At 47.3% G+C, this 70,744-nt stretch overlaps 3 protein-coding genes across 8 annotated transcripts in view; 1 reads left to right on the top strand and 2 right to left on the bottom strand.

Moving 5' to 3' along the window:
• Positions 1 to 18,515: 18,515 nt before the first annotated feature.
• LOC138736391 (5-aminolevulinate synthase, erythroid-specific, mitochondrial-like) lies at positions 18,516 to 55,197 on the bottom strand. Of its 4 annotated transcripts, XM_069885859.1 has the most exons (13): positions 54,940 to 55,187; positions 52,648 to 53,588; positions 49,319 to 49,492; positions 46,036 to 46,218; positions 44,489 to 44,617; positions 40,023 to 40,245; positions 39,395 to 39,579; positions 38,346 to 38,525; positions 36,845 to 37,009; positions 35,946 to 36,214; positions 31,255 to 31,417; positions 30,560 to 30,697; positions 18,775 to 19,164 (listed from the first exon to the last, which is right to left on the bottom strand). In XM_069885859.1, exons 3-13 carry the CDS (start codon positions 49,485 to 49,487, stop codon positions 18,995 to 18,997), a joined length of 1,974 nt encoding a protein of 657 aa, XP_069741960.1. In that variant the 5' UTR covers positions 49,488 to 49,492; positions 52,648 to 53,588; positions 54,940 to 55,187; the 3' UTR covers positions 18,775 to 18,994. The 4 variants fall into 4 exon arrangements, with proteins under 4 accessions (XP_069741962.1, XP_069741960.1, XP_069741959.1 ...); XM_069885858.1 differs by lacking the exon at positions 52,648 to 53,588 and having other exon boundaries at positions 18,776 to 19,164; positions 54,940 to 55,184; XM_069885860.1 differs by lacking the exons at positions 18,775 to 19,164; positions 52,648 to 53,588 and having other exon boundaries at positions 22,245 to 30,697; positions 54,940 to 55,106.
• Positions 55,198 to 56,574: 1,377 nt separating this feature from the next.
• LOC138736393 (tubulin alpha chain-like) lies at positions 56,575 to 62,049 on the bottom strand. 2 transcript variants are annotated; one of them, XM_069885864.1, is made up of 5 exons: positions 61,955 to 62,049; positions 61,021 to 61,243; positions 60,404 to 60,552; positions 58,657 to 59,337; positions 56,575 to 56,952 (listed from the first exon to the last, which is right to left on the bottom strand). In XM_069885864.1, exons 1-5 carry the CDS (start codon positions 61,955 to 61,957, stop codon positions 56,659 to 56,661), a joined length of 1,350 nt encoding a protein of 449 aa, XP_069741965.1. In that variant the 5' UTR covers positions 61,958 to 62,049; the 3' UTR covers positions 56,575 to 56,658. The 2 variants fall into 2 exon arrangements, with proteins under 2 accessions (XP_069741965.1, XP_069741963.1); XM_069885862.1 differs by lacking the exon at positions 61,955 to 62,049 and adding an exon at positions 61,473 to 61,703.
• A 5,590-nt stretch (positions 62,050 to 67,639) lies between these two features.
• The window catches only part of LOC138736390 (uncharacterized), a 12,994-nt gene continuing 9,889 nt past the window's right edge, over positions 67,640 to 70,744 (top strand). Inside the window, exon 1 of one of the 2 annotated variants that reach the window (XR_011340253.1) lies at positions 67,640 to 68,662. Coding sequence is in view for 1 of the 2 variants with exons in the window: in XM_069885856.1 (XP_069741957.1) it covers positions 68,887 to 69,820 (934 nt within the window). In the remaining variant the exon portion in view is untranslated. The other variant, XM_069885856.1, reaches the window with a different exon arrangement.

The raw sequence follows: 70,744 nt of genomic DNA, 5'->3' as shown, positions 1-70,744 counted from the left end.
CTGGCCACCGTGACAGAGGTGCACCAAAGAAAAGGTACAAGGACTGCCTAAAGAAATCTCTTGGTGCCTGCCACATTGACCACCGCCAGTGGGCTGATATTGCCTCAAACCGTGCATCTTGGCGCCTCACTGTTTGGCGGGCAGCAACCTCCTTTGAAGAAGACCGCAGAGCCCACCTCACTGACAAAAGGCAAAGGAGGAAAAACCCAACACCCAACCCCAACCAACCAATTTTCGCCTGCAACCGTGTCTGCCTGTCCCGCATCGGACTTGTCAGCCACAAACAAGCCTGCAGCTGACGTGGACATTTACCCCCTCCATAAATCTTCGTCCGCGAATCCAAGCCAAAGAAAAAAAGAGTTGAAAGAGACTAAACAAAACAGAACTAAACAAAAGTATTATGAACTGGGTGAAAGAGTTCATAAAGTGCTTTTATGCTGATTTAAGTGAAGATATTATCAAACGTCATAAGGAGCTAAAAATATTTTGTGGCAGAAAGGGTACAAGTTTCCTTTCCATTACCCTGTGGTGTTGAAAGTCTTTTATGGGAGTTTTCAGCCTCAATTTTTTGATAATGATCATGTGGCTCTTGTTTTTGCTAATTCTTTACCAGTTAATAAGCAGGGTCATGGTGACGCCTGGAGGAGGGAGTGAGAAAAGAGAGATGGAGACATGACAACAGATTGATATTAATGATGATGAGCATGTTCACCATGCATTAGAGGCAGCTTATCATACTTGATGTAATTGTATCTTTTGATTACTGATTGTTCTGTTCAGGCTTAGCTGCCAACTCTTCTGAAGTCATAAGCCACTTGTGGCGTTGGTCACTCCCGTGTAATTGAAGGGAGGTACCACACTTATATTGTTGTAGTTTTTCTTTTTCGTTGTGTTTTATTTTGGGGGTTTTTATTATTCATTTTTCAGGAGTTTCTTCATTTTAATTTTGAGCTGTGATGGGTGCCACTCCAGAGGAGATTCAGGGCTTCTGGCTAATTTGAATTTTGCGACTTTTTAGGTTAATGGGCTTAATAACCTGATCAAAAGAAAACAGGTGTTAAGCCTATATTAAGAAGATGAAGATTAATATTTGCATTTGACTGAGAAGGAGCACCAGAAGTTGAAGAGAGACTGGGTTGGGCATGTATTAACATTGTCTTTTAATTCTAAGGCAAGAGGTGTTGCTATTTTAATACACAAGAAGTTATTTTTGATGTATACAAATCTCAATTTAAAAAATTCGAAATTCATCATTAATTTACTGTGGTTTATGTTATATCCGAGTTTTTCCTAACTGAATTAATCGTTCTAGATACTTGTTCAGTCTTCACCTGCCAGGCTAAAACCTTATGAACTCATTTGCCCAACTCAAAGTAGCATTGTTTCGATCCTTGAATCATTTTTTTTGTAGTTATAAGTTTGCGTAATATTATAATGTACCTTCAATTTAGAAAATTATACATTATCCTCTGTTGAATTTTTTGAAAATTTCTTCTCTAATATTGCAATTTCTTTTTCTAAATTCTGACTTTCTACCATGTATTGTTTCTTCACTTTTGCTGTATTATCTGACCTGTCAAATATGCCTTTAAAGCATCCCATAAAGGGAAATTACTCTGAACTGAACCTTCATTCATTTCTAAAAAAAAACCAATTTGATCTCTAACAAATTTAATAAATTCAGGCTTCTTTAACAGCATTTCATTAAATCTCCAACGGTAGGTAATTTCTGCCACCTCAGCTCCACTACATGAAATTAACAATAGTGAATTATCAGACAAAATCCTGCTTTTATATTCAGCATGACTAATTCTACCTTGCAAATGTGCCAATACCAAAAAGAGGTCGATTCTTGAGAACGAATCATGATGGGCAACATAAAATGAAAATTCTTTTCCAGTTGGATTCATCCACCTCCATATTTCCACAAAACTTAGGTCTCCCATCAACTCAGATATTCTTTTAGCCATTTTAGTTTTCTTCACATTGTTTGGAGATTTATCCAACAATGGATCCAAGCAACAATTACATTGTATTCAGTTTTTACATCAGCAGGTCGAGTGTTAGTGGTAAATTGTAAGATTTTTTGAGGCTTGGACATTGATGAATGTTTATGCACCTAATGTGAATGATGAGGTATTCATGACGGACGCTTTTTTGAATTTGAATCGGCATATGATAATATCCTGGTGGGGGTGATTTCAAATGTTGTTTGGACCCCTTATTGGATAAATCTCCAAAGACGTTGGGTAAAACAAAAATGGCTAAGCAGTTGTCAATGGTAATGAAAGAGCTGAATTTGGTACAGATATGGAGGAACTTAAACCCAACATAGAGAGACTTCTTTTTATTCGGCCAGACATGAATCTTATTCTAGAGTCGACCTATCAGCACAATTACAAAGTAGATTTATTCAGGCGGAATATAAAAGCAGGATATTGTCTGATCATTCTTTGCTATCACTTTCTTGTACAGGTTCTGATAAGAGTCAAAACAATATATCATTGGAGATTTAACACAGCATTGCTGAAATGACCTGAATTTATCGACTATATACGGGATCATATAAAAACTTTTTTGCAAATAATGGAAGGGTCAGTGCAGTGTAAGTTCATGTTATGGGATGCTTTAAAAGTGTATTTGAAGGGCCAGATCATTAGTTATTCAGCTAAAGTTAAGAAACAATATTTGGAAGAGAGTCAAGATTTGGAGAAGAAAATTTATAAATTGGAAAAGGAAGTACAAAGGGATATAATGGAAGATTTAAAAAGCCTCAGTTAACTAAGTAAAAGTTAAGATATAATACTTTACAAACTGTTACAACAATCTAAACCACGTTATTATGAGTCTTGCATGCCAATTGAAAATGAAACAGACTTCAAGGACTATTAATGCTGTTAGAAAAGATAGTCTTATCTTTTCTTAAACCTCGAGATTAATGATGTAGCATTTTATAAAGATTTATATACTTCTGAGGTTGAACAAAATAATGACCAGATTGATGCATTTGTTGTATAATTTAGATATGCCGTCGTTGGAAGATAAAGAAATTAAGGAGTTAGATATCCCATTTAATGAGATGGAATTTAAGAGGCATTGCAATCTATGCCTAGGGGGAAATCCCCAGGTGAGGATAGCATTACCTCTGAATTTTATAAAGATTTCTTTGACCTATTATTCCCTGTACTAATGGAAGTTGTGAAGCAGGCAACCAAAATTGGTTCTTCTCCGGATTCTTTTTCTAAGGCACTGATTACTGTAATTCCAAAAAAAGATAGAGATCCTTTTGAGTGAAGCAAGACTTCAATCACAGGAGTGACCTATTGCATCCAGTGCGCCCTTTGTGGCCTTCTCCATCAGAGAAACTGGGCGCAGTCTGGGAGATCCCTTTGCTGAGCAGCTTCACTCTGTCTGCATCACTGACAGGGATGTCCCAGTGGACAACCATTTCAAATTCTGTGTTCTCCTCCCATACTTGCATGTCTGATCATGCCTTGAGGAACAACACTTAATTTTCCATCTGAAAATTCTCCAACTGCATGGTATTAACATCGACTTTGGTTTCTGCTAACCTCCATTCTCCCTCCTGTCCCTTTCTCCTTCTCTCCACCCCCTTCCCTCTCCATTCACAGAACCATCCCTCCTCCCCGGTTGCTGCTGTGCCCTTCCTCCCCCATCCACCCATTACCTCCTGCCTTTGGGTCTGTGCTCCTCTCCCACCCCCTACTTGAGCCCTCCATTGATGAAGGGCTCAAGCCTGAAACGTTGGTTAAGTCTCTATCTTTGCTATGTAAAGGTGATATAATGGAGGTCCTGCAAAATCATGAGAGGCAGAGATAAGGTGGACAACCAGCACCTTTTTCCAGGGGTCAAAATTAGCATATACCAGGTTCAAGGTGAGGGGAGGAAAATTTAGGGGAAGGTATTTTATTACATAGAGAGTGGTGGGTGATCTCACGGAGGTTTTTGGGGAGAACTCAGTAACCAGGGGCCCAAGGTGGAGTGATTTAGCAGGAACCTAAGGGGTGACTTTTTTCCCTACACAGGGTGATGGCTATGTGGAACGGATGCCAGAGGATGGGATCGAGGCAGGGTCTGTTGCAACGTTTGGACGGATCTACAGATTGGACAGGTTTAGAGGGACGTAGACAGGTGGGACAAGAGTGGGTGGGACATTTGCATAGATCTACAGATAGGACAGGTTTGGAGTGAAGTGCACAGGTGGGACCAGTGTGGGTGGGTACATATTTGGTCAAGGAGACAAGTCTGGACAAAGGAATGGTTTACTTCCACAACCACCCCCTCCTCCCACCTCTCGCCTGTTGCACCTGTCCCAGTGCAGGATGGATTGGGGATGCGGGTCTTTGAAGGTGTAATGGAGGATTTAGACCAGCTGATGCAAGAAGGGATGCAGTTGCATCAGAAGACATAATCTCAATTCCACTATGAGGCCCAGGATGCAGTTGAAAAGGAAGACATTATCTAAATTTACACTATGGGGCCCAGGGATGCATATGAATCAGTAGACATTATCCAGCTTCCATCATGAGGCCAAGAGATGCAGTTGTCTTTTGTTGGTCGCAGACTGTCAGGAGACCTTGAAGATAATTAAATCATTTGTTCAAAGAGATAAGATCTGAAGTAAACAACTTTTGGGTAATAGTTTGAGACTCTCCAAGAGGTGGCAACATCTCTCAGCAAGAAGAACTTAAAGATTCCAAACCGACGTCCCGGTCTGGGGAGGTGGAGAAGCTGCTACCGGCGCCCAGACAACCTACTACAAGTGTGCAGTCATCGCCTCGCTTTGACAGTTAGGACCAGTCCAGGCATTGATAAGTATAATTGGGAAGGGCTTGCATGTTTTAGTGTGAATTCAGCTTTAGATTTAGTAATAAAGACTTGTATAAACTGAACTGCTTTCGGTGTGTGTCTATTTTCTTTCGGTAGCTTGAACACTGTGACCAATCTAAAACGAACAAAGTGAGAGGTACAAGTTTACCCAAGACAATTGGCGCTGCGAGCAGGGTTGGTCTCAAGATGTTTTGTCGAAAGAAGGAGGTGAGCCCTGAGCAGTTCTTGATTCCGGAATGGACTTCCAAAGACGATGGGTTTGGCATGTTGGCCAATACCCTGTCTTTGTTGGGACCACCCCTCAGTTGGGATGAGAAGTTAGATCCATCAAGTGCGCCTCTGGGAGAGCGGGTTGCCACTCTCCTTCGAGAAAGTAAATTTCCTGTTAAAAAGGGGATGCTGACGGACGGTTTTTGGCTGCTGGCCACAGCCTCATGCCACTCTGTTCAGCCTGAAGCAGAATCAGTTCAGCGAGAAGTAGAATCTCAGTGTAAGAGAGAGCAAATAGAGAAGGAGGTAGAAGCCCTGCGACAACGCTGTTCCATGATGAGTGAGATTGTTTGCTCCAGTCAGGACCAACCCAAAGAATGGGAGGATAAGCATGTCCAAACGATCTGCTGTAATATTAAACTCCGGCAGCAGCTCTGTGCAGATAAAGAAAGGCATGGAGTAGAACCCGATCCACATCGTATTCATGCCATAATAAGGAATGGTGATGATCCTGATTTAATTGATGAATAGGACAGGAATATCTGAAAAGATGACCATGGTAATAATGCAGATACTCCTCAGTATGTGCCTAACATACTGCCCTCTCCACCTGCTGTTCACGCCAGCCCCATAAGGCAGCAGACTTCCCAAACAGATGAAAGGGGGGATGACGTAAGGGAAGAGATTGAAGGGATTGATACCCTGATCTCCCAAGAGGACCCAGGGGAAAATACCCGAACACCTGCTTATGCTCAATGGCCCACCCCCTCTACGGGAAGGCCTAGGCCTCGTCCCATCCATTGAGTAAAGGACCCTGTGGGCCAAAGTGGGAGCAGAGGTCAAGAGCAGTCAATGATACGTGACTTCTCTGTAAAAGAGCTGGCTGCCATTGGAGATCGATATAGGCAAAAGGCAGGAGAAACTCTGGCAGCCTGGCTCCTGCATGTCTGGGAACAAGGAGGGGGTAATGTACATTTAACCCCTGAGGGATTGTTGGGATTAGGAACATTGACTACTGATATCCGGGTCACTGCTGAGCTGCGGGGTAGAGGAAGAGAGGTGGATTACTTACTTGCCACTCTAGGGGATGCCCTGCTACGAGTATACCCATCACCAGTAGATTGGGATTTACATTTGCAGAACAATTGGGGCACCCCAGAGGAGGGTATAGCAGTAATTCGTCAACAGGCCCTGTCCTCTGCCTTGTAGGCAGGGTGTTTGAGGCTGTGTGGACATGGGGGCGAGCCCTCATGAAGAGATATTCACAGCCGAAATGCATACCAGGTTGATTCGTTCTGCCCAACCCACTGTACGGGGACTGGTTCTGTCCGTAACTAGTCCGCTAATTGGACACCCTGTGTCTGAGGCGGTGCATGCCTTATCTGGGCTTAGAGAATTAGAGTTGGGAAGTAAAATCCACTCATGTTCAACCCAGGTTAAATAAGACAAGCAGGATGAAAAGAGAGGGGCCTGCTGGTAATAACGGACCGACAAGAAAGGACCTTTTTCTAACCTTGTTAAAGTTAGGCGTACCTAAAAGTGATATTGATGGGAAACCTACTACAGTCCTTTACGCCTTTTATAAGAGGAAGGCAGAGGAACATCTTCCCCAGCTGTTGAGTCCTCCTGGCCCAGCTGTGCCTTCTGCTCCCACTGCTGCTCCCACTGAGCCAGCTTCTCTTGCTCCAGTTATCCATGATGAGATACAACAAATGGTTAAAAAAGCTCATGGATAATAGTAGCATGTGGGCCTGGAAGCCCCCGAACCCCATGAGGGTGTGGGCAGGGCCCTCGTGTCTACTCCATTGAGATAAGGCGGATACACGGGGACCCACGGCCCTACATACTGTTAACAGTCCATTGGGGTGGGGGTAATGACCGCCAATATGTGGCCTTGATCGATACTGGTGCGCAGCAGTCGGTGATTCCGGGTAACCCTGATCTCTGGACTGGACCAACATTTCGAATAGAGGGGATGGGAGGAGCGATCACCCTGGCGAAGGAAATAAAAGTCCGCACCACAGTGGGTGATGGCCCTTCCCCTATATGGTTACATGCCCTGATGGCTGCTACTGACGAGTGTATCCTGGGTATTAATATGTTGGCCAGTACGGCCCTTAATACTAGCCAAGGGGGATTTGCATTTGGAATTTGGGCTATTACTAAAAGATTAGTGGTGGGTCGGGCTAAGTGGGATCCTGTGATGGTGCCTTCCCCCCCCCCCCCAAAACCAGTGTGCATTCTACAGTATCGCCTCCCTGGGGGCAGGAAGAGATTACTGCCACCATCGATGCTCTGCAAGAAGGGGTAGTGAAGCCTGCAACGTCGCCCTTTAATAGCCCTGTTTGGCCAGTCCAGAAGCCAGATGGCTCCTGGAGAATGCCAGTTGAATATCGGTTTTTGAACAAACATGCCCCACCACTTGCTTCGGCAGTTCCGGACATTGTTACCCTTATTGAAAACATTGCTACAGGGAACTCAGGAACATGGTATGCTGTCATTGATCTCGCTAACGCCTTCTTCAGTATTCTTATAGACAAGGTCTCACTGGATCAGTTCGCCTTTACCTGGAAGGGGTGCCAGTATACTTTCACCCACCTCCGTCAGGGCTATGTACACTCTCCCACTATTTGCCACAGCCTAATTGCCCGTGATTTGGAGACGGTGACAGTATCGCCTTCCCTCTCAATTCACCATTATATTGATGATGTGATGATCCAAGGGGCCACGGAAGAGATGGTACAGGAAGGTATGGAGAGTGTCCAAGATACCCTGATGCAAAGAGGGTGGGCCATTAACCCCGCCAAGGTACAGGGCCCGTCCCAGACAGTTATCTTCCTTGGAATTCAGTGGCATGCTGGAGAACAGGTGGTTCCCGATAAAGATCGCAATAAGATCGCAGTCTTGGCCACTCCTACTAACAAACAAGAGACCCAGCATTTCCTGGGGTTATTGGGATACTGGCGACACCATATTCCACACTTGGCATTGTTTTTACGTCCTCTATATAAGGTTACCCGAAAGAAAACAGACTTTCTATGGGGTGACGATCAGGAAAGGGCATTCCAGTCCGCCAAGCAGGCTATTCACCCACCTCCCTCAGGGCTATGTACACTCTCCCACTATTTGCCACAGCCTAATTGCCCGTGATTTGGAGACGGTGACAGTATCGCCTTCCCTCTCAATTCCCTGCCCATTGCTCCCCGCATCCCAGATACCCCCTATGAGCTAGAGGTCTCCGTTACTGATGATGTGGCATCCTGGAGCCTCTGGCAGAAACAAGAGGGCCGCCGAGTCCCACTGGGATTCTGGTCACGTACCATGCCTGAGGCTTTCTGCTTTTGAACAACAGTTACTAGCCTGTTACTGGGCCCTGCTGGAAACTGAAAGAATGACAGGCGATGCAGATGTTCAATTGCGACCCGCACTTCCAATAATGAACTGGGTCCTGGCTAATGATGCTAATCTAAAGATCGGGCGGGCTCAGCAGTCTTCTATTGTTAAATGGAAATGGTATATTCAGAGTCATGCAACCAGAGGGCCTGAAGGGGTGGGCTGAATACACGAACAGGTAGCTGATCTTCCATCTCGTCATGAGGACATTGAACCCACCTTGCCCCCTCCCTTACCCCCTTCACCAGTTCAGTGGGGTAAACCATATGATTCGCTCACTTCAGCAGAACAAGAGGATGCCTGGTTTACTGATGGTAGCAGCCGGTGGGTGCAAGGAAAGCAGAAGTGGAAGGCGGCGGCTTACCATCCCAGGTCAGGAACTCACTTATTGGAGGAGGGGGGATGGTGGGCCAGTCAGTATGCTGAGTTGAAGGCAGTCACTTTACCACTAGACCCTGACACCCTCTTCGCTTGTTTACTGTTTCCTGGGCTGTGGCTAATGGACTTGTGGTATGGATGTCTGATTGGCAAAAGAACGACTGGCTGATACATGACCGCCCAGAATGGGGCAAACAGCTGTGGCAGCTGTTGTGGGATGCTTCCCATCATCGTGAGATAACCATATATCATGGCGATGCCCATATCAATGCGACGACAAACATGGCACAACATAGTGCAGCAGCAGATCAGCTTGCCACTATCAGCCACGCCAATACTGTCCCCCTGGCTCGATGGGCACACGAACAGAGTGGCCATTTGGGGGAGAAGGGATCAGCTATGTGGGCCCGTACACATGCCTTACCCGTCCATCAGCACGATGTCCACATGGTCGTGCGTACATGCCCAGCATGCCAGCTTGTGAAGTCCCGCACCGTTCCTCCTGGTCCGCATTGCCAAATAAGACGGGGAGCTCGCTCAGCTGCGGTCTAGCAAATTGATTACATAGGCCCTATGCCAGACTGTATGGGTAAATGTTATGTCCTAGTAATGGTTGACACCTTTTCGGGCCTGGTTTTTGCTTTTCCCACCAAGACGGCTGACCAAGCTAGCACTATCCAAAGGACTAAACCATTTAATTTCTCGTTATGATGTACCAGAAGAAATTCAGTCTGATAATGGCTCACACTTCTCCAGGAAGGCAATCTGTGATTGGGCAACTGACAACAGTATCTTATGGCTCCACCATATTCCTTATTACCCACAGGCTGCCGGGTTAGTTGAACGAATGAATGGCTTACTGAAGGAACAAATTCATTTGTTAACACCACTGGGGACCCTGAAGTGGTGGTGCCATGTGCTGCAATAGGCAGTCGACAATTTCAATCATCGCCCTTTGAAGGGAGGTACACCTTTCCACCGACTTCTTCACGTTTCTGAACTACAGCCTATTCCAGAGGAAAAACAATCATTGCCCCCCATTTCCGAGCCAGAGAATGCCGGACAAAAGGTATGGGTGGCACCAACAGGTAGTGGCCCTCCTGTAAAAGGGGAAATAGTGACACCTGCCCAGGGTAACACTCGGTAGGTAGCTATTGATTTAGTTTGTTTAAATACTGAATGCTTACGGCATCGTGAGTGACATACGTCAGGCTTCTTTGTTCCAGATCCTCTGTCTTGTGCTCCTACTGATCTGGCTTAACAGCTGCTTTGGTGCCAGCAATTGGATTTGTAATGTCGAGGACGTTCCAAGGGAGTTGCCCATGGGGGACACGACCCGGTGCATTACACCAATGAGGTCCTCGGTCACTCGCCTCAAGTGCAGCTTATATAAATATATTATTGCCGGTCACGGTTCCTTTATTCTGTTTGTGGATAGTCCAACTGAAGGAGTCGATCCCTACTTCTGTGATGGTCATTTTTGTACCCGCTTTTTGTCTTGTAATAACTCTGCACCGCCAGTCGCTAAGTGGTGGGAGGATTCCGGTTCTGTGGAGGGTTTCTTCAGATTTGTCCGACAATTCCTTTCTCCATGCGTACGCTCACCGATTGAATATATCTGATTGTTGGATTTGTACCATAGGCCCTTTGCATACTGGTACAGGCATTCCCATGATCCCCATTCCTTTCACCCGAAAGGAGGTTGCTGACTGGAAATATTTTGATCCCTCCAAAGGCAGGGTTCACATTGATGTTAAGAAGCCTGCGCCTGAGGAGGCCCGGTTCTTTAGTCTTAGTGAAATTTTGGGTATTTTTCAAGGATAGCATATTTCTACCGCACCTTATAATATCACACCCCCCTATTTTATAGTTTCTCAACATGCGAAGGGCTTTATCTACTTTTGTAAGTTCCCCGATAAGCCTGCTGATGCATTGGGACACAGTGACTGTCTGGCATATTCCCCTTTTATTTCCAAGCACCCTATGAACGGGACCTATTGGGTTTGTGTGTCTCGTGCCTTTGCATGGTTACCCCTTACCTGGGGTGGTTGCTGCTATTTGGCATACACCGTCCCCTACCTGCATCATATTTCCCATTTACAGGATCATCCCTCGCTTATGCGTATGTCCCCTGTCCTTAGGCATAGACGTGCCCTCTCAGGTACCGAGATTTTCTTTGACGCCTTGATCCCAGCTTATGGCGTTATTCGTATTTCCCAAGAGGTTCACAAATTGTATGATCTGATGAGTTCTATTGCCAATGAGACATCCTTTGCCCTTTCGTCCGTCAGTCAGGGCCTTAATGACCTTAATCACGAGCTCTCTGCTGTCAGGACAGTGGCTTTACAGAATCGTATGGCCCTGGATTTTCTTTTAGCAAAACAGGGTGGCAGGTGTGCTGTTGTCAGTTCTGAATGTTGTTCATATTGTGAGAGATGAGTAAAGCTGATATAAAAATATGAAGATGAGGAAACTAGTATAGATATATGTGTAATGAATAAAGCCAGTATGAATAGGATAAGAATAGATATTAGAATGTAGGAAGTAAAGTTAGTCTGAATAAGATAAGGGTCTTCTAGCCTTTTAGACAGAATCAGCAAGTTCATCAGTATGAATAAGATAAGGATAGATAATAGCCCTAGACAGAATTAGCAAGTTATGCATATGAAGAGGTTGTAGCCCTGAGAGTTGGGAAGGTGTGAATTAGAACAAAGGCAGGTTTGTGAATAAGGACAATAAGGATAATGACATGATGGGACACCGACAGGATACCCCCTGGTCCTCCAAGTTTACAGAAACAGCAGGTAGGCAGGTAGGATTGCCTAATGCCAAACTCATCCAGGAGGCAGAAGAATGTAAGGGGGAGGGTATTCCTATACTGAAATCAACTGTATAAGAGTTGGGTGAGCCTCAGTGTATGTGTGTATTACCAGGGTAAGGGGAAGCACCCAACTTTGCATTGTTGTATAATAAATGATCTTTGTTCTCAATTTTTGTCTCGAGCAATTTCTGTGAAGGTATTTCTGTTTCTCACAATATGTACCCGATGTATCCACTAATGTATCTGATATTGTTCAACATGTTTCAAAATCTGTTTGCGTCTGGGTATTGTGGCTCACAATGATAGTTTGAGCCTTGGTTGGAATCCTTTTTCATGGTTAACTGGTACATTTGGGGGATTGGGCCACGCTATTCTCCGTTGGTTGCTTGCATTATTGCTTATTTTTGTGCTTATTATAGTTTTAGTTACTTTTTTCGCTCCTTCTGTACTCAAATGCTTGTAAGGTCTCGTAAGTGACAGGCTGCGACCAAGGGGTGGAATGTAATGGAGGATTTAGACCAGCTGATGCAAGAAGGGATGCAGTTGCATCAGAAGACATAATCTCAATTCCACTATGAGGCCCAGGATCCGGTTGAATAGGAAGACATTATCTAAATTTACACTATGGGGCCCAGGGATGCATATGAATCAGTAGACATTATCTAACTTCTCACCATGAGGCCAAGAGATGCAGTTGTCTTTTGTTGGTCGCAGACTGTCAGGAGACCTTGAAGATAATTAAATCATTTGTTCAAAGAGATAAGATCTGAAGTAAACAACTTTTGGGTAATATAAGCCATGGACCCACTGCTGAAGTTTGAGACTCTCCAAGAGGTGGCAACATCTCTCAGCAAGAAGAACTTAAAGATTCCAAACCGACGACCCGGTCTGGGGAGGTGGAGAAGCTGCTACCAGCGCCCAGACAACCTACTACAAGTGTGCAGTCGAGAGGAGTCACGTGATGGAGTAGTGGCCGGTCAGGGAATTCCAGCCCTCTCCCGAAAAGTTTAAAAAAAGACACACAAAACACAAAGGTACAAGATTAAAATTTAGAACAAAGTAAAAATAAAGGTGAGAAGAAAATGGCAGCGAAGAGAGAAAAGTCGAAAACAACGGGAAGAAAAGAGGAAGAAAGAATGTCGGAAGAAGAAGGTGAAGGCCTTACCTGTCCAAAGAGGCCCGCTGTGGAGAGAGAAGCCCGCTCCCTCAGGTCAGTGGAAGTCCTGGGCTCGGGACTACAAAAATGGCTCACAGAGCCGAGTAAAAGTGCGCAACCGCGCATGCGCGAGGAGTCGCGCATGCGCGATGTGCATGAAAAAAACACACTGACGGGAGGGGGGAACAGCTGCGGAGTCGATCTCCACAGCTGAGAGAGACACCTGCAACACAGTAGCAGGTGCAGAACACAGAAAATAACGACAACAAGAAAGAAGAGGGTAAAAAGAAAACAAGGAAACCACAGATGGTCAACCCAGAGGAAGAAGAAGAAGAACAGAAAGAAATGGAAGAAGAAGAGAAAGGCAAGACAATGGATATATCTTTTTTTAAAGAATATATGGAATCAGTGAAAGAATGGCAATTACAAGAATTTAATGAGATAAAAAGAAGAATTAAGAATGCAGAAGAAAAAATGAATAAAATACAAATGGTCATGTCAGAGATAGGAAAAAGAGTGGATAATGTGGAAAAACGAGAAATGATCGTAGAAATGGAAGTAGAGGACTTAAAAGAGAAATTAGAAGAATCTAATAAAAAAGTTAAAGAGGCACATGAGCTGTTAGCTCAGAAGATAGATATAATAGAAAACTATAATAGAAGAAATAATATAAAGATAGTGGGCCTTAAGGAAGATGAAGAAGGCAAGAATATGAGAGAATTTATAAAAGATTGGATCCCCAGGGTCCTAGGAAGACCAGAATTACAGGAAGAAATGGAAATAGGAGGGCACATAGAACTTTAGCCCCGAAACCACAACCGCAGCAAAAACCAAGATCCATTTTAGTAAAATTCTTAAGATATACAACAAGAGAAAATATATTGGAGAAAGCAATGAAGAAAGTAAGAGAAGACAAAAAACCACTGGAATATAAAGGTCAAAATTTTTTTTCTATCCAGACATAAGTTTTGAACTCCTGAAGTAGAGGAAGGAGTTCAATACAGCAAAAACGATCTTATGGAAAAAAGGATATAAATTTATGTTAAAGTACCCAGCAGTACTTAAAATAGTTATTCCAGGGCAACAAAACAGACTATTCTCGGATCCAGAGGAAGCAAGAAAATTTGAAGAACAACTACAAAACAAGCAGAGGGATGAAGACATGTAATAAGAGTAAAAATGACCACGAACTATATGTATGTGTGTATAGGGGTATATGTGTGTATATATATATATATATATATATATATTATATATATATATATATATATACTGAATATACATGAATGCATCCGTATTTAGAGGAAAATATATAGAGTATAGATAAGATTTAATAAGGGAGGGAAAGGGAATAGAGGGAATAAGGAGGGAATTTAAAGAGTGACCTTTGTTACATATGAAAATTGAAATCTTTTCCGGGGGGGGGCTGGGTGGGGAGGAGTTACGGTCACTGCAAAATCAGTTGACGTTTGCGAGTGAATTCGCAAATCCAAATGGAGAGGGGAGATGTGGTTGCCCGACAAGGGATAAAGGGCAACTCAGGAAGGGGAGGGGAGAATGGGGTTAAAGAAGTTTTAAATAGGAGAATAAGGAAAATGTTTGATGTTTTAGAAATGTTGTCTTATAAAGTATTCAAAACAAGAAAGCAGAAATGGATAAGAAGGAAAGGTGATGATGGAGAAACGGAAAGGGAAGATAAACAAAGTATGAAATGGCTACGCTGAACTATATGACTTTAAATATTAATGGAATACATAACCAAATCAAAAGGAAGAAACTGCTAAATTTACTGAAAAAAGAAAAAATTGATATTGCATTTTTGCAAGAAACACATTTAACTGAATTGGAGCACAAGAAATTAAAGAGAGATTGGGTAGGACATGTAACAGCAGCGTCATATAATTCAAAAGCTAGAGGAGTAGCTATATTAATCAGTAAAAATGTGCCAATTAAAATAGAAGAGGAAATAATAGATCCAGCAGGGAGATATGTAATGATAAAATGTCAGATATATTCGGAGTTTTGGAATCTACTCAATGTATATTCACCTAACGAAGAAGATCAAAAGTTTATGCAAGATATTATTTTGAAGATAGCAAACACTCAAGGGAACATATTAATAGGAGGGGATTTCAACCTGAATTTGGATTCAAATATGGACAAAACTTGGGAAAAAAATTAACAGAAAGAACAAAGTAACCAAATTTATAATTAAATCGATGCAAGAAATGCAACTTTTGGATATATGGAGGAAACAACACCCAAAGGAAAAGGAATATTCATATTATTCGGGTAGACATAAAACATACTCAAGAATAGACCTATTTTTGTTATCAGCTCGTATGCAAGATAGAGTAAGAAAAACAGAATATAAAGCTAGAATATTATCGGACCATTCACCCTTGATATTGACAATAGAGTTAGAGGACATCCTTCCAAGAATGTATAGATGGAGATTAAACTCCATGCTACTTAAAAGGCAGGATTTTAGAGAATTCATTGAAAGACAAATTAAAATGTATTTTGAAATAAATACGGAATCAGTGAAAGATAAGTTTATACTATGGGATGCAATGAAAGCGTACATTAGAGGGCAAATAATAAGTTATGTAACCAAGATGAAGAAGGACTATAATCAGGAAACAGAGCAGTTGGAAAGTGAAATAGTAAATATAGAAAAAGAATTAACAATGAAGGAAGATACAACTAAAAGAGAATTGGCAGATAAAAAAATAAAATATGAAACACTACAAACATATAAGGTGGAGAAGAACATAATGAAGTATTATGAACTAGGGGAAAAAACGCACAAAATTCTAGCATGGCAGCTTAAGACAGAACAAGCTAAGAAAATGGTATTGGCATCAAGGAAAAAAGACAAACAAATCACATATAATCCAACGGAGATCAAGGAAAACTTTAGATAATTCTATGAACAATTATACCAAACTGAAAACGAAGCGAAAGAAGGCAAAATAGATGAATTTTTAACTAAAATTGAATTACCCAAATTACAAATAGAAGAACAAAATAAATTAATAGAACCATTTGAAATAGTAGAAATACAAGAGATAATAAAAAAATTACCAAATAATAAAACACCAGGAGAGGATGGATTCCCAATAGAATTCTATAAAACATTTAAAGATTTATTAATTCCTCCCCTCCTGGAAGTAATCAACCAGATTGATAAAACACAAAGCTTACCAGATTAAGGTAAAACAGCAATAATTACAGTAATACTAAAGCAAGGGAAAGATCCACTCGCACCAGCGTCATATAGACCAATATCATTACTTAACACAGATTTTAAGATAATAGCTAAACTATTAGCAAACAGATTAGCAGAATATGTACCTAAAATGGTAAATCTAGACCAAACTGGATTTATTAAAAAGAGACGCACAACAGACAATATTTGTAAATTTATTAACTTAATTCATGCAGTAGAAGGGAGTAAAGCACCAACAGTAGCAGTTGCTTTAGACGCAGAGAAGGCCTTTGACAGAGTAGAATGGAATTATTTATTCAAAGTATTGCAAAAATTCAGTTTACCAGAGAAGTATATTAATTGGATTAAAGCATTATATAAGAGCCCATTGGCGAAAGTGAAAGTAATTGGATATATATCAAAGCAATTTAATTTAAGCAGGTCAACCCGGCAGGGATGCCCACTATCACCCTTATTGTTCGCGTTAGCTATAGAACCACTAGCAGAATTGATAAGAACAGAAAATAATAAAAAAAGGGATAAAAATAAAAGACAAGGAATATAAAATCAGTTTATTTGCGGATGATGCTATAGTATACTTAACAGAACCAGAACTATCAATAAAAGAATTATATAAGAAATTGAAGGAATATGGAGAAGTGTCGGGTTACAAGATTAACGTAAATAAAAGTGAAGCAATGCCAATGAATAATGCGGATTTCTCAAAATTTAAGAAGGAATCACCATTCAGATGGCAAATGCAAGCAATAAGATACATAGGTATACAAATAAATAAAAATCTCGGCCATCTATATAAACTCAATTATTATCCACTAATGAAAAAATTACAGGATGATTTAGAGCATTGGAAAGATTTACCATTAACACTAATAGGAAGGATAAACTGTATTAAAATGAACATTTTCCCAAGGATATTATACCTATTTCAGGCATTGCCAATAGACTTGACAGAGAAATTCTTCAAGGAGTTAAAGAAAATAATAAGGAAATTTTTACGGAAAGGGGGGAAACCGAGGATAGCACTAGATAAATTAACAGAATGATATAAACAAGGAGGCTTACAACTGCCAAACTTTAAAAATTATTATAGAGCCGCACAATTAAGATACCTATCAGATTTTTACCAAACAAGGGAAAAGCCAGATTGGACTAGATTTGAACTAGATAAAATAGGGGAAAAGATACCTGAACACATATTATACAAATGGGATGAAAAATTGGTACAACGTAGGAGTTCTCCAGTATTACATCATCTACTTAATATTTGGAAAAAGATTCATGTAGAAAGGAATAAAACAAATTACCAATTACCAAAACTAATATTGACGCAAAATCAGTTACTCCCTTTTACAATAGATAACCTTTCCTTTAGAGAATGGGAGAAAAAAGGGATCAAAAGAATAGAAAATTGTTTTTCAGGAAATAGATTATTATCCTTTGAACAAATGAAAGATAAATACAATATAACTCAAGATACAGTGCTGGCATATTACCAATTGAGATCCTACTTGAAGGACAAATTAGGAAGCAGTCTGAGGTTACCAGAGGGAAGTAACTTTGAGTATGTGATTGCAGATACAATGATAATCAAAAGATTTATAACAAATATGTATATTAAACTGCAAGAAAAGGAGAATGAGGAAACAAATGGTAAAACTATACAAAAATGGGAACAAGATTTAAATATAAAGATAAAAAAGGAAACATGGGAGAAGTTATGTTCTGGAACGATGAGAAATACAATAAATACGAGGTTACGTATGATACAATATAACTGGATACACAGGCTATACATTACACCTCAAAAGTTAAATAAATGGGACCCAACAGTATCTGATAAATGTTTTCGATGTAAAAAAGAAATGGGAACAACAATTCATGCAATCTGGACATGTGAGAAAGTAGAAAAATTTTGGGAAGATCTAAACCAGATATTAAATAAAATTACAGAAAACAATATACCAAAAAATCCAGAGATCTTCCTCCAAAGTAACATAAAAAACAAAGAATTTGGAATTAATTTGGATGGTGCACAAAAAAGATTTGTTAAGATAGCTCTAGCCGTAGCAAAAAAATGTATTATGTCAACCTGGAAATTGGAAGATAATTTGAAAATACAACAATGGTATATAGAAATGAATAAATGTATTCAATTAGAAAAAATAACATATAGTTTAAGAAATAATATTGAAATATTTGAACAAACATGGGAGCCTTACATGAAACACAAGAGAGAAAACCTACCGGGGACATTCACTACCTAAATTAACGAAAGGAGAAGGAAATGAAAAGAATTGACTCAGTGGAATTTCTTGTTTATTTTTATTGAATGACAACATTGTTTGACTGGTTTAATGTATCTTAGATTTTGTACTTTAAATGGATGGGGGGGAGGTAGGGAGGGTGGGATGGGAGGAGGGAGTGGGGGGAGAAAATGACACTGTATATATTTGAAAAGGAAAATGTATGTATCATGGTCAATGTGGTTTATGGTGTGAAAAATAAAAAAATGTTTTAAAAAAAGTGTTCAGTCATCGCTTCGCTTTGGCAGTTGGGACCAGTCCAAGCATTGATAAGTATAATTGGGAAGGGCTTGCATGTTGTAGTGTGAATTCAGCTTTAGATTTAGTAATAAAGACTTGTAAAAACTGAACTGCTCTCGGTGTGTGTCTATTTTCTTTCGGTAGCTTGAACACTGTGACCAATCTAAAACGAACAAAGTGAGAGGTACAAGTTTACTTTGAAGATAATTAAATTATTTATTTGTTCAAAGAGATAAGATCTGAAGTAAACAACTTTTGGGTATGGTCCCACTGCTGAAGTTTGAGACTCTCCAAGAGGTGGCAACATCTCTCAGCAAGAAGAACTTCAAGATTCCAAACCAACGTCCTGGTCTGGGGAAGTGGAGAAGCTGCTACCGGAGTCCAGACAACCTACTACAAGTGTGCAGTCATCACCTCGCTTTGGCAGTTGGGACCAGTCCCGGCATTGATAAGTATAATTGGGAAGGGCTTGCATGTTGTAGAGTGAATTCAGCTTTAGATTTAGTAATAAAGACGTATAAACTGAACTGCTCTCGGTGTGTGTCTATTTTCTTTCGGTAGCTTGAACACTGTGACCAATCTAAAATGAACAAAGTGAGAGGTACAAGTTTACCCAAGACAGAAGGTGAAGAGGGAACGAGGTGACCATTGATGTCTTGTTCTGTGCAGTGAAGCATCGGTAGAGTGGGATTAAGGTCAAGGGAAGAAGGCACGGGGGAAGTGGATGAGGAGTGGGATGTAGTTAGAAGGAGCTGGCTAGGGGAAGTGGTTGGAAAGGGTGGGGGATGGGGGGAGGGTGCTGAGGGAGGAAGTGATGAGAGGGGTGAGTAAGAATCAGGAGGTCGAAGTGGGGGAGGGGATGGAGACAGGGGTGGGCACATCCCCCTTCTCTCCCCTATCTATCTCTCCCCATTCTTTTCCCCTCTCCCCATCTTTCCCCTTTTCTCCACCCCTCCTCCCTTCCCTTTACACCCCCTCCACACCTTCTCTCCTCACTCCCATCCTATCCACTTTTCTCCCCTTCCCCTGTCGTCCCCTCTACTCTCCCTCCCTCTCTACCCTTCTCCCTCTCTTCCACTCTCCTATACTTTCCCTCCTTCCTATCCCTTCTTCCTTCCTTCCTCTCTTCCCTCCCACCCCTCCTTGCCACCCTCTCCCCGAACTCTCCTGCTCTTCTCCTGTTCCCCCTCCACTCACCCTGCGCACACCTCCTCCTCTTTCCCCTCCTATCCCATTCCTCTCCCCTCACTCTTTCTTCTTTCCCCTCCACTCCTCCCATTCACTTCTCCCACACACTCCTTCCCCACCCACCTCCCCCCCTCTCACATCTCCCCTTCCCTCATTCAATCCCTCTCACACCTCTCCTCCTCTCCCCTTTTCTCAGCCCTCTCTCCCCATCCACTCCTCCCTTTTATTTAAGATATTTGTATTGCTAAGTCAAAAAACAAAATGTGATATGACTCAGAACTTCTTTCAGGTACCATAAGGCACACTGAGATTTGCTATCCTGTAAAATTAGCCCTTCGTCCCTTGGAAGCCCTACGTTCCCCCTCCCACATTCTCTCTCCTCTCCCCCTCTCTCCTCCTCCTTCTCGCCAGGATGGGGTGGGGGAATGGATTTAAAACAACGCTTATTCCCTCCCCACCCTCATCCTGCCCGGTCCAATTCAGCCACCACCAACTGCCACACATGTTCAACACTGTGTAGGGAGGGGAGGCTTACCTACCATGAACCTTCATGTGCCACCATTACACTTCCCCATCATCACGTATGTGTCAACTGCCACTTCCAGCATCGCCGTCACATTTCCCCCTTATCGCGCATTCATCAGCCGGCCGCACATGTCTTGCAGTCTCCAGGATGCTGCATTTAGCAGTTTAAGTAGCATTTCTGCCCCTTAATTTGTCCTCCATTTGGGTTATGGGGCCTATATCCACAAATGGAGGACCAATCAATGTCTGGCTCAAGGTGATGCCTGATGGAGGACAGAGGACTCAAAGGCCAGGACAATCTGGTGTAAAACTGGACATATCCTACCATCCCCCCCCAATCCAGTGCCCTCCTTCCCAGTCCAGTGCCCCCCATTCGTCCAATCCAGCACCCCCCTCCAATACCTCCCTCCCGTGGTCTTGCACCCAACACCTCCCTAGTTCAGCTCCTCCCTCCACCATCCACCCCCCCTCCAATCCACTGCCCCCTCCCCTGTGCCCCCTCCTTCATCCAGCACCCCCGTGCAGTGCTCCCCCATCCAATGGCCCCATCCAGCACCCCCAAACATTATCCCTGTCCATCCCACCCCGTCCAGTTCCCAGATCCCTGTCCGGCACCGGGATCCATGCCTGTGGGGAGGGCGGGGGGAATCAATGAGGGACCATGTAGTCCATGAAGAGGGTCGAAAGTCTTAAAATGTTTGGGGAACCCTGTCCTAGACTCTCCCACCATGGGAAACAACCTTTCTACATCTATTCTGTTCATGCCTTTCAATACTGGATATGTTTCAATGAGATCCCGCCTATTCTCCTAAATTCCAATGAGCACAGGCCAAGAGTTGTCAAATACTATGCATATAATAACCCTTTAATTCCCAGAATCATCCTGGTGAACCTCCTCTGAACCCCTCTCCAAATTCAGCATATCTTTTCTCAAATGATTCTCCACTTCACTTTCCTGCCCATGTCCACACCTAGCCTCTGGCCTATTGGTTTGTGCTCCTCCCCTCCTCCTTTCTTCCTCCCCCCCCACCCCCTGTCTTTTATTCAGGCTCCTGCTTGCTTCTTGCTCATACCTTGATGAAGGGCTCAGACCTGAAACACTGGTTATGTATCTTTGCCTCCGATGGGTGTTGTGGAACCTATGGAGTTTCTCCAGCATTTTTTTGCATTCAACTATAATCACAACGTCTTCAGACATTTTTGTTTCACTCACTTTCCCTGTCACTCAGTTCCTCAAGACCTGGCAAATCTTCTCTGTGCTCAGGGAGATGACCTTTTTGTGTCACTCTGAGGTATGTACACCAACCACTCATCCACAGAACCATAGAACATCACAACATGGAAAAAAAGGCCCTTCTGGTCTGTGTCAAACTATTATTGTTAGTCCACTAACCTACACCCAGCCCATAGCCCTCCATACCTCTCCCATCCATGTACCTGTCCAAATTTTTCGTACATTTTAAAATGGAGCCCGCATTCAGCTGGCAGCTCGTTCTACCCTCCCACCATCTCTGTGTGAAGAAGTTCCCCTTAAACCTTTTCCCTTTCTCCCTTATCCCATATCCTGCGGTTTGTATCCTCGGTGAAAAAAAAGCCTACCTGCATTTACTCTATCTATGCCCTTCATAATACCTTTAGCAAATCTCCTCTCTCCACTCCAGGGAATAAAGTCCTAACCTGTTTAACCTTTCACAGTAATTTGGTTTCTGAAGTTCAGCAACATTGTAATAAATCTTCTCTGCACTCTATCAATCTTACTGATACCTTTCCTCTAGTTAGGTGACAAAAACGGCACACAATACTCTAATTTGGCCTCACTACACAACCTCACCATAACATCCCAACTCCTAAATTCAATAATTTGATTTATGATGGCCAATAGGCCAAAAGGTCTCTTTACAACCCTATCTACCTGTGACACCACTTTCAGGCAACTATCTACAGTAGTGTGTTCTAAAGGTTTATTTTATTGTCATGTAATAATACATTAAAATGTAATATAAAGATATATTTCAGCCTTTGTCTGCCTAAGGGATTGCCCAGCACCCCTAAAAATAAGAAAAAGCGAAGCAAAAGAGGGTTCCTTCAGAGTTGCCGAGTGTCATCCAGTGGTCCCACAGCCTTGCAGACACCAATTCACCTGTTCGATCCATCAGCAATCCAAGCTCAAGATCCAAACCTCCAACATGATCAGCAACCCTTCAGAGCCCAAGGCTCTTCTTGTCCTCAGCACCTTCTCAAATCCCGGCTCCGATACCTGGTTTCTCATGAGAAACCAGCCTGTGTGGATCCAGCAGTCTGTGTGGATCCACCCAATGCCTCACTCATGGCTTATGTGGGTTGCTCAGCTTCTCAATGGCCCACTGCCTTGATCGCCATCCTGTGGTGTAATTTCTGCTTCTCCTCAAAGGGGTCAGAGGGTTGTTCTCCCCATTTCTGGTGTCCTGTGCCGGTCCACTGCTCTTGTGGAGTCTGCAATTCCTTATGGTCTGCAGCCCAACAAAGGCACGATCCATCTTGGGCATAGACTTCCACAGATGCAGGATTTTAAATTAAAACACTGTCAGCTCCTGTAACAGGCCATTTAAAGACTGGAACCGCTGGCAATAATGGCTGGGCAGTGCTTCCGCTATATACCCTCCCGGCAGCGAAAAAGTCTCGATGGAGGGAGTCTCTCTCCCCCTTGACATCAGGGGTCCAGGTGTGGAGAGTGCTGTGTAAAGATGCACCGTTTAACCAGTTTTTGAGTCGATCTGCGGACTCTGTTGCTCAAATTGGACTATGTCACATCTATACGTGGGGTGCTGCAAGGTGGCAGTCCCTGCTCTGGAAGGGAGTCGCTCCTCAGGTTTGGTTGTGTTTCAGCCCGTGTCCCTGATCCTCAGAGCACCAAGTGGATGTGGACAGAAGGGAGGGAAGGATCAAGGGATAATCTCGTCAGTCTGGTTCTGGGCCTGGCCAAGACTATCACCATGAGATCTGAGCAGTGGGCTAATCAAATGTTCAGTTCAGAGCTATTTCACCTGTCCCTCTTCTGAGGAGACTCACAAACTTGTATATGGGTATAGGATCAAGACCAGACTAATGATTTTGAGTCTTTGCAAGGGACTGGTGAGACCTCACTTAGAGTTCAGGGTACAGTTTTGGGTTCTTATCGAAAAAAGAATGGGCTGGCATTGGAGAGTGTTTGGAGAAGATTCACAGAAATGATTCCTGGATTAGCACATGAGTAACATTTGGCAGCTCTTGGACTGTACTTAGAATTCAAAAGAATGAATGGGGACATCATAGAGGCATTTCAAATGTTGAAAGGCCTGGACTCAGTAGATGTGGCAAAGTTTTTTCCAACAGTAGTGCAGAGAAGGAAAGAGGACACTACTTCAGGACTGAAGGGTGCCCATTTAAAACAGAGATGTGGAGGAATTTCTTCAGCAAGAGAGTGGAGAACCTTTGGAATTTGCTGCCCCAGGTGGCTGTGGAGGCCAAGTCATTGGGTATATTGAACACGGAGATTGATAGGCATCTGAACAGTCAGGATATCAAATGTTATAGGGAAAGGGCAGGGGAGTGGGGCTGAGTGGGAGAATGGAGTGGTCAACATCAGAGAGGGCTGAGGCTTTGGCTCAACAGGCTTCGGCAAGAATAGGCATGAGGCACGGGATAGTAAGAGTTGAAAGAAGAAAAACCACCCTAATCAAAGAACAGAATGGATTCAATAGGTAGGCACAGGTAAGGGCTGGTCTTGTGCATCTAGATATCTTGTGCATCTAGATATTTTGTACATCTAGATATAAACAGTGGGAATGAGGCCAAGGCAGGGGAATGTTCTTGTAAAATGTGGGTCATCAGGGAAGCCAGCAGTACCCCTGACGACTTCCAATGCAAAAGGTGTATTCAGCTGCAGCTTCTGACAAAGCTGAGTTAAGGAATTGGAGCTGGAGTTGGATGAACTCTGGATCACTTGGAGCTGATAGACAGAAGTTACAGGGACACTATCATACCTAGGAGGTATGAGGAGGGTAGATGTGTGATAGTCAGAGAAGGAAAGGGAACAGGTAGGGATGCAGGACACCCCTGTGGCTGTTTCCCTCAATTACACTATACCATTTTGGATACTGTGGGGAGGGGGGGGGGGAAGAATGACACACCAGGAGCGAGCCTGGTCCTGTTACTAAGAAGGGAAGGGAGGAGAAGAGGCGAGCTACAGTGATTAGGGATTCCTTAGTTAGTTTTCCACAGAGGTTACTAAGAAGGGAAGGGAGGAGAAGAGGCGAGCTACAGTGATTAGGGATTCCATAGTTAGTTTTCCACAGAGGTTCCATGGAAATGATCACATATCCTGGATGGTATGTTGCCTCCCTGGTGCCAGGGTCCAAGATCGAGTTCATGGTGTTCTCAAGAAGGAGGGTGAGCAGCTAGATGATGTGGGTAGGAAGGGTGATAAGGTCTTGAAAGGAGAGTTCAGGGAGTTAGACACTAGGTTGGGCAGGACTCCAGGGCTGTGATCTCATGATTGCCACCCAATGCCATGTGCTGGTGAGATGCAAAATAGGATAATGCAGCTTAACTCATGGTGCAGGAGGGAGGTCTTCAGGTTTCTCGATTATTGTGTTCTCTTCCAGGAAAGGTGAGACCTATTCCAACAGGACGGATTGCATCTGAACTGGAAGGGGACTAATATCCTTGTGGGAAGGTTTACTAGTTCAGCTCTAGAGGGTTTAAATTAGATTTGGAGGAGGAGGGGAACCAGAGTGCCAGAGCAGATAGAGGAGTAGGGGGAACAGATGATGTGAAAATTGCATGCACCATTGGAAGTCAACAGGTTGTACATGGTGAAAATGTTCTAAGGTGCATTTAAGGTGCAAGGAGTGTTGAAGGAAAGGCAGATGAGCTTAGAGAATCAAATGGACTTATGACATTGTGGCCATTAGTTAAACTTGGTTGCAGGAGGGGCAGGACTGACAGCTTAATGTTCCAGGTTTCCATTGCTTTAAACTAATGATTTTCAATCTTTTTCTTTCCACTCATATATCACCTTAAGTAATCCCTATACTCTGTGATTAGTAAGGGATTACTTAATATGGTATTTGAGTGGAAATAAAATCTTTGAAAAATGCTGTTTTAATCCTACCTAATTGACTTGTTATGTGCACAGTTTCATAACTCCAAAGGAAGTGGTCCAATTACAATTTTTCTCAAGCAAATTATTTCAGTGGCAATGGGGTCTAGAGCTGCGGTCCTCAATCTTCCCTTCCCTTCCCATACCACTTTAGGTTATCCCTTATTAATGACAGAGCACAGGGGTTACATAAGGTGGTATGGGAATGGAAAGATAAAGTTTGAAAATCACTGCTTTAGATGCAATAGAACAGAGGGGATGAAAGGGAGAGGAGTGGTATTGCTTGTCAGGGACCGATTGGAGGGGTCATCTAGGGATGCTCTATGGGTGGTCCAGAGGAATGGGGTTGTATTATAGACCATCCAATAGTCAACAAGAATTGGAGGAGCAAATATAAATATATATTTATATAAATATGTATATGTAAATAGCAGATAGCTGCAGGATACATAAAGTTGTGATAGGAGATTTTAACATTCCAACTATTGATTGGGACTCCCATAGAACTATCGAAAACTACAGCACAGAAAAAAAAGGCCATTTGGTCCTTCTAGTCAGTGTCAAAACATCCTTTCTCCAGTTCTACTCCATTCCATAACCCTCCAGATCTCTCCCATTCATGTATCTTTTCAATTTATTCTTAAAACTTGAGAATGCGCCCACATTTACCACGTCAGATGGCAGCTCATTCCAAAATCCCACTGTGGAGGAAAATCTGAACACAAAAGATTAAGGGTTCACCCATAAGTTGCTTCAAGAACATAGAAGAGTCAGTTGCACATTGCATAAGTGGAGGCAGGGAACCTCAAGGTTGTGATTTATCTGCAGACACGCTTATCTGCAGACATGATAAGCTTCGGAATTCTGTGAAACAATGATTAAATTATTGCCAAATGTTGACAATGATAAACTATTGTCAGGTTGTCTGGAACAGGAACGCACTACCATTTATTGTATATAAACTCTGTTAAAACTGGCTGTGAGCAAAGCAAGCTCAGGCCAGGTGCTGGGCATGCTCTCCAAGATATCTTGCTAATAAAACTCTTCTGAAGCGTTACCCTGGTGTCGGTAGTTGATTCTTTCTCCGCAACTCTCAGAGTGAAGAACTTTCCCCAAATGTTCCCCCTAAACCTTTCCCCTTTCACCCTAAAGCCATGTCCTTTTGCATTTATTTCTCCCAATCTAAGTGAAAAGAGCCTACGTTCATTTACTCCACCTCATAATTTTGTATCTCCCCTCATTCTTCTACACTCTAAGGAATAAGGTCCCATTCTGTAAATAAGTGTTCAGAGTGTTTTCTAAATCAATATATAGAGGTATCAACTGGAGAGAATGCAATACTGGATATCCTTTTAGGGAATGAGAGAAGACAGGTGACAGAAGTATGTGATGGGGAACATTTTGGGTCCAGAGATCATAAAGCCATTAGTTTTGTTACTTATGGAGGAGGATAGGTCTGGGCCTAGAAGAGTTGAGGTTCAAAATTGGAGAAAGGCTAATTTTGAGGAAATGAGAAAGGATCCAGAATGCGTGTTTTGGGAGAGGTTGTTTTCAGACAAGGATGTGCAAGGTAAGTGGAGGACCGTCAAAAGTGAAATTTTAAGAGTTCAGAGTTTGTATGTTCCTCTCAGGGTTAAAAGCTATAGGGACTCTTGATTTTCGAGGGATATTGGGGACCTGGTCTGGAAGAATAGAGAGGTGTGTAGCAGGTATAGGCAACATGGATGGAGCAAATGAGGTTCTTGAGGAATATAAAAAAGTGCAAGAAAAACCTCAAGAATGAAATCAAGAAGCCTAAAGGTTGCTTTGGCAGAAAATTTGTCCCCTTGAAGATTAGAGTGGTCAACTTTGTATGGAGCCAAAAGAGATGGGGAGATCTTAATTTTTTTTAACCAATATTCACTCAGGAAACTGGTACAGAGTTGTGTGAAGTAAGGAAAACAAGCAATGAGGTCATGGAACCTATACTGATTAAAGAGGAGGAGGTGTTTGCGGTCTTAAAGCAAATAAGGGTGCATAAATCCTCAGGACCTGATAAGATATTCCCTTGGACCTTGAGGGAGGCTACTGTAGAAATTGCAGAGTTTCTGGCAGAAATATTTAAATGTCCTTAGCCACGGGTGTGGTGCCAGAAGATTGGAGGGTAGCTCACATTTAAAACAGGCTCCAAAGTAACCCTGGAAATTATAAGGCCAGTGAGTCTGACGTCAGTAGTAGGTAAATTATTGGAAGGTGTTCTAAGAAATCAGATATACAATTATTTGGATATCCAGAAACTGATTAGGGATAGTCAACATATGAGTGGTAGGTTTTGTTTAACCAATATTTTTCATGGAGGTTACCAGGAAAGTTGATGAAGGAAAGTTTGTGGATGTTGTCCACAAGGAATTTAGTAAGACCTTTGACAAGATCCCACATGGGAGGCCAGTGAGGAGAGTTCAAATTCATGGTGAAGATTTGACATTGGGAGAAGCCAGAGAGTAGTGGTGGATGATTGCTTCTCAGACTGGAGACAGGTGACTAGCGGTGTGCCTCAGGGATCAGTGCTGAGACCATTGTTTGCCATCTATATCAATGATTTGGATATAATGTGGTAAATTGAATTAGCAAGTTTGCAGATGGCACCAAAATTGAAGCTGTTGTGAACAGTGAAGAAGTTTATCAAAGCTTGCAGAGGAATCTGGACCAGGTGGAAAAATGGGCTGAAAAATGGCAAATGGAATTAAATGCAGACAATTGTGAGGTGTTACATTTTGAAAGGCCAAACTAAGAAAGGACAACATGGTAGGGAACTAATGAGTGCGGTTGAAATTAGAGATCTGGGAATACAAATACATAATTCCCTGAATGTGGTGGATAGGGTTGTAAAGTGACCTTTTGGCATTTTGGCCTTCATAAATTATTGAGTACAGGAGTTGGGATGTTATGGTAAAGTTGTATAAGACATTGGTGAGGCCAAATTTGGAGTATTTGAATGCAGTTTTCATCACCTAACTATAGGAAAGATATTAAAAAAATAGAAAAAATGTAGACAATATTTATTATGATATTGCTCAGACTTCAGGAACTGAGTTACAAGGAAAGGTTAAAAAGGTTAAGACTTTATTCCCTGGAGGGGAGAATTTAATTTTTAAAAAATTTTTAATATATATTTAGACATGAAGCACGGTAACAGGAAATTTCAGCCCATGAGTCCGTGCTGCTCAATTTACACCCAATTAACCAACAACCCCAGTATATTTTGAATGGTAGGAGGAAACCAGAGCTCCTGGGAAAGCCCATTTAGACATGGGGAGAACGTAGTGACTGTCCTTACAGACAGCATGGAATTCAAACCCTGGTCCTGATCGGTGGCGCTGTAAAGCCATTGCACTAACTATCATGCCAACCATGCTGCTCCAAGAAGAGTGAGGGGAGATTTGATAGTTATTTAAAATTATGAGGGGGATAGACAGAGTAATATAGATAGGCTTTTTCCACTGAGGATAGGTGAGATACAAACCAGAGGATAATGTGAAAAGTGAAAGGGAAAGGGTTTAGGGGGAACATGAGGGGGATCTTCTTGATACAGAGAGTGTTTGGAGTGCGGAACAAGCTGCCAGCTGTGGTGGTGAACATGGGCCAAATTTTAACATTTAAGAAAATTTGGAAAGATATTGGCTGGGTGCAGGTCATGGGCACAAAATGGTTCAGCACAGACTCGACAGGCCAAATGGATCTGTTTCTCTACTATAGTTTTCTATGATTCTATGGTCAGCTCATGATGCAATGGTGGGGCAGACTGAAAAAGCTGAATGCCCTACTTGTGCTGCTTGATCATCCCCAGAGAAGGAGCACTCGTTGCTCACTGACACCTTAGAATTTTGGAGGGCGATGTTAGCTGTGTGCCCCCACCCCCGTCCCAAGAGTAGTGAGGGGGTTAGTCAAGAGACCACCCCTCCCCTTACAAATCGGGGTGATAATGAGAATCTTTGGAGGGAGTGGGTGCAGAGGAGTATGCATGGCAGAAAAGGGGGCAGTATGGGGGGGGGTGTTAGAGGGATACAGTATCAGGGAGGGGAGGGGCAGAGGGCATTGCAGAATCACTGGAGAGTATTAGAGAGGGTCAGAGGATGGGGAGAATTGGGAATAGGGTCTGAGGGCATGGCATATCAGAAATGGGGTCTGAGGGCATGGACCGGGAATGGGGTCTGAGGGTGTTGAGTATTGGAAATGAGGTCTGAGGGCATGGAGAATCTGGAATGGTTCAGGGGTGGAGTAATGGGAATGGGTCAGGAGGCTTGGTGTATTGAGACTGAGTCAGAGGGCATGTAGTATCGAGAATGGGTCAGAGGGTGTGGAGTATTGGGACTCGGTCAGAGGGAATAGAGGATTGGGAATGGGTAAGAGGGCATGGAGTATCGGGAATGGTGAAAGGGAGTATCAGGAATAGGTCAGAGGGCATGGAGTATTGGGAATGGCTCAGAGAGCATGGAGTATTGAGACTGGGTTAGAGGGCATGGACTATTGGGAATGGGTCAGAGGGAGTATTGGGACTGGGTTGGAGGGTGTGGAGTATCAGGAATGGGTCAGAGGGCGTGGAGTATCGGGAATAGGTCAGAGGGCGTGGAGAATCTGGAATGGGTCAGAGGGCATAAAGAATCTGGAATGGGATTGTGAGCATGGAGAATCGGGAATGGGTTAGAGGGTGTGGAGAATCGGGAATGGGTTAGAGTTAAGATCATTAGTTTGGGATTACTAAGGGTCAGGCGGTAGAGAGGATAAGAGGGTAATGGATCAGGGAGTATCAGAAGGTCTATGAGGGGTCAGATGCATTGAATATTGGGGATCAGAATGCAAGGTTGATTGGGAGTTAGAGGATTCGGCTTATCGGGGCAGGGGCAGCTTCTCAGGATCATTGGTCATAGATCAGGGTGTATTTGGGGCTCTCAGGTTCAAGTATACCTGAAGTCAGAGAGTCACTAATCAGGAAGTATCTGGGGTTCACAGGTCAGAGGGTCACAGGTCAGGGACTGGGTCTATCCAGGGGCCATGGAGGTCATGGCTGGGCTGCAGGGTGTGCCATGTATCCTGGCGAGAACCACCCTCCCTTTACCCACCCAAAGCCAGTACCCTCCTCAGGCAGCCGTGGTGATGTACTGACCCCCCGTGCCCCCAAAGTAGGAGCGCTCCCACTCGCTCATCAGCTCAAAGTGCAGGGGCTGCTGGCACAGCCTGCAGGAGGGCGACGAGGCAGAGATGACGGGAAGACCCATCTCCTTCCAGACGCCAACCAGGCGCTCTGCAAAACACAATGAGAGAGAGAAAAGTGCTACAGTTACACAGTGCAACTGCAATGGCTGGGTCCCTGGGGTGCATTGTGGAACAGAGACACCAAGGGTTCAGGGACATTGTTACCTGAAAGTGGGATCACGGGTAAACAGAACGTGGGGAGTGTTGTAGAACAGAGAGATCTGGTGGTACAGGGAGATCATTCCCTGAAAGTGGGGACACGTTTAGACAAGAATGGGGAGTCTTTGGAACAGAAGGGGGTGGGGGGGCACGGAGACATGGTTCCATGAAAATGGGGACATGTATGCAGGCCAGAGGGAGTGTTGTCGAACATCTTCCCTCAAAGTGAAGTTCCATGTAGACAGGGTGATGGGGTCAAGAGAGACCTGGGGTACAGGGACATCATTCACTGTAAATAGGTAGCCTGAGGAACAGGGAGAACCGGGGGTTAGAGCGTGACCTCATGGAACGGAGCTAATTCCCCCTCCCCCTTCTTCCTGACCGTCCGAACCACTCTCTCCCTATTTGACCAGCCCCGCCCCTTCGCATCCTCGCCCGTTCACTCACCCACAAAGATGGCCATCATCTGGGGGTCATGGTGTGGGGTAGGGGCAAGGCGAAGGAGCTCTTCCCCACGTGGGACGGTCGGATAGTTGATCGCCTGCACGTACATGCTATGGCGGCTCATCATGGTCTCGCAGATCTCCGCGCTCTTGGCTGCGTCGCCAACCTTCGGGGGAGGGGAGGTGGTGAAGAGGTAATGGAGGGAACAAGCGTTAGATGGGTTCGCACCAGATGCAGGGGCCAGGCCATTGGACCCGCACAGCCTGTCCCCCATCCACGTGAGACTGGCCACTCCCACTACAGGTTTTAAATATTTTCTGGGGTTAAACAGGAAAGTCAGCAGGCGCTGTGATTGTTGGAGGAACTCAGGCCGGCTCAGTTCCTCCAGCATTTCTGTGTTTTTGTTTCTTTTTTGAAAATGTTATTTACAACAAGCTGGAGACGCAAGAGTAGGATCTCCCAGTGGCCACCCATTTCATTTGCCCATCCCATTCCCTTGCTGACATGTCCGTCCATGGCCTCATGCACTCCGTTTCCCTCTGTCAAAATCAATGATCACTTCCTCTTATCATGAGTTAAACGCGAAAGTCTGCAGGCGCAGTGATTGTTATTTTTTTTTCTTTGGCTTGGCTTCGCGGACGAAGATTTATGGAGGGGGTAAAAAAGTCCACGTCAGCTGCAGGCTCGTTTGTGGCTGACAAGTCCGATGCGGGACAGGCAGACACGGTTGCAGCGGTTGCAGGGGAAAATTGGTTGGTTGGGGTTGGGTGTTGGGTTTTTCCTCCTTTGCCTTTTGTCAGTGAGGTGGGCTCTGCGGTCTTCTTCAAAGGAGGTTGCTGCCCGCCAAACTGTGAGGCGCCAAGATGCATGGTTTGAGGCGTTATCAGCCCACTGGCGGTGGTCAATGTGGCAGGCACCAAGAGATTTCTTTAGGCAGTCCTTGTACCTTTTCTTTGGTGCACCTCTGTCACGGTGGCCAGTGGAGAGCTCGCTATATAACACGATCTTGGGAAGGCGATGGTCCTCCATTCTGGAGACGTGACCCATCCAGCGCAGCTGGATCTTCAGCAGCGTGGACTCGATGCTGTCGACCTCTGCCATCTCGAGTACTTCGACGTTAGGGATGAAAGCCCTCCAATGGATGTTGAGGATGGAGCGGAGACAACGCTGGTGGAAGCGTTCTAGGAGCCGTAGGTGGTGCCGGTAGAGGACCCATGATTCGGAGCCGAACAGGAGTGTGGGTATGACAACGGCTCTGTATACGCTTATCTTTGTGAGGTTTTTCAGTTGGTTGTTTTTCCAGACTCTTTTGTGTAGTCTTCCAAAGGCGCTATTTGCCTTGGCGAGTCTGTTGTCTATCTCATTGTCGATCCTTGCATCTGATGAAATGGTGCAGCCGAGATAGGTAAACTGGTTGACCGTTTTGAGTTTTGTGTGCCCGATGGAGATGTGGGGGAGCTGGCTGATGGAGGACCTCAGTTTTCTTCAGGCTGACTTCCAGGCCAAACATTTTGGCAGTTTCCGCTGCAGGACGTCAAGCGCTGAAGAGCTGGCTCTGAATGGGCAACTAAAGTGGCATCGTCTGCAAAGAGTAGTTCACGGACAAGTTTCTCTTGTGTCTTGGTGTGAGCTTGCAGGCGCCTCAGATTGAAGAGACTGCCATCCGTGCGGTACCGGATGTAAACAGCGTCTTCATTGTTGGGGTCTTTCATGGCTTGGTTCAGCATCATGCTGAAGAAGATTGAAAAGAGGGTTGGTGCGAGAACACAGCCTTGCTTCACCCCATTGTTAATGGAGAAGGGTTCAGAGAGCTCATTGCTGTATCTGACCCGACCTTGTTGGTTTTCGTGCAGTTGGATAATCATGTTGAGGAACTTTGGGGGACATCCGATGCACTCTAGTATTTGCCAAAGCCCTTTCCTGCTCACGGTGTCGAAGGCTTTGGTGAGGTCAACAAAGGTGATGTAGAGTGCTTTGTTTTGTTCTCTGCACTTTTCTTGGAGCTGTCTGAGGGCAAAGACCGTGTCAGTAGTTCCTCTGTTTGCGCGAAATTAAAACACATCGAAATGCTGGAGGAACTCAGCCGGTCTTTCAGCGTCCATAAAAGTCAAAGATTTATTGATGACGCCCTTCTTCAAGAAATAAGCAGAATAAGCTTGAAGAATAAAGTCTCAGAATTCAGGCAATGCTGAGCAGGGGAGAAGCCAGACCAAAAGAAAAGTGTTAATTGGATATGATAATGAAAGAGATGAGAATTTATCATGTCTCTACGAAATGAAACTTGGAGATACAGGTCAGTGACTAGGCAAAACAAAATGGGTCAGCACAGACTCGACAGGAGTCAATACTTCCCGAAGAAGTGAGGGGGAGGGTTTAACGAAAGCCAGAGAAGTCGATATTAATGCCATTTGTTTGGAGGGTTCCTTGTTCCTCCAATTTGCAGGTGTCCTCAGACTGACAGTCCATGAACAGGCATGTCAGCAAGTAAATGGTTGCAGGAATTGAAACGGCAGGACACTGGGAGATCCACGCTTTGGCGGTGGACAGAGCTGAGGTGCTTAACAATCTCCCAGTCTGCCTCCAGTCTCTCTGATGTAGAGGAGACCACAGCGGGAGCACTGGATACAGATTCATCTCCAATACCCCACCAGCCTCCACATCCAACACAGCCTCCCATTTCCATCATCTAGAACGTGATCCCGCCACGACACACATTCCCCTCTCTGCTTCTGCAGGGATGCTCACTCCGTGACTCCCTTGTTCACTCTTCCCTCTCCTTCAATTGTACTTTTGGGATCTACCCCTGTGACCTCGGGAGATGCTCCACCTGTGCCCATGCCTCCTTACTCAGCACTATTCGGGGCCCCAAACATTTTGGTGTGTATTACCTCATATCCAATGACCACCTTGTGTTGGTCTGGATTTTTCCCCCTCCCATTCTTGCCCCTTTCTTTCTGCAGCCTTTCAGGCCCGAAACGTCAGTAACATAACTTTACCTCCTCTGGATGCTGCAAAACCAGTGTTTTTAGGACAATCACTGCAGACTTTATTTCGTCTTTCACTCCTTTCCCCCAGTTCTGCATTCCCAGAAACCACCCATCTCACCTGACGTCTCCCCGACCCTCCTCTCCATATCTAATTAATCTTGCGTCTGTTAGGTCTGTACTCCAACCCCCTCCCATTATTTTCATCCAGCTCCCCCCACCCCACCTGTGCCTGCTTTTTACACAATGCTGGATAAATTTAGCAGGTCAATCTGTGTACTTCATATATCAAAGATTTTAAAATGCACAACCAACTCATCAAAGATATGGACAAAATATGAGCAGGCGCCCGTTCAAAATGTTGGTGGGGCAGGGGGAGGTGCAAAGGCCTACAGGCAGGTGGATAAAGGAGGAAGGGCACAACCGAAAACAGGGGGGGATGGCTCTGCCAATAGAGAAAGAGCGGGGTAGAGAGCTGGAGGAAAGGAGACAGAGAGAGGGGGTGAGAGGGAGAACGGGGAGTGGGCTAACAGAACCCGGACAAGTCGATGATCTTTCTAAAGTACACTGACCTGCTGTGTTTCTCCAGCATTGTTTTGACTTTTGGCTTATTTCGTGTTCACTCTGATTTTAACTCATATACAGAAAAAGGGCTCGGGACTAAACGTCGGCGGATATATCTTTCCCTCCTACAGACACTGCGACACCGGCTGAGTTCCTCCAGCATTTCTGTGATTCTCTACACTCACTGCTTCTGCAGACTTTCGCTCGGAACATTTAAACCCAGACACCCAAATTAACCTACAACTATCGTCTGGTTTTGAAGGGTGGACAGAAACCGGAGACCCGGAGAAAACCCACGCAGATTCTGGAAAACGTTCAAACTCCTGACAGGCAGCGCCGGATTACATCCCGTGCTGAGTTTCGGCAGTGGCCGGATGACCCGGCCTTTCGCAGCACAGCCTGGGTGGTCAGGTGACCAGAGATTCGCTGCAGTGGGAATCACTTTGTATACAGAGATTCCTGCTGTTGAATTCTTTGGCTTTCCCGAGATTCCCGCGGCTTCAATCGCTGGATATGCCTAGATTTCCACCAATTGATTCTCTGGATATGATGGAATTCCCACTGCTGAAATCGCGGGGTACCTTGAATTCCCACCGCTGGCTATCCTGAGATTCCCACTGCTGAAATCGCGGGGTACCCTGAATTCCCACCACTGGGTTTACCTCTGGATTCTCTGGATGTCCTGAGATTCCCACCACTGGGTTTTCTGGATAACCCGGGATTACCACTTCACTGGAATTCCTTTATATCCTGGATTGCCACCGCTAGATTGAATATCCTGAGATTCTCACCGCTGGAATCGCGAGATATCCTGAATTCCCACCTCTGGATATTCCGAATTCCATTGCTGGATTCCCTGAATATCCCGGGATCCCCACCACTGCAATCCCCTGGATATCCCGGGATTCCCATGGCTGGAATGGCTGGGTCTCTCAAGATTCCCACAGCAGCTGGAATATCCGGACCAGGGTAAGACCATCTCCGCCTCTCGCCTCCCCCCACCCCCACGCAGTCCGCCACGAAACGCGTTTCCTACTTCCCCCTCCCCATCCCACTGCATGAGGACCACCGCCCCCCCCCCCACCCTCCTTCCCACCCAGCCCCACTGCGGTTAACCCCTTTCCCACCCCACCCTATGACCCTCACCCGGATTGGGATGATGTGACTCGGGCAGTTGATGACCGGCAGCCCGGCCTCGGCAAGCAGCCTCCGCAGGTGCTTGACGTTACGCTGGTGGCCCCTCCGCAGGCGCCGGCCTTCATCGCCCTTGAGCAGCCGGACAGATTCCAAGGCCCCGGCCAGTGCCATCGGGGGCAGCGCCGTAGTGAAGATGAAGCCGGCGGCAAAGGAGCGTACAGTGTCTACCAGCGCCGCCGTGCTAGCGATGTAGCCGCCGACGCAGCCAAAAGCTTTGCCTGCGAAGGAAACAAGTGAAGTTCCGCCGCCAGAAGAGGTCCAAGCCCCAGCTCAGGCCCCTCTTGGAAAGTTCCCCTCCCGTTCTCCCCTGCTCCTAAGATGAGCCCGACGTCCCCAGAACTGACCCGTCCTGCCACCATAGAGGGTTGTCGTCAGGTGGAACAGATGAGATGGGGACATTTAGACGGACGTGGACAGGCAGGTGGGTGGGCACATCTATGGATAGGACGGGTTTAGAGAGTTGTCGTCAAGAGGGACCAATGTGGGTGGAACGGATAGAAGTAAATGACGGGTTTAGAGGGTCGTGGGCGGGTGGGACAGATCCAGGTTTAGCACAGGTTTAGAGGGATATGGACAGGTGGGATTCATGAGGGTAGGAACATTTGGATGGATCCAAGGAAAGCACGCGTTTAGCGGGAAGCGAGGCCAGTGTGGATCCATGGATAGAATGAGTTGAGAGGGACATAGGCAGTTGGGACCAGTGTGGGTGGGAACATTTGTGTCGGGGTGGGCACGTTGCACCTGCTGCCTCCCTGAGCCACTCCACAATTAAAACGAACTCGAATTCGATGCACCCTTTGCCAGTTCTGACCCTGGGACAGCAGAGAAGGAGAGTGAAGTTAACTTACCAAGGGTCCCCGAGATTATGTCCAGCTTGTGTAAGATGCCATCCCGTTCCCCGATGCCAGCGCCGCGGGCCCCATACAATCCCACCGCATGCACCTCATCCACAAAGGTGATGGCCCCGTATCGGTGTGCCACATCGCACATCTCCTCCAGGGGGCAAATAGCACCTGAGTTGGGGCAGCGGGGTAGGGGGGAAAAATGTGCTTTATATGTGAAAACAAAACAGCTGTTGGCCTCGGTGAGTCAGCTCGCAGAAACGTTGGAGAAACTCAACAGGGCTCATGGAAGCAAAGGGTCATCAATATATGGATTTTAATAAGGAATTTGACAAGTTCAGAACATGAGGCATGGGATCCATGGAGTGTCTGGATTCAAAATTGGCTTGCCTTTAGAAAGCAGAGAGTAGTAGTGTATCGGAAGTCCATCAAGAGTGGAGTTCTGCAAGGATCATTACTCTCTGCGATTTTTAGAAATGGCATAGAGGAAGAAGTAGGTTTGCTAGTGATATGGAAGTTGGAGGAGCTGTGGATAGTGTTGATAGATTATAATAGGAGATAGGGTGCAGAGCTGGGCGGAAAAGTGACAGATGTTCAATCTGACTAAGTGTGAAGTGATGCAGTTTGGAAGGTCAAACCAGAAGGTGGAATATAGGGTTAATGGTAGGATATTTAACTGTGTGGAATAACAAAGGGACCTTGGGGTACAAATCCATAGATATCTTGTTGCTCCACAGGTTGATATGACAGTTTATAAGGCCTGTGGTATGCTGGATTTCATGAGTGGAGGGGGGGGGGGGTTGAGTTTAGGAGGCATACAGTAAACCTCTGATGAGATCACATTTGGAATATTGTGTTCAGTTCTGATCACCTCATTGCTGGAAGGAAGCTGTGGAGAGGGTGCAGAGGAGATTTACAAGGATGTTGCCTGGATTGGAAAATATGTCCATGATGCAAGATTAGCAGAACTAGGACTTTTCTCGTTGGAGCGAAGAAGTATAAGACGTGACTCAACATAGGTCTAGATTTTCAGAGAGGCAGAGGGTGGACAGCCAGCGCCTATTTCCCAGGGCAACGATCGCGATAGCAAACACCAGAAGACATCTGTACAAAGTGAAGGGAGGGAAGTTTAGGGGAGACATTAGGGGTCTTTTTTTTTTACAGAGATTAGTGAATGATGGTTCAATGATGGTTTAGGCTGGAGCAATGGGAACATTTAAGAGACAAACAAGCACTAGGATAGAAGAAATCCAATGGGATTATGAGATAGGGAGGGTTTCCTTTTTTGTCATATTTGTAGGTCTGCACAACATCGGGGGCTGAATGTCCTGTACTGTTCTGTTGTATGAGACAAGGTGGTGGGAAGATGGAGGAAAGGAGAAAAGGGGTAGAGCAGGGAAGGCGTGGAGAGTTTCGAAAGAAGAGAGGGATAGGGAAAGCTGGAGGAAAGGAGAGGATAGAGTAAGAGAAGTTTGCTGCGATGGTCTAAGTCTTCCCTCCCACTTACCATCCATCGAATGCACCGTCTCGAAGGCGACGATCTTTGGGGCGTGGGGATCTGCCTGGCTCAGTAGCTGCTCCAGATCTGGCACGTTATTGTGACGGAACACGTACTTGGGGACCCTGCTATTGCAGATGCCCTGGATCATGGAGGCATGGTTACCGGCGTCGGAATACACCTCGCAGCCTGCGGGAGGCAGAGCGGCTCGTCAGCCTTCGCTGGTCTTACAGTCTCGACGAGGGGGCAGGCAAACCTCCGCTACCTCCCCCTCTCGCATCTCTAACTCTCTCCGCTCTCACACCCTCTCTCTCCATACCTTCTCTCAGCACTTTCCGTTTCTCTCTATGTCTGCTTCCCTGTATCTGTTTCCCCCTCTCCTCCATCCGTCTTCCCCTCACCTCTCTCCCACATACTCTCTCCCACCACTCTCTATCCCCACTCTTACCTCCTCTCTCTCTCCCTTCATTCTCCCCCTCTTTCCTCTCCATTCCCTCCCCCTTCACTCTCCGTCTCTTTCCCCGTTTGTATGAGTGTGTGTGTATTGCGGGCGGTGGGTGGGTGTGTCTGTGTGCATGTGTGTGTGTGGGGGGGGGGGTTGTGTCAGTATGTGTGGGGGTGTTGTGTCTGTGTGTGTGTGGGGGGGGGTGTGTGTACGTGTGTATATATGTCCATGTGTGTGTGGAGGGTGTGTGTGTCTGTGCATTTGTCTGTGTGTGCACGTGGTGTGTTTTCTCCCCCTCAGCCACAATGGCCACGTGCTACCCAAGGTGCTATGTAGCGTGGTTGAGCGGAATCTCACGACCCCCATCTCTCTCGCTCCCCTTTTTGTTTCTCCCCCTTCCTTTCTTGCCTTCTCTCCCTCACCATCTTCCCTTCGTATTTTTCCTTCCCTCTCTCACCGTCTCTCTCCCTCTTTCTCTCTCTCGCCTCACTCCCTCTCTGTCTCTCCCTCCCTCTCTCTCTCCTGCCTCCCCTTCCTGCCTTTCCTCATCTATCCCCCGAAAGCCATCTCAGCCCCAATCTGCCCATCGTCCTTTGGCCCCGTGCGTTATGACCTGGGAGCAGCCTTGCCAGCGTGAAGAGCGTGGAGTCGTTGGCCACAAAGCAGGAGGAGAAGAGAAGGGCAGCGTCCTTGCGGTGAAGGTCGGCCAGCTCAAGCTCCAGGTCGACGTGGAACTTGCTGGTCCCCGAGATATTCCGGGTGCCACCCGCCCCTGCACCGTATAGCTCCACAGTCTCCCTGGAGAGGGAAGCCTTGGTCAATTTCAGGTTACTTGCCTCACGGTGTGTTTGGTTGGATTCCTTCAGCGAGCAGACCACTGAGTTAATCCGTACAGAGTACAGCAAGTGCAAAGATCACAGACGGCGGAGTGACACTACCTGGAAACAGACCCTACGACCTGGCTTGCCCGTGCCGACCAGTGTCCCCAACCACACTGGTCCCACCTGCCCACCTCCCTCTAAACCTGTCCCATCCATCCTATCCAGTCTGGCCCCACCTGCTCGTCCCTATAAACCCGTCCAGACCATGGATCTCTCCAAATATCCCACCCACTCTGGTCCTACATGTCTTCGTCCCTCTAAACTTGTCCCATCTGTGGATCCTGCGTGGCAGCTCCCTGTTACTGCGGGGGACGAAGCGAGAGTCACATCAATTAAAGAGGGCTTTCCCTGCTCACTTACGAGATGGCACTCAGGACCCGGGGGTGACAGCTCATTCCCAAGTAGTCGTTGCTGCACCATACGGAGATGTCTCGGCCCTTGGCCAGCGGCCTGGGGTAGTGCTCGGCGAATGGATGTTCTCCGGCCCGGCGGTTCACCATCTTGAACACGCGGTACGTGTGATCCCGCACCTTCTCCTCGATCTTGGCTTCAAAGAAGCCGTCATAGTCAAAGGCGTGCAGTTCTGATAGGGTAGAAGACAGGGAGAGCGTAGAGGGTGGTGAGGATGGGGAAGCCGTTAGAAGGAGGAAGGAACCTTCAAGGAGGGGCATGAGACGGGGACCCCACAGCGCACACGATTACCCCAGGATCACGGGCACCCCAGGGTTCCACACTCCCCCCACAGACACCGCAGGGACACACTATCCCCCAGTCTCATACAGACACACATAAGTGCATACATACGGCATATAGATGAATGCACACACATACACAGACGAACACGCATGCACACACAGATGAACATACACATACACACAAATGAACATACTCAAACACACACATATACGCACACACAGACAAATCCACACATGCACATTCTTTTTCTCTTTGGCTTGGCTTCGCGGACGAAGATTTATGGAGGGGTAATGTCCACGTCAGCTGCAGGCTCGTTTATGGCTGACGTCCGATGCAGACACGGTTGCAGCGGTTGCAAGGGAAAATTGGTTGGTTGGGATTGGGTGTTGGGTTTTTCCTCCTTTGTCTTTTGTCAGTGAGGTGGGTTCTGCGGTCTTCTTCAAAGGAGGTTGCTGCCCGGCGAACTGTGAGGCACCAAGATGCACGATTTGAGGCGATATCAGTCCACTGGCGGTGGTCAATGTGGCAGGCATCAAGAGATTTCTTTAGGCAGTCCTTGTACCTCTTTGGTGCACCTCTGTCACGGTGGCCAGTGGAGAGCTCGCCATATAACATGATCTTGAGAAGGCGATGGTCCTCCATTCTGGAGACATGACCTAACCAGCGCAGCAGCGTGGATTTGATGCTGTCGGCCTCTGCTATCTCAAGTACTTCGATGTTAGAGATGAAGTCGCCCCAATGAATGTTGAGGATGGAACGGAGACAATGCTGGTGGAAGCGTTCTAGGAGCTGTAGGTGATGCCGTAGAGGACCCATGATTTGGAGCCGAACAGGAGTGTGGGTATGACAACGGCTCTCTATACGCTAATCTTTGTGAGGTTTTTCAGTTGATTGTTTTTCCAGACTCTTTTGTGTAGTCTTCCAAAGGCGCTATTTGCCTTGACGAGTCTGTTGTCTATCTTGTTGTCGATCCTTGCATCCGATGAAATGGTGCAGCCGAGATAGGTAAACTGGTTGACCGTTTTGAGTTTTGTGTGCCCGATGGAGATGTGGGGGGGCTGGTAGTCATGGTGGGGAGCTGGCTGATGGAGGTCCTCAGTTTTCTTCAGGCTGACTTCCAGGCCAAACATTTTGGCAGTTTCCGCAAAACAGAACGTCAAGCGCTGAAGAGCTGGCTCTGAATGGGCAACTAAAGCGGCATCGTCTGCAAAGAGTAGTTCACGGTCAAGTTGCTCTTGTGTCTTGGTGTGAGCTTGCAGGCACCTCAGATTGAAGAGACTGCCATCCGTGCAGTACCGGATGTAAACAGCGTCTTCATTGTTGAGGTCTTTCATGGCTTGTTTCAGCATCATGCTGAAGAAGATTGAAAAGAGGGTTGTTACGAGAACGCAGCCTTGCTTCATGCCATTGTTAATGGAGAAGGGTTCAGAGAGCTCATTGCTGTATCTGACCCGACCTTGTTGGTTTTCGTGCTGTTGGATAACCATGTTGAGGAACTTTGGGGGGCATCTGAGGCGCTCTAGTATTTGCCAAAGCCCTTTCCTGCTCACGGTGTTGAAGGCTCAACAAAGGTGAGGTCAACAAAGGTGATGTAGAGTGCTTTGTTTTGTTCTCTGCACTTTCCTTGGAGCTGTCTGAGGGCAAAGACCATGTCAGTAGTTCCTCTGTTTGCGCAAAAGCTGCACTGTGATTCTGGGAGAACATTCTCGGTAACACTAGGTATTATTCTATTTAGGAGAATCCTAGCGACGATTTTGCCTGCAATGGAGAGCAGCGTGATTCCCCTGTAGTTTGAGCAGTCTGATTTCTCGCCTTTGTTTTTGTACAGGGTGATGATGATGGCATCACGAAGGTCCTGAGGCAGTTTTCCTTGGTCCCAACAAAGCTTGAAAAACTCATGCAGTTTGTCGCCAGCCTTCCAGACCTCTGGGGGGATTCCATCCATACCTGCTGCTTTGCCACTTTTCAGTTGTTCAATTGCCTTATATATCTCTTCCCGGGTGAGGACCTCCTCCAGCTCTAGACTTAGGGGCTGTTGAGGGAGCTGGAGCAGGGCAGATTCTTGGACTGAGTGGTTGGCACTGAGAAGAGATCGGAAGTGTTCTGACCATCGGTTGAGGATGGAGATCTTGTCACTGAGGAGGACTTCGTCATCTGAGCTGCGCAATGGGCTTTGGACTTGGGGTGCTCAGCCTTTAGAGCCTCGTAAAAACCCCTGAAGTCGCCAATGTCCGCGTTGAGCTGGGTTAGTTTGGCGAGGCTAGTCCGCCCTCATTTTGGATCTCCCGGAGTTTGCGCTGAAGATGGCTGCATGCGTGACAGAGGCTCGTTTCTTCTCTGGCCAGGACAGCTTTGCAAGGTGAGCCTGGTGGGCAGCTCGCTTCTTTGCCAGCAGCTCCTGGATTTCCTGGTTGTTTTCGTCGAACCAGTCCTTGTTTTTCCTGGAGGAGAAGCCCAGTACCTCTTCAGTGGATTGCAGTATGGTAGTCTTCAGCTGATCCCAGAGGGTTCCAGGGGACGAGTCCGTGAGGCGGATTGCATCATCGAGCTTTGCTTTGAGGTTTGCCTGGAAGTTTCCTCTCACTTTGTCTGACTGCAAGTTTCCAACATTGAACCTCTTTCTGGGGGCTTTACTGTTCCTGGACTTTGGCATGAAGTGAAGGTTGAGCTTGCAGCGAACCAGCCGATGGTCAGTGTGGCATTACGCGCTGGGCACGACCCTGGTGTGGAGCACATCTCGTTTGTCTCTTTCTCGCACCGGGACGTAGTCCAGGAGGTGCCAGTGTTTGGATCGGGGATGCATCCAGGTAGTCTTCAGGCTGTCCCTCTGCTGAAAATGGGTGTTTGTAATGACAAGCCACTGTTCTGCGCAGAGCTCCAACAGGAGGCGCCCGTTGTCGTTGCACTTTCCGACACCATGCTTGCCCAGGATTCATGGCCAGGTTTCTGAGTCTTTGCCGACGCGAGCGTTGAAGTTGCCAAGGATGACAACCTTGTCGGCTGTTGGGGTGCATTGAATGAGGTTGCGCAGATCAATGTAGAACTTGTCCTTTTCTGCTGGTCCGCCTGGAGGGTTGGAGCATAGACACTGATGAAGGTGATGCGACGCTTGTTTTGAAGGGGGAGTCGCATGGACATGATCCGGTCCGAGTGGCCTGTCAGGAGGTTTTCGAGTTTGGAGGCAATGGAGTTCTTGACCATGAAGCCTACACCAGATAGGCGTCATTCATCCATAGACTTGCTAGACCAGTAGAGTGTGTAGCCCGCGCTGCATTCTTGGAGGCAGCCTACATCTGCAAGGCGGACTTCACTGAGAGCGGCTATGTCGATGTCAAGTCTGAGGAGTTCATGTGCGATGAGGGCAGACCGACGTTCAGGTCAGTGGCTGTCAGCCTTGTCTAGCATGGTTCTGATGTTCCAGCATGCTAGCTTGAGTTTGTGAGCATCTTTTGAGGAGGAGGACGTGGAGGAGGAGGACGTGGACATGTCCTCGGGCCTGCGCAAAGGAGCTTTTAGGTGGAGTGCAGTGTGTGCAGTTCTGGCCCCACCCTTTACACGCATGGTTCGTGTGCCGTGGCCAAGCAAGCTGGGATGTTGCAGCGAGGTCCTTGGGTCCTTGGGTCGTAGGTTTTATATCGGAGTGGCCTTCTCCTATGCAGGTTTCTTACTCGGGCTGGAGGGGCCTGCCTCCCTCCGGAAGGAGGCGGGGGCCCCGGTCCGGGCACAGGGAAAGCAGTGGCGGCCCCGGCCCGGTCCGGGCAGAGGGTAGGCGGCGGATGCCCCGATCCGGGCAAAAGCGAGGGGGAGGCGGCAGCCCCAGCCTTGGTAGAGTGAGGCAGGCGGAGGCCCTGGTCCAGGTAGAAGCGAGGGGGCAGTGGCGGCCCCGTCCTCGGTCGAGTGAGGCAGGCGGAGGCCCCAGTCCGGGCAGAAGCAAGGGGGAGGCAGTGGCCCCGGCCTCAGCAGAGCGAAGCAGGCATGCACACACACAGATGAATATACACATACAGACACACACATGAGCGCGCACACGCACACAAGCTGACACACACACACACACACACACACACACACACACAAATGCACACAAGCAGAAACACAGTTGAACACACACACACACACACCCTTCCTACCCCTGTTAATGTTGTCCTGGAGAAGATGCGTAGCCGCCACGTGTTCCTGACAACCATCCTGCACCTCCCTAGCCGAATTCGCACGCCAACCCCGAACACCCTGGCCATCAGAATGTTCTAGAAGTGAAGCTGAATGCAATGGTAAATGTCACGAGAGATTAATGGAAGATAGCTGAGCCTTCTCATTCGTCAGACGCTAAGATTACTTCCGATCAATCTCGCTCGCTTCCATCCCCTTTCACCTGGCAGGTACTGACTGATGCGCTAGCAGATAACGCAAAGACTCGAGATGTCATGGACAGTAAGGAAAGCTTTCAAAGCTTGCAGAGGGAAATCTGAGCTGCAGGACGCCAGGTGGAATTTAACATAGGCACATGTGAGGTGTTGCTACAAGCTGGGACTTACACTGTAAATTGTTGGGCACTGAGGAGTGCTGTGGAACGGAGGGATCCGGAAATACAGGTGCATAATTCCCTGAAAGTTGTGTCACAGGTCGATTGAGTTCTGGGGTAATGTTGCAGTTCTATAAATACTCTGGTGAGTCCACACAGAATATTATGTTCAGTTCTGGCAGCCTCATTACAGGAAGGATGTGGAAGCTTTATAGAGAGTGCAAAGGAGATTTCCCAGGATGTTGCCTGGATTGGAAATTATGTTTATAAGGCAAAGTTAGCAGAGCTGGGGGTTTTCTCTTCAGAGCGAAGGAAGATGAAATGTGAACATTAAGTTTCCAAGATTATGAGAAGCATAGATAAGGTGAACAACCAGCACCTTTTTTCTCAGGAAGGGAGTAACAAACACCAGAGGACATCTGTATAAAGTGAAAGGAGGAAATTGTAAGGGAGACATTATGGGGAGTGTTTTTTTTATAAAGGAAGTTGTGCATGTGTGGAATGAATGCATTACCAGGGTTGGTAGTGGAGAATGAAAAAATAGGAGCATTAAAGAGATTCTTGGACAGGTACATGGATGAAAGAAAAATAGAGGGTTATGAAGTATGGAGGGTTTAGGTGGTTTTGGTAGGTCTACCTGGGTTGCACAATATTATGGGCTGAATGGACTATATACTGTGCTCTAATGTTCTATGATCTCTGTCTCCAACCCTCTACTACTGCACGTCTTTTCTCCCAACCCACTCATCACCTACTGACTCCTCAAATCTTGACCCTCACATCTCCTACTAACCCCTCATTCTCCGACCCACCCATCACCCACTGACCACTCACCCCTCCTGACTCAGCCATCATCTACTGACCCCTCACATCTTGACCCTCACATCTCCTATTGACCCCTCATACCCTGACCCACTCATCACCCACTGACCACTCACCCCTCCCAACCCACCCATCAACCACTGACTGCTCACTCCTACCAACCCACCCATCACCTACCAAACCCCTCACTTCTTCAACAGCCCCTCTAATCGTCCTAAAGCAGTGATCAGTGCATCCTGAAATGTTGGCCGCTCTATCCATCCACCCTCAGGTACTACCCGACCACCCCCCTTCCCATTTCCCACTCCAACCATGTCCCCACCACTCAATCACCTCGCTGAGCCACCACGTCCTCTTGCACCGCGAGGCTTGCTGCTTGGATCACCCCAGAGGACCCTCTGGTGACTTCGAAGTCCACGAAAGGGCAACTAGAAGGTGCTGGGTCGAGGTCCCGGTCGTCGGATCCAATTGTGGGCTTGGCTGGAGCCCGTTGGATGGAGGCTAATTTACCAGCGCCTGGGAAATAACATCACATGCGGATGTTGTATTAAATATACAAAGTGCCGGAGAAACTCAGCAGGTCCCTCATAGATAAAGATGTGTGATCAGTGTGGCCTGAGTATTTCGATAAGATAAGAGAACAAAACAGGCAGGTGCATCATTAATATGGTTGGCATAGGAGGGGGTCCACTGAGAGGAGAGATGCGGAGGAATTTCTCAGCCGAAGGTGGTGAATCTATGGAATTTGTTGCCACTGGCAGTTGTGGAGGCCAGGCATTGTTCTTGATTAACCAGGTCTTCAAATGTTATAGGGAGAAAGCCAGGCAAAGCAGCTGAGTGGATCAGATAATGATGAAATTGCAGGGCTGAATGGGCTATTTCTGCCCCTGTGTCTTCTCGTCTTTTGGAAGCAGGGCAAGGGGAAGAGCATAGGCCAACAGTCTAAAGGGTATAGGTGGGCCTGGATAGAAAGGCAGGAGGGAAAAGGAGATAATTGGTTGGGAGAGGGGGTGTGGCTCTGTAAATGCAGAACTGGAGGAAAGGAGACACAGGGAAAGGGGAGAGAGAGAGGGGGGGAGGGAGAGAGAGAAAGAGGGAGGGGGAAAGAAAGAGAGAGGGGAGGGGGAGAGAGAGAGAGGAAAGGAGGGGAGTGAAACAGAGGGTGAGGTGGAGGAAAGGAAACAGGGATAGGGTAAGGATGGAGTCGGGGATGATGTTAATACCATCAGGTTTTGGGTGCCCAGACAGAGGTGTTGCTCCTCCAGTTTGCTGGCATTCTCAGCCTGGCTGTGTGTGAGACCATGGGAATAGAGTGGGAAACTAAAATGGGTGGCCACTGGGAGATCCCTGCTACTGCAGCAGACAAAGCGAAGATGCTCAAGGAAACTATGTCCAGTCTCTCTTATCAGATCAAATCAGATACAATTTACTGTCATGTAATAAAACAGAATCAGAATTTATTGTCATGAACATGTTATTAAAGTTAGTGTTTTGTGGCAGCATCATTCATAATATGGCCACTGGCCACCGTGACAGAGGTGCACCAAAGAAAAGGTACAAGGACTGCCTAAAGAAATCTCTTGGTGCCTGCCACATTGACCACCGCCAGTGGGCTGATAACGCCTCAAACCGTGCATCTTGGCGCCTCACAGTTTGGCGGGCAGCAGCCTCCTTTGAAGAAGACTGCAGAGCCCACCTCACTGACAAAAGGCAAAGGAGGAAAAACCCAACACCCAACCCCAACCAACCAATTTTCCCTTGCAACCGCTGCAATCGTGTCTGCCTGTCCCGCATCGGACTGGTCAGCCACAAACGAGCCTGCAGCTGACGTGGACTTTTTACCCCCTCCATAAATCTTCGTCCGCGAAGCCAAGCCAAAGATTCATAATATGAACAATCTTACAACTTACTATTAAAATAATTGTGCACGAAAAGTAAGGCAGTGTCTTTAGTTCATTGAATATTCAGGAATCTGTTAGCAGAGGGGAAGATGTCCTTTCGATGATTGTTCATCTTTCAGCTCCTATACCTTTTTCCTGATGGTAGCAGAGTGAAGATGTCATGGCCTGGGTGGTGGGAGTAGAGGCTCTTTGAGGATAGAGGCTGCTTTTTTAAGACACTGTCTCATGTAGATGTCCTTCATGGAGTGAAAAGTTATGTTACAGGCAAAGTTAACAACTCTCTGGAGTTTATTCTTATCCTGAGATTTGGCATCTCCATTCCAAATAGTGATGTAACCAGCCAAATGCTCTCCACATGACACCTGTAGAAGTTAACAAGTGTCTTCAGTGACATACCGAATCTCTTCAGACACCTCACAAAGAATAGCCGCTTGTGAGCCTTCTTCATTTTACAGAAATGTAATATAACACCAAAATGTATTTAGTCTTCCATAAAGCAGACAAAGATTCCCTATGAGTATTGCCTTTAATGGGCAGAAGGTTTTGCGGACATTTGCCAGAATTTCTCCCAGAAATGCAAAGTTGGGCATAGAATTGCAGACTGAGTTCAATCTGGATAAGTGTGAAATTGTGCACTTTGTATGCCGAACTTGAAAGTGGAGTATGTGGATAATGGCAGGATTCTTAACTCTGTGGAGGAACATTGGGATCTCAGGGTCCAGATCCATAGATTCTTTGTTGCCAGGCAGGTTCATAAAGCAATTAAGAAGGTGTGCAAAGTGATGGTCTTTATTGGTTGGGGGGATTCAGTTCAAGAGCCCCGAAGCAATATTTCAGCTCTATAAAACTCTGGTGAGACCACACTTGAAATATTGTGTTCAGTTCTGATTGCCTCATTACAGGAAGAGAGGGAGAGAGAGAGAGAGAAAGAAAGAGAGAGAGAGAGAGAGAGAGAGAGAGAGAGAGAGAGGGAGGGAGGGAGAGTGAGAAAGAGCAGAGATGATTTACCAGGATGTTAACTGGATTGGAGAACGTGTCTCATGAGGCAAGGCTAACAGAGCTCGGGCTTTTCTCTTTGGAGATTAAGAAAAATGAGAGGTCTACAAGATTATGAGAGGCATTGAAAAGGTAGACAGCCAGGACCTTTTTTCCCAGGGTGAGAGTAGCAAACATCAAAGGAAATTTATACACAATGAAGGGAGGAAGGTTTAGGAGAGACATCAGAGGTAATATTTTTACACAAAGAGGTGTGGGTGCCTGGAATGCATTGCCAAGATTGGTGATGCAGGTGGAAAAATAGGGGCATTTGTCACCGAGGCAGGAACATAGATGAAAGAAAAATAAAGGATTATAAGGTAGGGAAGGTTTAGTTTATTTTGCTGGGATTTATAGGTCGAGGGCCGAAGGCTGGAATGTTCTCTGAGGGGTTAAGAAATCAGGGGAGGTTTCTTTTATATAGAGAGTGGTGGGTGCCTGGGTATGGTGGTGGTGGAGGCTGGTACAAATGGGGGCACTTAAAACATGCTTGGACAGGCACATGGATGCATGATACATAGAAGCTTATGTGAGAGGGATGGAGGACTTGTATTGATGTAGAGTATATTTTTATGGTGTCAGGACAACAGCGTGGGCTGAAGGGGCTGTCCTGTGGTGGAATGTTTCCATGTTAACATAACAGGGTCCAGTTCCCTGTCTCCCACACCCAATTTACTCACCGGAAGCTCCCAGCACCTTCGCCCAATGGAGGCCAAGAGTGGATGTAGCCCATCCACGGGACATGGCAGGGCATCGCCCACCATAAACAGAGAGCATGGGCTCCACCCTGCGCTGGAAGAGTTGGGGCATCCGGAGCAGGAATGGGCATCTGTACATGAGGAACCCCATTCGGTCTGGAGTAAAAAAAAATATTTGGTCAGAATGGAGGCAGTAACAAACTCTCCTAATGGTGAATGGAGGCAGGAGGGGTGTTGGTCTGGAATGATTTCACAGTTAGGCCTTATCTATCCACTATAGAGCACAGATCGGGACATTCGGCACTATTCACCCATTCTGATCCGCTTGGCATTCTGTCCTGTTGAACCTCATCCAAACCTTTCCCATCTAGATAATGTGACAGGTTATGTTGTATTTTATATTGTATATAGATATGTTTTAAAGGATATTGTGCAGGTCTTTTTTAGTGTAGGTCACATGCAAGCACCTCAAAACAGATCTCATTTAAAATACTGGAGCTCTGCTCAAGCCAGACAAGGTGGCTCTGAGTGCCTTTGCAAGAATATTGAAGAGTGCCCAAGGGACTTCACTAATGGATTGCTGTTTTGAAAAGCAACAAATGAAAGAACTCGGAGGAGTAGGTTCAGGAGCCGCAGGCTGTCTGAGTGCAGTTTGCTGTTCTAAGAGAGTCATGTAGTTTTTCAAGCAGAGAGAGTCAAACAGATTTTTTTTCTAGGAGGGGGAGAGAGAAAGAGAGAGAGAGAGAGAGAGGATTGAGTTATACAGTGCTAGAGTTCAGCAGCAGCAGCTGGGACTGGAACAGGACAACCTGGCAAGCTGTGGAAAACCCCATTTTGAAGATGGGTTGTGAGTTCTTAGTTCAGCCTAGTCAAAGCCATTGTGGTCCATACAAGAGGAGAGGACTGACTGTCTAATGTTTCACCTGAAATAAGGGAAACAAAAAGGAACTCTGTGGTGACCTGAAAGAAAGAGGTTATCATTTGAAAAACCCTGATGGGGCAAGTTTCTTCGGCAAGTCACTGATGTGGCTGATTACAAAGAATCAGTTTATGTCCAGCAAACAACAAATTTCTCTCTGAAAACTTACACACACAATACATAGAATATGCGCTTAGAATGAGAAAGGGGTTGTTAGGTTAAATTAATAGTAATAAGTTAGAGTTTGATCCTGTTTCGTGTTTAAAGATGATTAAAAACAACTTTTGTTTAAGTAAGCATTTGCCTTGGTGAATATCTGTTGCTACTGGGTTTTGGGGTCCTCTGGGCTTGCAACAATATCAGGTCGAAATAAAGACTTTCCACTGGTCCCAATAAGTGTTGCCAAGCACAGAGATCTTGTGTTTCACGTTCGTCGTCCTTGAAAGTGGTATTACAATTTATAGGGTGATCAAGAAAAGGATCGCTATGGTACAAAATTAATGGTGGGGATCTAGGGGTTGTGGTCAAGCAGAGGGTCCTGAAGGGTGTAGTAGAGCAGAGAAGTCTCCTGCTTGTTGTGGAGCAGAGGGATTTGTGAAGTTTTGCAGAGAAGAGGGATTTGAGGAGAGCTGTGGAGCAGGTGATGTGGGGGTTGTGCAAAGGCAAAGATATATGGGGAGGGTTGGAGGGTGGTGTTGTAGAGTAGGTGTGTATGGGAGAGCAGCGGAATACATACATGGTACCTTGATAGTGGGATCACAGGGAGATGGGGTGGTTTAAGAAGACTCTCTGTACATTGGCCTTCATTAGTCAAAAGATGTTGTATAAGATGTTGATGAGGCCACATTTGGTGGATCACGTTTAATTTTGGACACCTCGCTGCAGGGCAGATGTGGTCGAGTGGAGAGAACTAGGTGGTGACAGCTGAGCCACTGGGAGAGGTAAAGCAGTTTGGAGGATTTATTGGATGGAACGGAGAAGAATGAGGGGTACATGGGTAAATAAGGCGTCTTTTGCCTGGAGGCGGTGAATTGGTAGCCAGAGGTGGAAGGTGAGGGGCAGAGATTTAATAGGAACCTGAGGGATGACAATGATTTTACACAGAGGGTGGCAGCCATTTGGAATGGGCTGCAGGAGGAGGGGGGTCAATGCAAGGACTAACGTAACATTTGTACAGATGGGGCAGGTGGGACCAGCAGTAGGTTGGACATTTGGATGCAATCACAGATAGGCTGGGTTTTCCCTTCCTATCCACGAGTCCATGCCTCCAAAATACACCGATTAATAACCGACACACCCATGTACATTTTTAAAGGGTGGGAGAAAACCCACACAGGCATGGGGAGGACATGGAAACTCCTCACGGACAGCGCAGGATTTGAATCAGAGTTGATGGTGCTGTAATGATGTTGTGCTAATTATGATACCCAATGGGCAGGCAGACCAGTGTGAGTGGGACATTTGGATGGATCCACAGATGGGATGGGGTTTTGGGGATGTGGGCCAAATGCAGACAGGTGGACATTTTGAGCTGAGCTGGGAAAATTGGGCAGAAGGGCCTGCTTAAATGCTGAATGACTCTGTAACACGATGATTTGTTGACCAGTGAGAAGGATCCTTCTGTGAGCTGCACAGAAAGTGAAGGTTGCAGTGAGAAGATGGAAGGGGTGGGAAGGAGCTGCAATGGAGTTCCTCAGAAGCTTGATGGTGGCTGCAAGGAAAACCTCATGGAGGGAGGGGTTAAGGAAAGGGGGGAAACGTTGAAGGGTAGGGTGAAAGGGAAGGGGAGAGGGAGAGTAAGGAGATGTAGGCTGAGGTGGGGATTGAAAGGCAAGGTGGAGGAGAAGAGAAGGAAGGGGGTGGAGATAGAGGGGAAGGGAGATTGTAAGGAAGTTGAGGGGAATGGAAGGGGAGCGAGTTAAGGGGTGAGAGGGGGAAGGTGTTGAGGAGGTGAAAGTGGATGAGGAGGGAGGGAGAGATGGAAGGAAGAGGAAAAGGGAGGATGGGGAGCGAGGGACGAGGAGAAAGAGATAAAATGGACGGAAGGGGAAAGGAGAAGAGAAGAAGAGGACTGAAGGTAAGAAGGGGAGATTTCCTGGCCTGATGTGTAAGGTGTCCTGGGGAGCAATGGGACGGGTTGTTCAGGGAGCAGGAGGTGTAAACGGGGATGGGGGTTGTGGGGAGGTTTGCACCTTGTTGGAATTCCTATCCTGGCTGGGAAACAAGTTGGGCAAGGCCCGTGCATTGAGGTAAAGCCTTATCTCTGTTGGACACACGCTGTGCTGGGTGGGGGGTGGCCAAGGCTCACATCCTTCAATCCTTCAAAGCAGAGAATGCAGTGTTTGTTCACAACACAGGCACCCTCCTCACACCACCTCCCCTCCATTCTCACCTCACAAACTGCGACCTCCATTGCTGGAAACGAAGACCAGTCAGTCCTTGGATGAAGGTTGATGGGGATGCAGAATACAGGACCCACGGAAAGGCAGGCGGTGTTCATTCAGGGCAGGGGGGAAGTTGTGCATGAGATGGGGTTGGGGCATTCAAATGGCAGGGCATCCATTTACAACAGAGATGCGGGGGCATTTCTTCAGCTCGAGGGTGGTCAATCTGTGGATTTTGTTTCCACAGGTAGTTGTGGACACCAGGTCATTGGGTGTACTTAAGACCGAAATTGAGATATAGCTTCCTGATGAGCCGGGGCATCAAAGATTTGGGAAGAAGGCCAGACAGTGGGGATGAGTGGGATAATGGATCAGTTCATGGGCAGACTCGATGGGCTGAATGGCTCCTGCGTTTTCTGGTGTTTTTTATTGGATGAAAAAGCAGGGGAAAGAGCACAGGACAAAGGGCAATGGACCTGGATAGAAGGGCAGGAGGGAAAAGCTGAAAATTGTTCAGGGTTGGGAGGGGTCAGTGGTTGTGACTTTCATTACAGAACTGGAGGAAACGTTACCACATGCCTCTCTCTCTCTCACACACACACATACACACACACACACACACACACACACACACACACACACACACACACACACACACACACACACACACACTCTCTCCTCTCACACACATCTCTGCTCACCCATCCCCTTCTCTCTCTCCTTACACTCAGACACACAGATACAAACACACACACACGCATGCCCTCACTGATGCACACACACACATTTTCTCTTTCACTCACATACTCAGGCTATTTTCTAAATGGAGAAACAATTCAAAAAATGAAGGTACAAAGGGAAGGAAGTCCTAGTCCAGGATTCTCCGAAGGTGAACTTGCAGTCAATAGCAAGGAAGGCAAACGCAGTATTATCGTTCATTTCGAGAGGACTAGAATATAAAAGCAAAAATGTAATTGTGAAGCTTTACACGTTGTTGGTCAGATCACATTTGGAGTATTGCGAGCAGATTTGGGTCCCGTTTCTGCCGGCTTTTGAAAAGGTCCAGAGGTTATTGACAGGAATGGCCTGGGGTTGAGAGGGTTAATGTACAAGGAGCATATGATGCCTCTGAGCCTGTCCTCGCTGGGGTGCAGAGGCGTAAGGGACGATCTCATTGAAACCTTCCCAACATTGATAGGACTGAATAGAGTGAACACGGAGAGGATGTTTACAGCTGTTAGAGAGTCTAGGACAGGAGGACACGGCCTCAAAATAAAAGGATGTCCCTCCAGAACAGAGCTGAGCAGCCAGAGAATGGTGAATACGTGGAATCTGTGGCCACAGAAGGCTGTCATCCATATAACCCTAGAGCCACAGGCCATTCGGTCCTTTTGGTCTGTGCCGAAAACATACCGCTAGTCCCACTGTCCTGCACCCATTCCAAAAACCACCAGACCTCTCTCATCCACGTATCCTTCGAACTTACAAGTGATCCCGCATTTGCCACGTCGTTCCACCCTCCCACCACTCTCTGAGTGAAAATGATCCCCCTAAGCTTTTCCCCTTTCACCCTAAGTCTATGTTCTCTTGTATTTATCTCTCCTAATCTAAGAAGAAAGAGCCTACTCGCATTTACTCTGTCTATACCCTTCATCATTTTGAAAACCTCTATCAAACCTCCGCTCATTCATCGAGTTTGTTCTTGATTAATCAGGGAGTCAAGTTTGTGGTTAGAAGGCAGGAGAATTGAGTTGATATAACAGCCACGGATCCTTCACCCCAATATTCCCCCAAATATCTCACCTTTCGCACTCAACCAACATCCTCGAGTTCTTGTCTCTCACCTAGCCTCAGTGGGAAAATCATACTTGCATTTACTCAATCCGACCCCCTCGTAATTGAGTCCTCTGTCAAATCTCCCTCGTTCTCTGACACTGTCACTCATTTCCTCGTCCCCAACACCCTCGTAAATCTTCTCTGCACTATTTCAATCTTATTGATACCCTTTCTGTAGTGAGGTGACGAAAACTGCGCACAACACTTCAAATTTGGCCTCACCAATGTCATATACAAATTCACCAAGACATTCCAAGCCCTACACTTAACACTTTATGAAGGACAATGTGCGAAAATGCGTATTCACGACTTTCAGCGAATTGTGTGTCTTTATTCCCGGAACCCTCTGTTATGCCGCACTCGGCAGAATCCCACCGCTAACCGAGTATGTCCCATTTTGATTTGCCCTCGCAAAGGGCAAACCTTCATACGTCCGCACGGGGACAGATCATTTAAACACATACCTGGCAGTGCCGGGATTCAAAGTTTCCGATTAAGTTCTGGTTCGTTTCCTGTTGTCTTGCACTGAAGACGAACAGTCAACAGGCAGGAAAACAAATTGCAAAAGGTTTTAAACAGTTGGTTTTTTTTTTCTCTCTCTCCTCAGTCTCTGGGTGGGGCTGTTTGTCACTATGCAGGGGCAGTGCAGATAATGAGACCATAACCCATGTGCGGAGCATCGGATAAGCCCGTTCCGGGAAGCTGTCTGGAGAGGGATAAGGTTGGCCGATGGGGTGTTGGTCGATGGGCTAACACCAAGGTGAGATAAGATTGCTGCGACCGAGACCAGGTTCTGATGACTTATTGGTTGCTCCGTGGTTCAAACACAGGCTGTTCCTGTTGGGAAAGCGAATGCGTCATGGATATGGTGATACCGGTTCAATCCCGACATCTGCTGCTGCTCTCTATCCCTCAGCCGCCCCCCCACCCCCACCTCCTCTCTTTCTCTCTCACTCCGCCCCTCCCCTCTCTCATTTACTCCGTTCCATTTCCTCTTTCACTCCGTTCCTCTTTCCCCTGTCTCCTCCTCTCCTCCTCCCAGCACTCCCCCTCTCACCTGTCAGTTCACCCCACCACACTCTCCCCTCTCTCTCCCCTCCATCTCCCCTTCGCTTTCCCTTTCCCCTGTCATCACTCCCATCTTTCCCCCCACTCCCCCATCTCTCTCTTCCCCTCTCCTTGCTCTCTCTGACCACAGGGAGGAAAAGAGAGAGTATGCGAGTGTGTGAGCGTGTGAGTCTGCGTATGGGCTTGTGTGTGAATGTTTATGTGTCCGAATGTGTGTGTGTGTGTGTGTATGTGTGCGTGTGTGTGTGTGAGAGAGAGAGTATGTGTGTGTCTGTGTGTGAATTTGTGTATTTGCGATTGTATCTGCGCGCGTGTGTGCTTGAGAGAGGAAGAGTGAATGTGAGTGTGTGTTTCTCTCTGTGTGTCTATGTGTGTGTGTGTGTGTGTGTGTGTGTGTGAGAGAGAGAGAGAGAGAGAGGGCTGAGTGAGAGAGCGGTGAGTGTGAGAGAGAGGAGTGAGGGGAGAAAGGAGGTGTGAGGGGTCGGGGGAGGGGGGGGGGGAGTGGGTGTCTGTCTCTGTGGTTAGCCTGGTTGGCATGATCAAGATAGCGCGATGGTTGGCTTTGCGTGCTGCAGAAACCGATGGCTTCTCCGAAGCGGGTCCATAGTGGGGAATGCTTCACGACACCCACGCCCTCTGATGTCCAATTCTTCTGCTTTATCCGCGAGCGCTTCGCGATCACCGCGCCGGCAGGTCAGTCTGTGGTCTCGGGCACTGTCGAGCCAAAGTCACTCGCAAATCCGAGGGACAACACCTTGTCTTCCATCCTGGCCTTCTTTAAAACCAGACGGCATCAATATCGACCTCCAGAACCTCTCCACCCCCCCCCCCCTCCCTCCTTACGTTATTCTGACCCCCTCTCCTGGAATCCATTCTCAATTCACTCCTCATTCGTTATGCCCCCTTCCCTTCCCTTCACCCAGACCCCACTCCAGCTTCAGGTGTAATCGGCAAATTTGTAGAAGGCCTTTAAATAATGCCGAGCCACACAGTGTAGAGAGACTGTGGATCAAATTGAATAGGACAGGAGGGAAACGTAAAATAGATTTAATTTCATTAAAAAAATAACTCGCCACAGAATTAGTACAAAATAAATATTTGCAGACAAAATAAAATTATTCTTCTTCCGCCTTGGTGTCAAGATCGGAGGAGTCGATGCCAACCTCTTCATAGTCTTTCTCCAGGGAGGCCATGTCCTCCCGGGCGTCCTGGAACTCGCCCTCCTCCAGCCCCTCGCCCACGTACCAGTGGACGAACGCCCGCTTGGCGTACATCTTGTCGAACTTGAGGTTCAGACGAGTCCAGGCCATGGAGATGGCGGTGGTGTTACTGAGCATGCAGACGGCGCGCTGCACCTTGGCCAAGTCGCCTCCCGGCACCACGGTGGGGGGCTGATAGTTGATGCCGACCTGTGGAGAGGGAGAAAGCGAAGAAGAAGGAGGGGGAGAGGGGAAGGGAGATGGAGAGGAGCGGGAAGGATGAACGGGAGAGAGGGAAGAGGGAGTAGGGAGAGGAGAAGAGGGGCAGCGAGGTGGAGAGGTCGAGGAAGGGGATAGAACGAGAGAGAAAGAGAATGTTAATGTCAGTATCCGAGACCCAACTCTCCCCCTGACACGTTAGGGCAGGGCCGCTGCCCTTCTCTTCCGGGGACATGGGTTCAATCCCGACCTCTGGAAGAGAAATGGTGGTTGGATGGTCAGGGTTCAGGACAATGGGTGTGAGCAGAATAATAATAGATCGGCGGGCAAGAAATGGTCCCAAGGCCTATTTCTGCACTGTACTGTTCTTTGGCTTTCTGCTTCTGTGGGTAATCTGATTCGCCTTAGCTCCTGTCCAGCAGATAATTATTTTCTGCCAGGGACGACGCTGGTGCCCTGAGTTGGCCCATACTCTTGTTTTTCTTGAGCGAATGCGACCAATCAATGGTAGCAAAGGAATGGAAAGTTGGCTTCATGGCTGAAAGCAGAGTGGGGGGGGGGGGGGGGGGAATGGACAGTTGGTTTTCGGATTGGGTCTGGTGCTGTGCCACAGGGTCCAGTGCTGGGTTCTCAAGTTTCTCCTCCATTCAACCCATGTACATGGGAACATTCATGACAAGACTAGCAAATAGTTCTCCAGAGAGAAGGTTTGTCGAAGGATGCGGCAGGATTTCCATCGTTGCGCCCGCGGGCAGATGAATGATAAATGGAATTTAAGGTGTTGCATTTTGGAAGATCTGACTGGAGTAGGGCCGCCTAGTGCATCTGGCGTGAGTTGGGGAGCAGAATGGTGTCGAAGTAGAGGCAAATAGTGTATTGAAAGTAGTGACACATGCATACAGCGTGGTTAAAATAGGTTGCAGATTTGGGTCAGGTAGACTTCAATCCTGATGCACAGGAGACAACTCATGGGACTGTGACCTTGGCATCGGGCCTGTAAAGAGTTGTGATGCTGAGGAACATGCAGGCAGTTGGCAATTTCAGGTGAGGAATCTTTGTAAGATCGAGGCTGCTGGCGACTGAGGTCAAAGAACTCACATCAGACTGTGGACGGCTGGAGACTGGCTGAAAAGGTACCTTGGGGGTGGTCTCTTTTGTTTCTCTTTCTCTGATTGTAAGTGGCTTTGGGCAATGCTAATGAGTTTTGGCAGATGAAAGGACATTTTGAGTAACCTTTCATCTTTTATTAAATGACAATGAAATAATCTTGAAATGGCTGATGGCAGGATTGTTAACAGTGGGGAAGAGCAAGAGAGGGACTTTGGGTCCAAATCCATAGTTCTTCAAGGTATGGTATACTGGATTTCATTAGTAGGGGGACTGAGATTAAGAGCCATGTGGCTGACCAGGCTGGCCAGGTGGGCAAAGGAATGGATGAAGGATATGAATAGAGAGGAATGAGAGTGGTCACATTTTGGACATAGGTAGAACTCCCACAGAGAACGGAAGGAATCTGGCTAGTGTTTGGAGCAGTGCGATCTGGGAACACAGGTGCATTGTTCCTTGCAAGTGTGGCATTCTCTGCATTGAAAAATCTAATTTGAAGATCGTGGAGACATGTTGAGATGCAATTGGGACAGTATTGGTTTGGCGGACCAGAGGGGGGAACTTCCTGTTGGGTGGTGAAGGACTCACCTTGAATCCGGTGGGGCACCAGTCGACGAACTGGATGGAGCGCTTGGTCTTGATGGTGGCGATGGCAGCATTGACATCCTTGGGCACCACATCTCCCCGGTACAGCATGCAACAGGCCATGTACTTGCCCTGACGGGGGTCGCACTTGACCATCTGGTTGGCTGGCTCGAAGCAAGCATTGGTGATCTCGGCCACGGTCAACTGCTCATGGTAAGCCTTCTCGGCAGAGATCAGGGGCGCGTAGGTGGCCAGTGGGAAGTGGATGCGGGGGTAAGGGACCAGATTGGTTTGGAACTCCAGGAGGTCCACATTGAGGGCGCCGTCGAAACGCAGCGAGGCAGTGATGGATGACACGATCTGGGCCATGAGGCGGTTGAGGTTGGTGTAGGTGGGGCGCTCGATGTCCAGGTTGCGCCGGCACACGTCATAGATGGCCTCGTTGTCCACCATGAAGGCACAGTCCGAGTGCTCCAGGGTGCAGTGGGTCACAAGCACTGAGTTGTAGGGCTCAACCACAGCAGTGGAGATCTGGGGGGCCGGGTAGACAGAGAATTCCAGCTTGGATTTCTTCCCATAATCGACCGATAGCCTCTCCATGAGCAAGGAGGTGAAGCCGGAGCCGGTGCCTCCGCCGAAACTGTGGAAGATCAGGAACCCCTGCAGCCCAGTGCACTGGTCTGCCTGCAAACAGAGGAATGCAGGAACGCATTAGAAGAGAGACGGGATTAGATTGGGGGGGGTGGGGGGAGGGAGAGAGAGAGAGAGAGAGAGAGAGAGAGAGAGAGAGGTGGGAGGGAGGTAGGGAGAGAGAGGTGGGAGTGAAAGGTGGGAGCATAAATGACAAATGGAACTAGAGAGGGAACGAGAGAGAGAGCAGGGCAAAGGAAACGTGGTGGAGAAAAAGGAGGGAGAGACAGAGAAGGAGAGAGAGAGAGAGAGAGAGATCTGGGGGGGAGAGAGAGGAGAGAGAAGCGGGTGGAGGGAGGGGAGAGAGAGAGAGGAGGATAGAGGGGAAGAAGGGAAGGGGGAAAAGAGGAGGGAAATGGGGATAGATAAGCAGGGAGAGAGAGGCAGGGTATAGGGGAGAGGGAGGGAGAAAGGGACGTGAGAGGTAGGGAGGGAGAAAATAGAAATGGGAAGAGAGAGTGGGAGAGAGGGAGTGATAGGGGAAGGGGAGAGAGTGGTAGAGAGGGTAAGGGAGAGGAAGGTGAGAGGGAGAAGAGAGGAGGGACAAGAGGGTACGATGGGTGAGAAAGTGGGGGGAGAGAGTGTGAGAGTGGGGAGAGGATGGGAGGTGGAGCAGAGAGGTGGAGTGAGAGGAGGAGAGGGGAAAAGAGTGGAGAGAATGGGTGAGATGGGAGAGAGGAGGGAGAAAAGGGAGAGGGGCAAGAGGTGGGGATAGTGGAAGAAAGTGGAGAGAAACGAGGAGGGAGGTGAGAGGGGTTAGGGAGGGGAATAGAGAGGGATGGGGAGGGAAAAGTGAGGGGTGGACGGGAGAAAAGGAGGGGAGAGACAGAATGAGAAAGGAAGAGAGAGGAGGTGAAGAGAGGGGGAGAAATGAGGAGCAAGGGTAACGATGAAGATAGATGGAGAGAGGGGGAAACGTTGCAGAGCCCCTAGGCCCAGTCAAGCCTGAGAAGTGGAGTGGACCGGGAACGTTAGAGAGGGAGCGCCCAGTCCACATCGGGAGCGGGCAGGGGTCTAAGTGCCACAGTAGTTTCACACACACGCACACACACAATCTCACCAGCTTCCGGATGCGGTCCAGGACCAGGTCCACGATCTCCTTGCCGATGGAACAGTGGCCGCGGGCGTAGTTGTTGGCCGCGTCCTCCTTGCCTGTGATGAGCTGCTCAGGATGGAAGAGTTGGCGGTAGGTGCCGGTTCGGACCTCATCTGAGGGTGGGAGGGGGAAGAATAAAGGATTAACCAGTGCCACAACACTGAACACACACACACACCTCCCCGGGACATCGAGGCGGTATATATAGAACGCAGAACATTCCGGCACAGCACAAGCCCTTGGTCCACCATGTTTTGCTGATCTATCTTTTAAAACCTACTCAACAATCTACCCATCTCTCCCTCACTCCCACAACGCTCTATTTATTCTGACATTCATCTGCCTGTCTAAGAGAGTTTCAAATAACCACGACCGCCCGGAAATTCCCGCTTCCCTTTATACAGATATCCTCTGGCATGGGAAACAGGTGTTGGTAATATAATTTATCCATGCCTCTCATAACCTTCTATCCATCTATTAAGTCACCTATCATACTTCGTCGTTCTTCGATCCAGCCAACACCCTCGACTATCTCCTCAGTACCCTCCCCAAAGCCCGAAAGGTCAGCGCTCCGCTCTCACCGATGACAGTCGGCTCCAGGTCGATGAAGACCGCCCGCGGGACATGTTTGCCCGCCCCGGTCTCGCTGAAGAAGGTGTTGAAAGAATCGTCGCCCCCTCCAATGATCTTATCGCTGGGCATCTGTCCGTCTGGCTGGATGCCGTGCTCCAGGCAGTACAGCTCCCAGCACGCATTCCCAACCTGGGCCCCTGCCTGGCCAATGTGGACTGAGATACACTCGCGCTATGAATGGGGGGGGGGGGGGGAGGAAGGAGAGGGAAAGAAGTTGGGGAAAGAAGGGGGAAATTGTGAAAGAGAGGGAACGAGGAAAATGGAGAAGGTGTGAACGACGGAAGAGGGAAAGAGAGAGAGAGAGAGAGACCCGGTCACTTGACACGCTAATCGCTGTCCCCAAACCCCGAGCCGCCCAACCGCGCCCGCAGTTGCCATTCTTCCCTGCGTTCCAAATTACCCCGCGTTGCGGAACCGCGCGGATCGCGGACATGATCGTTTCTCTTGCAAGCCGGCGATCCCTGTGGACTTCCGCTCAGTAATGTCTCTCTATTTCACCCCCACCCCCCACGCTTGGTCCTCTATTATCATTTTAAACCGCTTGCCGTCTCTCTCCACCCCAGTGGGATGGGGAGGACCCCGCGGTTTCTTCCCACAGACCCGCCCTCAACACCTTCCGTGACGTCGCTGACACCCCACTGGGATAGTTTCCTAACGACAGCCCGCTTCCCATCCCGCACCAGGATCCCATTTCACCAGCCTCCCACCCGCCCCACAATAAAATGTGCTCTGGATAATGTTCTCCCTTCTCTTCCCAGACATTTCCCGTTGATCCCGTTGGGTAGGGTTTGGTCAGGGTTGATTTGGCTTCGGATGAGTCGAGTTGGTTGAAGTGGGTGGGGTTGGGCCGGTCCAGCCCAGCAAGTCCCGGGACATACCCACCATAATGAACCTCCTCCTCACGCAAACTCCAAGCGAATGGGTTGCCTGCTTTGAATGCGCCAATTTATGGCGCCCCCCCCCCCCGAAACGTTCCGCGCTTTCTCATTGGTGCGATTTGACAAACCCATTGGGCTCCCCGAACGAAGTAACAAAGCCAACGAGAACGTTCGTGCAAGTGACGGAACAAAGCGATCGCGGCAACCCTGTTATTCGAACGGCGCAAATGGATCCAGGGCCTCAACGGCCACTATATTAACCACTGGTTCTCTTGACTCTCTCCTCTGCCCCACAATGTATCGTATTTAAGGCTGAGGACATTCGCCCTGTCTCCAATGCCCCTCACTTTTTTTTAAACTTTTTGCACGCACGGGATATTATCTTGGCCGGGTGCTTCCAAAGTCAGTATTCCCCAAGTAGGGAGTCAGAATTGTACGCAATACTCCAGATGTGGTATTATCAGCTCCATGCCCTGCCCTTAAATTCCATCCTTCTGGTAATTAAGGCCAACGTTAAATTTGCCTTCTTGATAGCCTGCTGCACCTCCAAACCAACCGTTTGCGATTTATGCGAAAGCACTCCCAAGTCCGACTGTATTGCAGCATGCTATTTAAATAGATTTCTGATCGTCCATATTTCCTTCCAGTGGATAACCTCACATTTGTCATCTGCCATGCACATAACTTATTGATATCTCACTGAAGACTCTCCATAAGCTCCGCACAATTTGCTTTTCCATTCAATTAGTGTCATCAGCAAACTTAGATTGTTCCCTCTTTCACATCGTTTATGTATAGCATGGTACACGGCATACCACCAATTGCCTACAGAAAAGAAAACACCCCTGTACTCCAATTCTAAGCTTTCTATTGGTTAACCAATCCTCTATTCATGCTGATACATCACCCCCTACTCTTTGCATCCTTATCTTCTGTATGTCTTTTATGCGGAATCTTATCGGACACCTTTTGAAATCCAGGGAAACATCCACTATCTGCTCACCATCTACTGCGCTTGTTATATCTTCAAAGAACTCCAGTGCATTTGATAAACAGGGACTCCCTTTGCTGAATCCATGCTGCATCTCTATACCCTACATTTGCCAAAGATGCTTCGCTATTTCTTCTTTAATGACTCCTTCAAGCATTTTCCCAACTACAGATGTTAAACTAACTGGTCTATAGTTCCCTGCCTTTTGCCGACATCCTTTTTTTTAATAGTGGTGTCATTCGTCATCTTTCAATCCACTAGGATCCGCCCAGAGTCCAGAGAATTTTGGTAAATTATCAACAAAGCTTTGACTATAACTTGCCATTCCAGGATGAGGGAACTTGTCTATCTTTAGACCCTTGTGTTTTCTGAGTACTATCTCTTTAGTGATACATCCTCACCTCCCATCACATCCATAACATCCGTCCTCGGCGATTTCTGCCTTGCAGCTGACCCAAAATAGTCAATGTAATCTCATTATCAAATATCATGTCTTATATCTCATCTTCCAAGGGACAACCTTCACTTTAGCCACCATTTTTCACTTTACATAATTACAAAAAACTTTTGCTGTCCTTTTTTTAAATATTTAGTGCTTTTTATTCTCATATTCTATCTTACGTCCGCTTATCGCTTGGTCATGATTGCTTCTTAAAGTTTTTTCCATTTTTCTCATTTTCCCACTCCTCGGTGATGTTGTACACATGAGCTTTTAGCCTTTATTTCCTTCATTATCCAAGGCTGGCTATCCCCACCATTACTGTCCTTGCTTTTAACGGGAATATATTTTGTTGAGCATCATGAAAAATCTCCCTGGAAGTCTTCCACTGTTCCTCAACAATCCCTCCATATCCTGCATTCCTAGTCTTCCCTGGCCAACTCCTCCCTCATCCCCTTGTATTTTCCCCTTGCTTGGGCATAACAACACACTCCATTTGTATGAGAAACTTAATCCTAGTGTGATCACTCTTTCCAGGAGGATCCCTAACTACAAGATCGCTAATTTTATTGTCTCATTGCACAGGATCAGATTCAATTCAGAATGTTCCCTTGTAAGTTCAGTTGCATGCTGTTCAAGAAAGCCATCATGTATGCATTTTATGAAGCCCTCCTCAAGGCTATCTCAATCAACCTGATTTACCCAGTCTATGTGCATGTTGAAGTCCCCCATGACAACTATTGTTCCATCCTTACATGCCTCCGATATTTTTTGGTTTATGGCTATGTCACTATTGGGTGGTCGATAGACAACTCCCACCAGTATTTTTCCCTTTACTACTCCTAATCTAGACCCAACTGGACTCAACATTTTTCCCCTTAGATATTTCATCATTTTGCACTATTGCTCTGATCTCATCCTCAACTCTGCGCTCAACCCCACCACCCTTACCTTCCTGTCTGTCCTTCTGTATCACCTTATATCCTTGGATATTTAATTCCCAATTCTCTCCACCCTGCACGTTTCAGTAATAGCCACTAAATCAAAACCTGAGGTTTAAGAAACCTGAGGATGTTGCATCTGCATACCCTTATTAGAGGAACGTTGATGCTTTGGAGAGAGGTGTGGAGGAGATTTACCAGGATATTTCATGGGTTGGAGAACACAACTATTCAACAAGGTTGAAAGAGCTGTTATTTTCTCATTGGAGCAATGATGAGAGTCGATTTAATAGAAGTCAACAAGATTAAAGGTATGGACAGCCAGCGCTTTTTCCACCAGGGCAAAATAACACATAACTGTAGCAGGGGGCATCTAGGCAAGGTTAGGAGAGGGAAGTTTAAGGGGATTTTTTTTTAACACAGAGAGAGGTGGGTGTCTGGAATGCATTGCCCAGGTGGTGGTGAAGGCTGGTACAATGGAGATATTGAACAGACTCTTAGACAGGCACATGGATGTACGAAAAATTAGAAGTTTGTAAGGGTTGGATTGGCGTGGAGTAGGTTTTTATGGTTCCAGGTGCAGTCTGTCCAGAGTTCCCAAGATCACAAGATATACAAGTAAAAGTAACCTGCCACTCCAATCCTCCCACTTCGCCTCAAATACCGATTTTTCCATGTAAACCTGGCTAATTAAAACCTTTCTATCTCTGCCTTAAATACACCTCGTTTCACAGACTCAGGACCATCTGACTAAATAAACTTTTCTGCATCCCTCTTTTAAATTGACACCTTTTTACCCTGAAGTTGTGCCCTCTTCTCCTAGACTGACCTACCATGGGAAACATCCTTACCACATCTACATTCTCCAGGCCGCCCAGCATTCGAAACGTCTTTGCGCCCCACCCCATCCTCTTATGGTCAACCTCTCATTCCTGGTATCTTACTGCCAAATTTTCTATGAAACCTGTCCAAAGCTAGCGTACTTTCTCAAATAAGGTGCCTAAAACTGCACACAGTACTTCAAGTGAAGTATCACCAGTGTTTAATAGTCCCAGCATTACATCCCTGCTCTTACAGTAAAGTGGTAAAACAGAGTGTGTACAGCCGAGCATGACCTCGCGTTTTTTGAACTCAACCCGCCGACTTTACTGAGAACATTGTGTTCAGTTCTGGTTGGATGTGGACGCTTTGAAGACGGTGTAGAGGAGATTTACCAGGACGTTGCCGGATTAGAGAATGTGTCTCATAGATGTTAATAGAGCTTCGATTTTTCTCTTGAAGCGAAGAAAGATGAGAGGCGACATTAGGCACTTTCAAGCCGCATATTTTTGGCAAAATGCGGCTGTGGGAAGGCCACGTGAATGTGCAGGAGGCGCCTGCAAGACGAGTTTGGTAACCCTCCTCCGAGAGGGATAATCCCCGCACCACAGTGGCCTCCCCAGCCATCTGAATGCAGCCACCTAAAAGCGAAATCAGTCCCCACACTGTCGGGCACCCGGCGCGGGCTGTCCCACACTGTCGTAACTAATTTCGGGAGTGGCGAGAAGGGGGCTGGCGTGGCCACCGGAGGAGAATGGGGCTGGCCGAAACGATGCCAGAACCCGACTCGAGCGCCTCCTTCTCCCCCACCGGCCGCTCCAGCCCCATGAGTGGGGAGAGAGTGGGGCAGCGAGATCAATGTGGGGATTGAATTCGTGAGTAGGGAGAGAGTGGGGCAGCGGGATCAGTGTGTGGACGTCCCCGTGCTTACAGCCCGCGCCCGCCGGCCGACAGTATGGGGGACTGCCCTTGCCAGCCGGTCCAGTGAGGGGATTGAATTCGTGAGTGGGTCAGCGGGATCAGTGTGGGGACGTACCCGTGCTTACAGCCCGCGCCGTCCGCCCGACAGTGCGGGGACAGCCCGCGCCGGCCGCCCCACGGTGTGGGGATTGAATTCGTGAGTGGGCAGAGTGGGGCAGCGGCATCAGTGTGGGGACGTACCCGTGCTTACAGCCCGCGCCGGGCGCCCCACACTGTGTGGATTGAATTCGTGAGTGGGGCAGCGGGATCAGTGTGGGGACGTGTCCGTGCTTACAGCCCGCGCTGGCCGCCCCACAGTATGGGTATTGAATTCGTGAGTGGGGAGAGAAAGTGAGGCAGCGGGACCAGTGTGGGGACGTCCCCGTGCTTACAGCCCGCGCTGGCCGCCCCACAGTATGGGGATTGAATTTGTGAGTGGGGAGAGAAAGTGAGGCAGCGGGACCAGTGTGGGGACGTCCCCGTGCTTACAGCCCGCGCTGGCCGCCCCACAGTATGGGGATTGAATTCGTGAGTGGGGAGAGAAAGTGAGGCAGCGGGACCAGTGTGGGGACGTCCCCGTGCTTACAGCCCGCGCCGGCCGCCCGACCGTGTGGGGACAGCCCGGACCGGCCGCCCGACAGTGTGTGGATTGAATTCGTGAGTGGGGAGAGTGGGGCAGCCGGATCAGTGTGGGGACGTCCCAGCTGACAGCCAGCCATCCTGAATTGATTGCCCACCTATTGCAATTTAAAGGGTCGCTTCTTCTTCAGACTCATTCTTAGCGGAGAATGCACCTGAAAAATCTCCAACTATGAGATAGGGTGGACCGCCAGCATCTATTTCCTCGGGCGACTGTAAGGGGAGGAAAATTCAGGGGAGGTTTCTTTATACGCAGAGTGTGGGCACCTGGAATATATTGCTCGAAGTGGTGGTAAAATAGGGAGATTTAAAAAAAACTCAGACACGCACATGAATGAAAATAAAATGGTTATGGATTTGCATGTTGGGAAGGTTAGATTCGGAAAGGTATTGGGGCAGGTAGGCGCGTGGCGGAACCCGACCAGTTGGAACTCCAATGGATGATAACAGGCAATAGGTCGCCTTTCTATTGGTCAATTGCTCCATGTGTCATTAATCGAACCAATCGTTGCCGGGGCATCATGGAACTGTGCGTTGTTCTGTTTCCCACGACAAACGAGCCAATAGCTCTCAACTGAACAATTGCAACTTTAAGTTAGCATGTTCCAAAGCTCCTTTCGGAGAGCTACAAAGCAAGATAATGAGCACACGCGCGAGCGCTCATGGGAGGAAGCTAGGGAATTGGGCCGGAGCGCGCGCTCGTTCCAATTCCACCCATACCCTTTCCACATCCCCGCACAAGGCGGGAGATCAAAGCAGGAAGAGATGGGGGGAAGGGGAAGGGTGGGAATAGAGTGGGGTAACTCCGGAAGAAAGAGGGGGGGGGGGGAATTGAGGGCATCGACGCATAGCAGTGGGAAGGATTTGGGGGAGCGATATAGGGGTGAGTGGTATGGGGGATAGACTGGGATAATGTGACCGGGGAGTGGCCTGTTTCCCTGCCGCCTAACCTTGTATAACGTCCCAACACCTCTCTCTCTCTCCTCTCACCTCCCTTTCTTCCTGGTTCTCCCTTTCATTCGTTCTCTCTCTCCCTCCCCTAGTTTTTTCTCTTTGTCTCTCTCTCTTTGACTCGCACTCCTCCAACACCCCCTCATTCCATAGTTCTCATTCGTCGTTGGCTAGGTCGGGGCCCAGATCGGGAAGGGAGCTGGACTGTCTGGAGCACGGCATCTAGCCGGACGGACAGATGAACAGTGATAATGTTATAGATAGAGAATTTAGGTTAAAAAGGGCTTAAGTTAAAATGTGATGATTAATCATAAAAGGGGAAGCCAGAATAGACAGGGAGCTTACCATAAAAGTTTAGCTGGACAATGTTATAACAAACAGAGATCTTTCATGGTCACAAAGAGACATGTAGGAGCCAAAGATTGATAAAAGAGTGAAAAACAGAATTTAGTGTGTACAGAGTTCGTAGTGTACGTGACTAACATGATAATTACAAATGCAAGTGTACTTAGAATGATTTTGCACAAACCAATTAAAACAGTGTTAAAGAGGAGGGGAAGGACAAGCAAAAAAGATATAAAAATCAATGCACTGTATGTATCGGGGCTTGACTTGGCGAGAAGCCAGTTGAGTCCAACTCTGCAGTCTTGTAAATAAAGCTTGTCGTGTCACCGACTTTAAAGAGACTCATGTGTGAGAATTTGTACTTCTGACAACTGGAGTCTCGTCCGGGATCTACACTCCAGCCGTGGGAGGAGGCGAGAAAGGGGGACATCGGAGGTGGTGCACCCCGCTGAGTTCAGCGGCTCCTAGTCCCTTGCTCGTCGCCTCGGGCGGCTTGAGCGAGTGGTATCCGGACAAGGTGACACGACAAGACGAAAAGGAGAGGGGTGACGGTTCAATCCCCAGGAAGACACCGGTAAGTGACGACTTACGATTGTGGTGTGGGGATTGACGGACGAGACCACCCAGGTAACGGTCATGACGGAATTTTTAAAAATATAAAACGATAAATCAGGTGTAGAGCCTTTGTTGTGGCGTGAGGACCCTGTCGTGGGACCTTAGGATAGACCCCAGGGAAACCTCGGCGGGAACCGGCGGAGGGATAGTACCTCCGACGAGGCGTCCGAGACGAAAGGGAGTAGGGTCCCGAACGGGGGGGTCCTCAGCAACGATAAACGGATCTAGGCGGGAAAATGGGAGGATCAAAATCTAAGGGCTCGTCTGAAAGATCAGGACTTTTCCCGGGGGTTCCCCTTGACAGCCCTTTGGGGAGAATGTTTGAAAATTGGGATAGTAAACGATATCGAGACAAAGACAAGAAAAAGATGGTTCAATATTGTCTTCTTTGGTCGAAACAGCCTATCAAAGGTTCCTCTGTCTGGTGGCCGAAATTTGGATCTGATGAATATTGGGTTAGACAAGCATTAAACATATATGTAAACTCGAGACAAAAGGTGAATCAAGAAGAGTCGGCGTATGCATTTTGTTGGGTTCCCTGGCCAGGATCCTTAACAAAATGTTTTAAATTGAGGGTAGCGGGAGAAAAGAAGTGGGAACCTTTGGACAACCTCCCCCCTCCTTATGTTCCCCCGGTGCCCACTGCGCCCGAGGGAAGCTCGCTGCTGGAGGGGAAAGGTGATGAATCTGATTGTCCCGGAAGGGGCCGGGAACGAAGGGATGAATTAAGGGAGTCGGACCCTAAACTTCCACCGGTAAACCGACCCTGCACCAGATCCCAGACTGGTCCAGGACCATCGAAGGCTCCAGTAAGCCTAAATCCCCTGAGGGAAGTTCCTATGGGAGGACCGGGAGGGGGAACGGGATATGTAAACGTTCCGCTAACCAGTACTGAGGTGCGGGGATTTAAAAAGGAAATGAAAAGTCTATTGGAAGATCCCATGGGACTGGCCGAACAGTTCGACCAGTTCCTGGGACCAAACACATATACCTGGGAAGAGATGCACGCAATAATGGGAACATTATTCTCACCCCAGGAGAGGCAGATGATTCGACAGGCTGCCCTCCTCATGTGGGAACGTGAACAACCTGGGGACCCCAGACCCCATGAACAAAAATATCCCCTGAATGAACCCAGGTGGGACAAACGAACACCCGAGGGATTGGCAAGTATGAGACAATACAGAGAGTGGACAATTAAAGGAATACGGGAGGCTGTGCCAAAGGGTCACAATTTCGCCAAGGCATTTGGGAACCACCAGGGGAAAGATGAGTCCCCTACTGATTTCTTGGAGAGGGTGAGAAAGAATGTCCAACAGTATGCGGGTGTGGACCCTAGTACACCAATGGGTGAACAGCTTATTCGAATTGAATTTGTGTCCAAATCGTGGCAGGACATTAGGAAGAAACTAGAAAAGGAGGAGGGCTGGAATGAAAAACCCTTGAGCGACCTGTTGAAAGAGGCGCAAAGAGTATATGTGCAGAGGGAAGAGGAAGGTCAAAAGAGGGCAGCGAAGATTATGGTACAGACTATCCGACAGATAAATGCCGAGTCCAGAGGGGAAAGGAAACAAAACCCTCCTCTAAGCAACCCAAGATATCCAAGAGAGGGGAGACCCAGGAGACCCGCTAAGTGCTATTACTGTAACGAGGAAGGACACTTCAAGAGGGAATGCCCCCGATATAAGAGGGAAGTGCGGACCCTCGAACTCATGGAAGAAGATTAGGGGGGGTCAGGGGTTCCGGGTGTTGGGGACCAAGTATAAGAGGGAACCCTTGGTAAAACTGAAAATTGGTCCCCAGGGAGAAGAGGTGGTGTTTATGGTGGACACGGGAGCGGAACGAAGTAGTGTAATAACTGTGCCGATTGGGACCGAGCCTGTAAAAAGCAATTTGAAAATTTCTGGGATAGAAGGGGCTCCCAGAATGGTATCGATAATTCCCCAAGTGACAGTGAAGCTGGAAGGGAGAGAAGGGGTACAGGACCTCTTGTTGTTACCGTCGGCCAGATTTAACCTCCTAGGAAGAGATTTACAGGCTCTCCTAGGTTTGGGTGCTCTCCCCGTGGACGGAGAAGTGCGAGTCCACCTCTGT

This window comes from Narcine bancroftii, chromosome 6, assembly GCF_036971445.1.
Source record: "Narcine bancroftii isolate sNarBan1 chromosome 6, sNarBan1.hap1, whole genome shotgun sequence".
Classification (NCBI taxonomy): domain Eukaryota; kingdom Metazoa; phylum Chordata; class Chondrichthyes; order Torpediniformes; family Narcinidae; genus Narcine; species Narcine bancroftii.
Note: the sequence above shows the minus strand (reverse complement) of the source record. Positions and strands in the feature narration are given on the sequence as shown.

Bases quoted from the DNA above. Each gene is read 5' to 3' on its own strand.
- LOC138736391 (XM_069885859.1), bottom strand. From the start codon at position 49,487: ATGGGGTTCCTCATGTACAGATGCCCATTCCTGCTCCGGATGCCCCAA. The intron at 46,219-49,318 runs GTGAGTAAATTG...GTTATTTCCCAG, and splicing joins GAAGGTGCTGGGAGCTTCCG to GCGCTGGTAAATTAGCCTCC. The intron at 31,418-35,945 runs GTGAGGGTCATA...CCTCCCCCGAAG, and splicing joins GTCACATCATCCCAATCCGG to GTTGGCGACGCAGCCAAGAG.
- LOC138736393 (XM_069885862.1), bottom strand. From the start codon at position 61,505: ATGTCCGCGATCCGCGCGGTTCCGCAACGCGGG. The intron at 61,244-61,472 runs GTAATTTGGAAC...CCCCATTCATAG, and splicing joins GCGCGGTTCCGCAACGCGGG to CGCGAGTGTATCTCAGTCCA. The intron at 56,953-58,656 runs GTGAGTCCTTCA...CCCTCTCCACAG, and splicing joins GGTGCCCCACCGGATTCAAG to GTCGGCATCAACTATCAGCC.